Raw genomic sequence first — 72089 nt, forward strand, 5'->3', positions numbered from 1 at the left:
TATTGGTCAGGTCTGATATGGCGCTGTTATCCAGTCACAGTATAGTGGTATTGTTCAGGTCTGATATGGCGGTGTTATCCAGTCACAGTATAGTGGTATTGTTCAGGTCTGATATGGCGGTGTTATCCAGTCACAGTATAGTGGTATTGGTCAGGTCTGATATGGCGGTGTTATCCAGTCACAGTGTGGCGGTATTGGTCAGGTCTGGTGTGGCGGTGTTATCCAGTCACAGTATGGTGGTATTGGTCAGGTCTGATATGGCGGTATTATCCAGTCACAGTGTGGCGGTATTGGTCAGGTCTGGTGTGGAGGTGTTATCCAGTCACAGTATGGAGTATTGTTCAGGTCTGGTGTGGCGGTGGTAAACATGACGCATGGAGCTACCAATGTACCAATCCTGTGGTGAGAATTCAGTCAGACAATATGCAGACTGCTCTAATCATTGATTCAATGTGGAAATTTGTTAATGTTTTAAGCAGTTAAAAACCATGAAAAACGCGATTCAGACAATGTTTCTCCATGTAGAGAAATGCATGTGGCCGAAACCACTCTCCCATTTCTTCCTCAGTAGTCCTGTGCTGTTACCAGGATTATTAGCCATATGCCTATTGGATACAATGGCGGCTTATAATGTAGGCGGTTTGGGTGGCCGCCCGGGGCCGAGGCTTCGGGGGGGCCCATGCCATGCCGCCCACATTATAATGCCGCCCGGGAGGCCCCCTTCCCCTCGCCACTGCACTCTTGTGACCGCAAGCATTGTTTCGCTTGCGGTCACAAGAGTCTCCGGCTGATGCGCGGCTGCCGGGGGTGTCCCGTCCTCTCCCCGGCAGCGCGCGCATCACACAGCTCCTAGTGCCACCTGGGGCCCTGACTTCCGGTACTGGGAGCGCATGTACCGGAAGTCAGGGCCCAGGCGGCACTAGGAGCTGTGTGATGCGCGCGCTGCCGGGGAGAGGACCGGACACCCCCGGCAGCCGCGCATCAGCCGGAGACTGCAGAAGGAGAGAGGATCGACGGGGGAACGCAGGGTAGGTGAGTTGTATTTTGTTATTTTTGTGTTATTTACTGACTGGGGGGTATCTATAAAGGGGAGAAGAGGGGGACCAGCTATAAGGGGGGGAGGAGGACCAGCTATAAGGGGGGGGGGAGGGAAGAGGGGGACCATCTATAAGGGGGGAAAGAGGGGGACCAGCTATAAGGGGGGAAAGGAGGACCACTATAAGGGGGGAGAGGGAAGAGGGGGACCATCTATAAGGGGGGAAAGGAGGACCAGCTATAAGGGGGGAGAGGGAAGAGGGGGACCATCTATAAGGGGGGAAAGGAGGACCAGCTATAAGGGGGGAGAGGGAAGAGGGGGACCATCTATAAGGGGGGAAAGAGGGGGACCACCTATAAAGAGGGGGGACCATCTATAAGGGGGGAAAGGAGGACCAGCTATAAGGGGGGAGAGGGAAGAGGGGGACCATCTATAAGGGGGGAAAGAGGGGGACCATCTATAAGGGGGGAAAGGAGGACCAGCTATAAGGGAGGAGAGGGAGGAGGGGGACCATCTATAAGGGGGGAAAGGAGGACCAGCTATAAGGGGGAGAGGGAAGAGGGGGACCATCTATAAGGGGGAAAAGAGGGGGACCAGCTATAAAGAGGGAAAGAGGGGGACCAGCTATAAAGAGGGAAAGAGGGGGACCATCTATAAGGGGGAAAAGAGGGGGGACCATCTATAAGGGGGGAAAGAGGGGGACCATCTATAAAGGGGGAAAGAGGGGGACCATCTATAGAGGGGGAAAGAGGGGGACCATCTATAAGGGGGGAAAAAGGGGGACCATCTGTAAGGGGGGAAAGAGGGGGACCATCTATAAAGGGGAGAAGAGGGGGGGACCATCTATAAAGGGGGAAAGAGGGGGACCATCTATAAGGGGGGAAAGAGGGGGACCATCTATAAGGGAGGGGGAGAGGGGGGACCATCTATAAGGGGGAAAGAGGGGGGACATCTATAAGGGGGGAAGAGGGGGACCATCTATAAGGGGGGAAAGAGGGGGACCATCTATAAGGGGGGAAGAGAGTGACCATCTATAAGGGGGGAAAGAGGGGGACCATCTATAAGGGGGAAGAGAGTGACCATCTATAAGGGGGAAAGAGGGGGACCATCTATAAGGGGGGAAAGAGGGGGACCATCTATAAAGGGGGAAAGAGGGGGACCATCTATAAAGTGAGGGGGGAGAGAGGGACCATCTATAAAGGGGGAAAGAGGGGGACCATCTATAAAGGGGGAAAGGGGGACCTTCTATAAAGGGGGAAAGAGGGGGACCATCTATAAGGGGGGAAAGAGGGGAACCATCTATAAGGGGGGAAAGAGGAGGACCATCTATAGGGGGGGAAAGAGGGGGACCATCTATAAGGGGGAAAGAGGGAGACCATCTATAAGGGGGGAAGAGAGTGACCATCTATGGGGGGAAAGAGGTAGACCATCTATAAGGGGGGAAAGAGGGGGACCATCTATAAGGGGGGAAAGAGGGGGACCATCTATAAGGGGGGAAGAGAGTGACCATCTATAAGGGGGGAAAGAGGGGGACCATCTATAAAGGGGGAAAGAGGGGGACTATCTATAAAGGGAGGGGGGAGAGAGGGACCATCTATAAAGGGGGAAAGAGGGGGACCATCTATAAAGGGGGGGGAGAGAGGGACCATCTATAAAGGGGGAAAGGGGGACCATCTATAAAGGGGGAAAGAGGGGGACCATCTATAAGGGGGGAAAGAGGGGGACCATCTATAAAGGGGGACCATCTATAAAGAGGGAAAGAGGGGGACCATCTATAAGGGGGGAAATAGGGGGACCATCTATAAAGGGGGAAAGAGGGGGACAATCTATAGAGGGGAAAGAGGGAGACCATCTAAAGGGGGACTATCTCCTATAGGATTAGCACCCTCCTCTCCTGACATCCTCTCTGCTGCTGGGACCTCCCTTATAGGTCAGCACCCTCCTCTCCTGACATCCTCTGTGCTGCTGGGCGCTACGACCTCCACTATAAAACCAGCACCCTCCTCTCCTGACATCCTCTGTGCTGCTCGGACCTCTCCTATAGATCAGCACCCTCCTCTCCTGACATCCTCTGTGCTGCTGTGACCTCCCCTATAGATCAGCACCCTCCTCTCCTGACATCCTCTGTGCTGCTGTGACCTCTCCTATAAGATCAGCACCCTCCTCTCCTGACATCCTCTGTGCTGCTGTGACCTCTCCTATAAGATCAGCACCCTCCTCTCCTGACATCCTCTGTGCTGCTGTGACCTTGGGGGGGCAACATCAGGGGACCAGGTGAAGTGGCAATATGTTTATTGGGGGCAGTGGAGGTGGGGTGGGCAATGCTTACTGGGGTAGCAGCAAGGGACCAAACATTATGTTTATTGGGGCCAGCAGGGAGGGGAGGCAGGCAGTGTTTATTTGGGACAGTGGGGGGGGGGGGCGCAGTAGCAGATTATAATGTGGGCGAATTGACTGGAGGGGGGGGCCCAGGTTGGGTGGACAGCCCGGGGCCCAGGGTACATTTAATCCGCCACTGATTGGATACCGCATGAGGGTCTGGTTTCGGCTGCATGTGGTGACGTACAGTAAATGTGGGAATGCGGCCTAAGACTGATCAGATATCAATATGATGTTCGGAAACTAGAAAATCATGATACTTCAGGTTTAGTGCCTAGGGCAGCAGCAGCTATTAATACGGCCTTGGTTTTAAGGATTTTAATTCCAGTTTTGAGTTGTTTGACTTAAATGGTAGCTTTCACAAAGTACACTGGACCCGCTGGATCAGCTTTCAATCCAACCAAAGTTTGGGTATCCATGGAGACGACTACGACAGGTCGGTAATGCACATAACCCCAATTAGATTAGAATATTGGAAGCAAATGGATTGCACACCGATCGGGTCCAACGTACTTCATGATAGGTACGTCTTAAAGAGGACCTGTAGTCAACCTCAAAATGTTACTACTATTTAGTAATCTTGGGGTGCCCTAATTACAGTTTCTCAATATGCCTTTCTGTTCCCGAGATGGATTAATAGTTTGTATGACAACTTTATGGTCAACATGACCAATCAAAGTCCTATTTAATCATTCATATTAATGACTGTGACAAAGCATGCCAGGCTAGAGAGCACCGGAGCAGCTATAAGGCCGCATATGTATGTGTGTGTGTTGGGGGAGTATGTAGAGTATTTGGTTAAATTGTTATACAAATCCCTTTCTTTTTTTTCTTTTTTTTTCTTTCTCCTCTGCCTATGGGGAAAATGGGTGTGGATGGTGAAGGAGGCTTTTGGTTAATGCACTATTTTGTAAAAAAAAAAAAAAAAAATTCTAGTAGAAAAGTATTCAAATTTAGAAATACAAACTGCACAGTTTAGCCAATATTTTAACTCTCCGAGGCACATTATTAGGATGTGCTCTTAGGACCCTCCTACACGGGATGATTATCGTGCAGAAAATCATTATATTGTTCGGGTTTAAACAATAATCGTTCTGTGTAATTACAGGCAACAATAAAAAAAATCGCTCATGTGTCGTTGATTGTTGATTTAAATTTGACCCAAAAATAATTTTTAATCGTTCGCTAATCATTTGCTACAATTCAACATTCGCTCGCTCTAATTCTGCATTCGTTCACTAACCTTTCAGTGTAATTCCACTTCGTTTCTTCTTTTGCTGGGATGAGATGGAGTTAACGATCATAGTAACAATCATCATAACGATCGTAATTAATGACTATCGTTCTGTGTAGTACGGGGCACGATTTCAGGTTAACGATAAATAATCTCGTTTCCAATTGTCTATCGCTTCACTTCGCTTACTTCAGGTCAGCCCCCCATAACTTTTGTTGCTTTGAGAAACTATTATAGGGGCTTCTGCTTCTTCATTCTTGGGAGCGGTGCAGGTCCCAGTGGTTAGACCCCCCCCCCCCCCCCTCTAATCATGAAGTAATCCTTGTAATCTGCTTTTACTTCTTACAATGTCAGCATATAAAATAAATGATACTATTCCACTAAGCAAGCCCCCAGTAATCTATGGTTATGACACAGATAGAAGTCACTGCGGCCATTGAGTTCTTCATACCCCGCAGAACTGGAAACATATGTAAATACATAACATTTTTCAGGGGGAGACATAGTTGGAGAGCTTCATAGAGGGCTGTGAGTACAGGCCTGTTTTTTTCTTTGACAGAAAACAGAGACATGACATCGGGGGCAGTTGGGTTACATTTGATTTACCATCTGAGTGCAAGGATTTACATTTTTTTCTAAAGCCTCCCTATTGATAAATGACTTACTGACCTTAACTTATTAAAAGTTCCACTGTGTGTCTGTGAGTAGTTTCAGCACAATTATTTGTACTTTTCTAAAAGCAGCTATTATTGCTGAAGCTGTGTGCTTTTAAAATGGATATAAAATCCAGGATGTTAGCGTAATAAATTATTTAGACTACACGTTAATCCGTCTTTGTACACTAAAATGGCACGGCTTGGAAAAATCATCTGTGAAATACTTTATGCTAAATACATACCAAATACTACATACATACATACAGATATATAACAACACTAAAAAATGAAAAGTTCAGTGCTAATAAAACATCATTAGTGGAAATTTAGTTCCTTGTGTTGGTTTATTTTATATGTTTTATATAATTGAGTTATATACAGTAGTCTGTACAGAAAATACACTTACATCAGCCTTTGCCCCAATTTTATCTCTTTTCTGTAGGACCAAATGCATAGCAATCAAATAAAAAGGGTTAACTACATAGGACAAATACATTTTGTAAAAAATTATAAGCTGGTCCCAGAGTCTCCCACTGGTTGGAAAAAAAGCAATCAATTGTCAACTTGGCAGTAACCTTGTGGGAACCGAGACATTCAAAGACCATCAAAGGTCGAGGTCAGAAGTCTTCAGGCTTTGCATTAATCCAATTATGTTGGTCCTCACTGGTCAAAGCTTCCTATTCTTCATCCTGACACAATTAGTGGCTAAGGTGAGTGACCATTGTGGCCAGTCAGGGGCTTAACTACCACCAAAGCAGCCATAGCGGCTGCAATGGGGCCCGCTGCATCAGGGGGCCCGGTGGCCAGTTCCTGCAATACACTAGACCCCCTGATCTGTGGTAATTTGCAGCACCCGGTTGCCAACTTGGCCTTCTGGGTGCTGCAAATGTCCCTTTAACTGCAAGTACTCCTAACAAGCACTTGCAGGTAAATGCTATGCTATGATGACATTGTTGGGAGCCATTGGCTCCCTGCTCTGCCAATCACTCTTTGGGCTGCAGGCAGCACTGTGCCACTGGCCACAAGAGGCCCCTCTCACCCTCCCTCAGTGCTCCGTCAGATAAGTGACGTGGTGGGGGGAGGGCCCAATGAAAAGTTTGCTATGGGGCTCGGCCATTTTTTGTTATGCCCCTGTGGCCAGTAATTGGCTGAAGGACTGGCACTATCTGAATGTCAAAAACAGGGGATCAGTGGTACGTAAGTTCATGCTTGTTTTTAACAATTTCTCTATAACTACTGTCACGCTGAGCAGTTTCAAACATTGAAATATTTTTTTCTGGATAACCCATTTAATGGTCTGTTTTTGATAAAGAATATGCAAAGCAGCTCTTTCCAATGTCACTTTTATTTTCCCTTTAAGTCAGTGTTTGACTCCAATGTCACTTTTATTTTCCCTTTAAGTCAGTGTTTGACTCCAACAGGAACCCTTAGATTATGACCGGGGATTTCAAACATGCCAAAAGAATTTAATGTAATTTTTCTCCTTGAAGAGAGTGTCATAAAGATGTTTGGAGGCTTATAAAGAATTCTGGGGAAAGAGATATGCAAAGCAGCTGGAACTAGGAAACGTTACCTCTTATCAAGAGTCTTGAGAAAGTCTTGTGGTAGAGACGGAACGCGTGGGGTTTCCTAGACCCCGACATGGACTCCCTCCTATGGTGATATTAATCCTTTTTCTTTGGTCTATGTTTGACCTTATTTGCCTTCTATCACTTCATGTTTTGTGTCCACTGGAGTATAGGCCTAGGAACATATATGTAAAACTACTCATTTATATATACTTTTGTTGTAAATTTATTGTTTGGGCCATTAGGAGGGGGTGTTACATTGGGACCTGTCAGTATGTCCTGGCACCGTGTTTATCAGACACGGTCCTTTGCTTGTTTCTTTGTGTTTTTAAATAATTTTATTGTATATGTCCTACACTTGTAGTCTAAAGTGTATTAATAAAAACTCATTGTTACCATTTTGAGGATACAGCTTCTTACTGTGGATGTACCACCCATTCCTATATGACATGCTTTCTTTCTCTTTGCGGTATTGTATGCTTTGTTATGTCATATTGGGTTGAGCACCCTATACTATTAACTTAATTTATTGTCTCAAGTAGTGCCTTGTCTTCTCTTTGGATGATAATGATCAGGCCCCTGCACTGAGGCAGGGACCTGATCATTTGAATGAGCTGTCAGTGTATGGCTATGTTCACACAACGTCAAAAATATTAAAAAGGCGGACGATTTTTATATTTAAAATAACGTCCGTTTTTACTGAGATTTAACTGACTGCAATGCCATTGCATTGGAGTCAATGGGAAGACGGACGTCTAATGCACACAATGCATTGAAAAACGGACGTTTTTGCCACGGACGTCAAAATAATTAACATGAACATTATTTTCGGACGACTTTTGCAAACAGCGAACGTTTTTTATTTGTAGTTCGCACACAGTTTTCCTTTTGTCACCGTTCTGTCTCCGTTTTTGCTATTAAATTCAATGGACTTTTCAATTAAGCCCCATCGAACAGCCGATTAATAACTAAACTAGAATAATGTGCAAACACCCGTCAGTGCACTAAGGGGAGGTCAGGCAGCTAAATAACGTCCGTTATTTTAGATTCAAAATTACGGACGTAATTTTAAACGGAGATGAAAAACGTGTGAACATAGCCTAATACTGACAGCTCATTCACTATATAATGCATTACAGCATAGATCATGTGCTGTAATGCATTATATGGCTATGTTCACACAACGTTTATTCAACTCCATTTAATATGACGTCCGTCATTTTGAGTCTAAAATAACGGACGTTATTTAGCTGCAAAAAAAATTATGAAAAACAGCTGCTAAATTGTGTTTTTTATTCGTACCACCTCATAAACAATTAAATAAAAAATGATCAGGGTGTCACATGTCCCCCAGAATGGTACTGATAGAAACGTCAACTTGTCTTACACAAATATTTTGGCAGTGCAAAGGCCTCTGGGACATGGTATAATGGCTATAAAAACTGCAATAAAAAAGGCTCCAAAATTCCCCAGGTCTCTGTCATGTCTGCGGCCTGTGGTTGAGTCAGGTGATGCACTGCGACCACATATGGGGGATTTCTAGAACCACTGGAATAAGGGGAATAAATGCTGAGTTCCATTTCTCAGTTAGTATTTGCTGTGTTACAGGAAAAAAAAATGGATTAAAATGGAATATCTGCCCCCAAAATAAAAATGTTAAATTTCCCCTCCAACTTAGTTATATTTCTGCGAAACACCTAAAGGGTTAATAAACCTGCTACTTTGAATACTTTGAGGGGTGCAGTTTTTACAGCGGAGAGAATTATGGGAGTAACTAACATACTGGCCCCACAAATCCACTTCAGAACTGAACTGATCCCTAATAAAATCAGAATTTGAAATTTCCCCCAAAACTTGAAAAATCGCTGCAAAATTTCGAAGCCCTCTAACATCCTAAAAAGTAAAACAAGGTTCACTAAATGATGTCACCATAAAGCAGACATGTTGTAGATGTTGCAGTAATAATTAGTTTATGTGGCATAACTATTTTTCTCAGAAAAAGATATTTTGAATATAAAGAAAGGTAAATTTTTGCGCAAGTGTTGTGTTTTTTTTTTTTTTAACTATTAAGAGTATAAACCAAAGTATACCACAAACATAAAGAGGAATATGTCATGAAAAAACAATCTCAGAATAACCGCGATAATTAAAAGCATCGCAGAGTTATCACTACATAAAGAGACACAGGTCAGATTTGAAAAATAGGCCGCGAGCATTAAGGCCAAAACAGGCTGCGGAGGCAAAGGGTTAAAGGGCATTCTGCTCAGGTAAAATACTTGTTAAATCATCTTCTTCCCTCCTGGAGACTAACACTCCATACTTCCATACTTGTCATTACCTTTTCAACCTCCTTCCCCCAGTTCTGAGCCTGCTGTTTTGTGCTGAAGACACAGAGAACTGTGTAAGCTCCATCTTCCCTTCCGAGACGCCTCATGCAGAGACAGCTAGCCAGGGACACTGTTTTCGTTAGTTGTCTCGGAAAGGAGGGGGAGATGGTGAGAACATCTCACACAGTTTGCTGTGCCTTCAGCACATAGCAGCAGGCTCAGAACTGGGGAAAGGAGATTGAAAAGGTAAGGTAATGACAAGTATGGAAGGAATTATTTGTCTCCATTAAGGGGGGGGGGGGGGTTCTGAGGCCGATCATGCCACTTACCAGGTAAGTTCAAATTCTTGATCAAATTTCCCCCTGTCGACTGCCAGATTTTAAAAATGGCCGGACTTTTCCTTTAAGAATTTTCAATATGTTCTGCACCAGCTACTAGAACACATATGCACATATTGATACATTCTGTTTTATAACAGGTATACAGAAACAAAGCCCCAAGTTCTCTCTAGATAAGACAGCTAGCAACCTCTAGAATTTTTATAAATCTCTGCCTATAATATACTCGACAGTTCACACAGACATAGAAAATAGCACAATAGACGTGTGATAAACTGCAGAATTCCACGGAATAGATGAACTGTAATTAATCTAGCATAGACAAGAGCGTCCATTATCACATAACAAGTTAGGGCATATAGGCGAGCTTTATATGGGCTAAAACTGTTATGGAAGCTCAAATCCCAGTTAATCTCTTAATGTATAAACATATGGGCTGCTAGAAAGAAGAAGCATTAGGGACAGGTTGGCTTCAAAAGAAGTCATCTGACTGCTGGAAATAAGTGCTACATAAAGGTCACATATTTACATCTCCGCCTTAAACATTTCAGGCTCAAGTCTAAGCATCTAATATACAGTCTCGCTTAAAGAAAAATTCCTGGAAGCCCCCCATAGAGCGCACACTGATGCCGTGCCCATCATAATCAAATTAAAAGCATCTGGCAACAGTAAGGGGCTTATTTCACACAGTGATTATCGGGCGAATCGGCCCGATTCGGACGATTATGTGAATTAGTGACAACGATCAGACGATGATCGTTTATTTAGGTGCAAACCTAAAATCATCGGGCACCCACTGTGCATCGCCACGCGCAATAGCGGGCGACTGACGATTCCACAAACAGCATACTTTACCTAACCATCCTGCAGGACTTCTCCTGCGCTCCTTCTCCCGATCCCACGCGCAGCAGCAGCTTCGGAGCGGCCTGTCTGAGCTGACAGACCGCTCAACCAATCATTGTCCGGGACCGCCGTGGCCAGTGATTGGCTGAGCTGTCTGTCAGCTCATACAGGCCGCACCGAAGCTGCTGCTGCGCGCGGGACCGGGAGAAGGAGCGCAGGAGAAGCCCTGCAGCATGGTTAGGTAAAGTATGCTGTTTAAGTCTATGTTCACACAATGTGAGAGACCGGCCGTTCCGTGACCCCGCCTGGGTCACGGAACGGTTGGTCTCTGCACGGATCATCCCAGCCGGTACGGCAGTACCGGCCAGATGATCTTTTGGCCGCAGGGTTCTGATGCGGGCGCATTAGCGCGCGCTCGCATCAGAACCTTTTCACAGCACAAAATGAAGCAAGCGGCCGGAGCCGTTCGCTTCATTGTGTGAACTGACAGGGTTTCCAACGGCCGCAATCCATTGAATTGCAGCCGCAGAAAACTGACATATCAGTTATTTGTGGCCCCATACGGGATTCCACAGAAGATAAGGCTATGTCCACACCGCACAAAGTTTTTACGTAGTGCGAACATAGCCTAAACAAGGGCTGCAGGGACTTTGGTAACAATGTTCCTGCACCCCTCACTAAACAATTATCGGGCCGTGGAATAGGCCCAGTAAACGAGCGCCTATCTAGCAGATCGGCGCTTGTTTAAATTATTGATCGGGCCCCCATCGGCCCGTGGAATAGGACCCTAAGACTTGGCTTAGCGGACATGTTTATCCTGATGGAGAGAGAGATCTTCTGGCACAACAAACTCTTTTTATTGTTAACCCCTAGACGACCCTGGACATAGGGTTACGTCATGGAAGTCTGTCCCCAGACGACCCATGACGTAACTCTACGTCCTGGGTGTTTCTCCCGCTATGAAGTGCGCTCCGGAGCAGAGTGCGCTTCATAGGAGGTGGGGGCCGGCTGCAGCCGGGACCTCACCGGTAATGACACGCTGCAGCGATCGCGCTGCCGCGTGTCATTAACCCCTTAAACGCCGCAATCTCGGCGCGACCGCGGCGTTTAAGTGCAAGTGACAGGGGGAGTCCCCTGTCACTTACCGATCGGGACCCCCGCAGTGTGACTGTGGGGGTCCCGATCGTTGAAACGGACTGCCGGAGGTCTCTTACCTGCCTCCGTGCACAGGCAGGCTCAATGAGCAGATCGCCGATAGCACTGATCAATGCTATGCCTATGGCATAGCAATGGTCAGTGTAAAAATCAAAGTACTGTACTGTATGTAGAAGTCCCCCAAAGGGACTTCAAATGTGTAAAAAAAAAAAGTTCAAAACACTATTACACTACCCCAAAACCCCTCCCCCAATAAAAGTTGAAATCACCCCCCTTTCCCATTATATAAATAAAACATATAAAAATAAATAAATAGATAACCATATAATATACTGTAGCGTGCGTAATTGTCCGATCTATTAAAATATAACAAGGTGATCGGCGTAGACGAAAAGAGGGAAAAAAGTGTGCGGATTAACGATTTTATGTTACATTATATATTATAAAAAATCAATAAAAAGTGATCAAAACGTCCGATCTTCACAAATATGGTATTAATAAAAACTAGAGATCATGGCGGAAAAAATGACACCCCATACAGCCCCGTAGGTGAAAAAATTAAACCGTTATAAGTGTCACAATAGGCCCATTTTATTAATATTTAATTGCCAAAAAAAAGGATTTCATAAAAAAAATACATATATAACATTAGAGAATCTGTGTAAACCTGCATATGGTTGTGTTCGGGCTGACCTATAGAGTAATAGTATCATGTCGCTGTTACCATATAGTGCATTACGTAGACACAGGAACCCCCCAAACGTTACCATATTGCATTCTTTTTTACGATTTCACCTATTTATATCTTCATAAATAATATATTTGGAATTCCATCGTACATGTTATGGTAAAATGAATGATGCCATTACAAAGTACAACTATTCCTGTAACAAACAAGCACTTACATGGCCTGTAGATAGAAAACTGAGAGTGCTAGAGCTCTTAGAAGGGGGGGAGGGAAAAACGAAAACACTAAGATCAAAATTTGCGTGGTCCACTGGGTCATTTTGGGCCTGATCCTCAAAGGGTTAAAGACATAACTCATGATGTTGATGGGAATATTGTTAAATGAAACATGTATAATGTCCTCTCCTAGAATAATGTGTCTGGAAAACAAATGTTAAAATATTATCACATTGCTCCATAAGTGGGACCTTCATTACCCGACTGGAGATGTGGAAGAACAGATTTGTTGGGGTTGCTCCTTATATAACCATTCTAGGTGAATGTAGTACTAGGACTGCCATCCCCAATGTGCCAGAAGGAGGTCTATTATCTTCAACTTGGCCTATTCATCCTATAAAAAAGCTTGGGTGGGAGTGATACATATAGATTGCCCAAACCCATGGAATGGGAGAATATATAGTGGGAGTTATATAAATACCCACTGACATTAATCATTGTAGCAGCACATGGTATCATTGGCTGTCCTTCCAGATTATGGCTATTTCCTACTTTAGCAGATTAAGGGGATCTTTGCTACCAAGGTCAAGTCCCAGGGAGATCCCCTCCCCCTACTTCACTTGGCTGTTGAAGTTATATGCATTAGTACAGTTTGGTGCCGGGTGTGTGGGTTCCCCATGTGCATTTTCTTTCTTTCTTTGCTCACTATAATACTTATATAGGATACTATTTAAGACTGCTCAATTTAGTCTCTTTGGGGGAGATTTATTAAACATGGTGTAAAGTGAAACTGTCTCAGTTGCCCCCAGCAACCAATCAGATTCCACCTTTCATTTTCCAAACAGTCTGTGAGGAATGAGAGGTGGAATCTGATTGGTTGCTAGGGGCAACTGAGCCAGTTTCACTTTACAGTAAGAATACACCACTTTCTGTGGAGCATACAGCTGATAAGTACTGTAAGACTTGTGATTTATAAATAGAAATAATCTGCATAACTTTCTGGCACCAGTGGTTTTAAAAACATTTTTTTTCTCCAGAGTACCCCTTTAACCCATTTTATTCTAACTCTTTTCTCTTCTTCATCCCCAGATTCAGAAAGTTCCAGTTCTCCATCTATTCTTTCTTTCCCTCTTACGTTGTAGTTGCCTTCCCCTCCCCTCCAATTCCTATTTGTATCATCTCTCCAAACTTCTTGCTATTTTCTCCGCAAACATAAATGCCATTCCTAACTGCTAACTCCTAAGCTGTTCTAGGTAAAAGCCCCTGAAAATACAAGGGGAACTCCTTCCGTCCAAAGAAAAAAAATGGTTTTCTTTTCTGGGGGAAGAAGTCTTCTTTACCATGAGAACTGTGAATCTGTGCTCTTAGAGTGAAATAACATTAATCTGTATGCAGAAGTATAGAATTCTTGCCTAAGGTTACCTGATCCCTTTATCGACGTCTTCTTTCCTCACTTGGTTGAACCGTTTATTGACATGTGACAACTACAGGCAGATGTGTATAGAAGAACATTGGGGCTGATTTACTAACATATTCCGTCAGAAAATTGATGTTTTTTTGTTCTTTTTCCCTGTCGGTTTAGTGTTCCAACATGTTTACTAAAGGTGTGCAACACAACCTGAAAAAAAAAAAACTTACAAACCCCTAATTTTTGTCTAAAAACCTGCCAAGTAGGTGTGTCGTGGGTGTGGCCTTTAAAAACCCCCACAACAGGCAGATCATACAGGCAGTCTATGCAGCTCCTTACTTCCATTTTTAGTTGGCTGGACATCACCTATTAAATGGGGAGATGTGCAGCCAATAAACAAGGATCTTATAACCCCCTAAAGTGATGCGGTCAGCCAATAAAGAAGCTGATCACTGGGCCTATTACATAGGGTGATGTCGGTCTGTTTGGATTATAATTGACCTGTGTCTTCGGGCTCCTATTGAGAATTATATAGTGATATACTGTGTGTTCCTTCTCCACTTTCACAGCATTGCACAACTGCATAGGGAAACTGTAGCTTCTTACTACTTCTCCCAGTCGTCTGTTTCCTGTATTTGTCTATTTTTTGACTAGCAAAGGAGGTTCCTAAATATCTCAGTAAAAAAGGATCTATTGGCTGATAGAAAAATGCTTGATTTATACCCTAGGTATTTTACATAAAAAGAAAACCAGTCAGAACTACATTCATGTAAGGCTGGATTCATATCTTATGTAAAACAAAATTGTTCACCCGTGAAAAACAATTTGACCCGCAATGTATCCGAGGCTTGATATTTCTTAAGGCTGTGTTTACACAATGTACTATTTTTTAAAAGAATGGCCACTGTTTTAAATGAAAACAGCAGTTGTTCTTTTTAGCCTCTTCTTTTGAAATCAATGCAATGTCGCCCGTTCCATGCACACGCCACACCGACAATGGCCGTTGTTCGTAGCAGCTGTGCAAAGGAATGATCATGTCAATTAATGATGGCCGAACATCAGCCATTATTAATGCTACATGCACACGGATGCAGTCTGTTCATCCATGGTGTGTATGAAAATCAATGCTCCATGTAATAGTGATGAGCAGCCTTAAGTGACAGCCCCGTTACCCCTGCCAGGCAGAGCATACTGTGCCTGCTCCACGCTCCATCTTGCTTCGGGAGCTCCTGGCGCCTGGACGTCCCGCTCAGCCAATCGGTGCGCTGTGGCGGGGCAGCCACTGATTGGCTGACCAGAATGCCCAGCTGGAAAAACCCGAAGCAAGCCGGAGCGTGAAGCAGGTACAGTATGCTCCAGCCGACGGGGGGGTTACAGGGCTGTCACCTACATGCGGGATGTCAATCCTGCTGTGAGTATGTCTTCTCATAGAAACCAACAGGCAAGGGATCCGCAGCAGATTTCAATGCAAATTCGCTGCGAGAAATCCACTGTGGATCTGATACCTGTGTTTGTACTGTAAAGAGAATCTGCTTAAAAGATGCGATCAACAACACACAAATGATGTTTCGATCTTTGCCTGCATTCACACTAAATGATTCTCATTTAATTTCAAATGATCCAACGAATTTTCGCACAATGATCGTCCTGTGTGATAGGGCTCTTAGTGTCATTAAAAAAAACTTATAATGTCATAGAGACATTTAAAAGGTTTTGTTTGGTTGGGGTCTGGATGTTGAGACTGCCACTTAGGGTCCTACTCCAAGGGCCGATGGGGGCCCAATCAACGGCATAAACTAGCGCCGACCTGCTAGATCGGCGCTCGTTTATTGGGCCTATTACACGGCCCCGATGATCGTGAAACAAGGGCTGCAGGGACATCGTTACCGATGTCCTTGTAGCCCTTGTTTCATACATTACCTGTCCGGGCTGCAGGTCTTCTTCTCCCAGTCCCACGCGGCAGCATCGGCTTCGGAGAGGGGCTGTCTGAACTAACAGACCGCTTAGCCAATCACTGGCCACGGCGGTTCCGGCCAGTGATTGGCTTTGCGGTCTGTCAGTTCAGACAGCCCTGCTCCAAAGCTGATGCTGCCACGTGGGACCGGGAGAAGAAGACCTGCGGGCCGGACAGGTAATGTATGGTTCTGCTAAAATCGTCGGTCACCGCTGCGCACCGCTATTCAACTGTTGCGATGCACTGGTGGCGAACGACGATTTTAGGTCTGAACCTAAATGAACGATCAGCCGATGACACGATCATCGGCTGATCGTTCTCTCTATTCCACCGAGCGAAAATTATCGCTCCTGTGGATTAGGCCCCTTAGTTTCACAATGAGCAGGGAAAAGCACTCTGCTGAGCACTTTTCCCCCTACTACTACTGACTACTTTCCCTATCTTACTACAGGAGAACCCTGTGATTACATTGCAACCTTACATAGAGGATCCTAAGTCTACCCCTAGTATTATGACTAGGGTCCAAATCCTTCTCTTATACATCACAAGGAGAAGTACCATATAATTTATGTTGTAGGGTAAGATTGAATAAAACCGAAAACAATATGATAAAGTACAGAATCAAAGAAAATGATAATGCCTAACATTATAACCACAATCACTTCCAATTTCAAACTCCCACATCGTATGGGGCCATAGCTCATCTGGTAAGTGTAAATTGGGGTAAAGGAAAGCCTTTGTATAGGTATGGCCAGGGGCGTAGCTTAGTTTCATGGGACCCTGTAGCAAAAAACTGTACAGGGCCCTGGGAATCCTGTAGCCCCCCCCACACACACACACACACATACTCACCTAGCCAAATGCAGTCCCAGAGAGTTACTTTGTTTTCCAAGCTCACCAAGCGCCAGGGAGCCAAAAGAGCGAACATCAGGGGACTGAGCTGTGCCAGGTGAGTGTAAGTGAGTCGCTGTCTGGGGAAGATTGGAGCAATGTCAGGGTTTGGGCGATCTAGTTCCTTGGAGTCATACCACCATAGCTTGTACCATGGAGGTAGATCACGCTTCACTAGCATAGGCTCCTGGGCCCCCCTGCCGCACAGGCCACGTACCAATTGCGTGGTCTGCCTCCATGGTAGCTATGCCATTGGGTATGACACACAAGAAAACACTAGATATGCCTTCCCATAACACACACACATTGTTATAAACACTTTTATCAAGTGTTTTCTTGTATGTCACGCCTATACACCGGCAATAATACCATATGCCAAAAAAATCATGTGATTGCTTGATCCCTGGCATTTGTGTCAGTAATTAATTTTCCTAAATAAACATATTGTAGTTTTTATTGTGTTTTTTCACATAATCTATATTACATGACTCAATTATTCAAAGAAGTGTAAATTAACGCTGCATCGTCCCAATAGGACCTCTCCATTTTGTGTGACAGAGAGGCCTTGTCCAAACGGACATATCCATCTCTGTCCGGCAGCTCCATAGACTTATAATAGAGATGCCTGGACAGAGATCACAGTGAATTGGAGGAGTGAATTGAACTACTACATACTTCTCCCGACTTGTTCTTCTGACTGGTGGGGAACTCAGCCCCCAAAACTTTGGACGCCTCTGTGTAAATGTTTTTGAAGGGTTGGAGATATAGCATGTATATATTGTCTTTCTATCGTTAATCCTGCGGAAGAACATGACAGCCAACCCCTCCCTAGTCTGAAATGGCTGATAACAGGGAACAATAGCTTGCACCCAAGTAGAGAGAACATAGAAGAAAGACATTCCTCAGCTTTCCAACGTTCAAGCACAATCCAGGCCTTGGAGCAAAAACTCACGACTAGTAGATCAGAAATTTATTGAACATGAATTCTTTCTTTGTTTCTCATCCACTGAGTTGCTTTTTACTTACAAATAAAGAAAACTTTAACATCTCTAGAAGTGGAATAAATCTATTGCTTAGTAATCCGTGCAAATATAAAAGAGGGAGAAAAAAACAACTACAATCGACTACAATATCTTGTAGTAAACAATAGGTTATAACGTGCAATAGTGCAATTTCTTCTTTGTTGCTCCAACAATGCAAATCTTTGTATAAAAGTCCACAGAGTTTATATACATCCTTCCAGAAGTCTAGCTATGCATTTGTCTGGAGTTGCTGTTTTTATTGGCGTTTTGTGCGACGGGAGATTTGCTTTTTCGAGGGCGACGCAGTTTCTGATCCCAGCGCTGAAAAATAGAAAATAAAGTATAATATGAGAAGAAAAATCAGAATGATCATTATTAAATATTATTGCTGTACAAAGGTTTTGTTACTATGTGTACTGTGTCATATAACTTCTATGTAGCAATAGAGGGGGCAGTAGTCTGTCTAGATGGGCAGTATGGTGTGTGTGGTCATGTGGCACTGTGGGTACTTCTATGTTGGCAGTAATTGCTATGTAATTTGGAGGTGTGAGTATTACTCTGCTGGTGTTAGTGGATGTTTTTATATTTAGATGTTCCCAGTTAGCTGTTTTATTGACAACACTTTAGCTGAACTTGAAATAGACTCTATCCTGTTTTCACAGGTAGGGTTATAATGTTGTATATGAAATTTGTAGAAATACCAAAAGAGTTGGGGAACAATACCATAGATTGGTATGTTAAAGGGGTTTTCCAATCATGAAATCTATTTTCAAATGAATGTACTTTGTGAAATAAACGTAGTTTATATGGGCATGCTTTCCTTTTAATTTTGATGCAAACATCAATTATATTGTTATTAATGCCCTACTTCCTGTAGTAGACTTCCTGTTCCTGTTGTACACTCATACTGGGAATTCAGCAAACTCTGTCCCCCACTGTGTGCAAGGCACCGGTGGGTGGAGCTATAGTAAAGAAAGTGTAAAGGAGGGAAAAAGAGCTGGCTGAATTCCCAGTTGGAGTGTACAGCACAAACAGGAAGTCCATTACAGTATGTATAGCAGATAGGAAGTGGGGGGAAAAGACAACAGAGCAGACTGTTTGCATCAGAAGCAGAAGAAAGGCATGAAAGAACACAAAAAATTAAGAAAGTACCATTATTATTCCAATATATCTTAATTTATTTGATGGGTTTCATTGTTTAAAGAAAACCCTGTAAGACACCTACATTTTCTTCTGATGACCTGTCTAAGGATTATTATTATTATTATTATTATTATTATTATTATTATTATTAGTTGTATGGTTCTTTTCCTTTATATTACCCTTTATCTTAATCCTTACCTTAACTTTTTTGGCAAGACGATCCCTCCATTTCTCAGCCAGGGAACCTTCCACTAGAAGAAGTCTGTTTTAAAAAGATAGATATATGTATTTATTCCCTTGGAGGTAACATTTAGGAATAACAAGGTTGATATGAATGTGCACTAGATATTTCACCGCTCACTGTTCCTAATAATGATAATATCTCAGTGGTGCAGTTGTGCAGCTTCCGTAGGGCCCTATTACACGGGACGATTATCGTGCTAAAAATTGTTTATCATTCGAATTTAAACGATAATCGTTCTGTGTAAAAAGATCGAAAAAATTGTTCGTATGTCGTTGATCGTTGATTTAGATCTGAACATAAAATTATTGTTCGCTAATCATTCGCTGTAATTCCACATACGTTCGCTCAAGTTCTGCATTTTTTCACGAATCGTTCAGTGTAATTGCACATTGTCCATTGTTTTGCTGGGATCAGATGGAGGAACCAATCATAGTAACGATCGCAATAACGATTGTAGTAACAATCGTATCTAACGACCATCGCTCTGTGTAATGTGGTGAATGATTTCAGGTTAACGATAAGCAATCTAGTTTGCGATCGTTTATCGTTAGTCGCTAATCGTTAAAAATCGCTCCATGTAATAGGACTCTTAGACATATTTATCTGAGCACAAAGGAGGAAGCATGGAGAGCCCATTCAGCAAAACTCATGCAACATAATATAGTAAAAAAGTACATTTCCATATGCAGTAGCATATTTGCCATATTTTAACATATAGTCACCGTGTGCATATGTTAGACCTCCCATAGATGGGATATGTCGTTTATTGTTGGCGTTTAACTAGTGGTACAGTAGGAAACCCCCAAATAATCCCAGAGCTTAGAGTTATGTAGACTTTCCACTCCCTGCACAGGACAGAAGAGGAACAGATGCTTATGGTCAGTATTCTGTGACCTCTGGCTCTCCAGCTGTTGCTAAACTCTGACTCCTGGCATTCTGGAGGTCAGAGTTTTGCAATAGCTGTTATGCTACAGGTTGGGCAACAAACTTAGGTTAAAGGAAAAATGTTACTTAGATTTTTTTTAGACCAAATTAGAGCCGGATACTGAAACATGTTCTTTTTTTAAACCAGTTTCTTTTTTCTCATTGATTCTTTTTGCAAGTTTGGACAATATCATGGGACAGATGGACATAGACAGCAATAGACAGGAACTTCCCCAGTCACATGAATGGGATAGGTGTCTAGACATGCTCTGTGACCTTGGCAGAGGTTATTCCACAGGAGGGGGAGACTGCACTGTGAATATCAACTACTGTCTTCTCTATCTAGTGGGGTCACCTTTCTCTGTAAAGGCTGTATTACATGGGTTGAGCCACACTGTTTGAACATCATTCAGCCAGGGCTGCACAAACAATCGCTAGATTATTTTGGCAGCCCTGTTCTTTAATCAGCCAGCAATCGCACATCCCCCTATAACACGTTGAAATATGTGGCAGATTATTCTTTGACTGTTCACAATTGGGTGATCAAATAATAAGCAAATATTGGTTGTTTGTCAGCTGATCGCTGGTCCTATATCCCAAGATGATATCTGCCTGATGTGACAAATCATTTGCCCATGTAATAGGACCTTTATGCTATAGAGATCACTTTCCAGCATCACAGACAGTACAGGAAGTACCGCTTAGTTTAGGCATAGTGGTCAGAATGAAAACTACAATATTTACGGATTAATTTATAATATAATGTGAAAAAAATTCAAAAACATCACTATTAATTCTTTAAAGGCTCTTGCACATGACCAGATAACCATTTTCTACAAGCACTGGGTTATACAGAGCCATGTACAGTAAGAGCCATGCTCTTACTGTAGCTCCACAAGTCTCCTATATTCTGCCCCATAATGTATAGTACAATGCTAGAGAATGGGTTGGACAAAACTCCATTTATACATTGCAGTTTCGCCTATGCTGATCTAAGGGTGGGCTTTTCAGATTTATTTTAATAGATTCTTACAGCAGATTTTTCCTTTTACATTGAAAAGAAAGAAATCTTTGGGAAATCGACAGCAAAATAATTATGTTACATTCAGGTTTTGTTGTGAATTTTTGAGGGAAAATTTTGCAGTGGAAAAATGAATGACATACACAGATCTAAAGCAAAAAGTATAAATGGTATGACCTGGTGCGCTCCTTATCTTCATATCCCATTATGATATACTCCTCATTGACCACCAGCTGGGGGCACAGGCAGCCGGAGTTCGTGTACAGGGTGATGGTGTCTTTAGGAATGTTCACCAGGGAAGACTTCAGAATCTCCTTGACCTCTACAACTGCGGTGGCGTCGTGACATTTCACCTTCACCTCTTTCACTTTTGCTCGGATTACTGAATAAAGCAATTGATAAAAAAAAATTTTTTAGGTCTACATTCATTTTTAAAAGTATATGATTAAAGGGTTTGCACAGGATTAGGAAAATATTTCCACACCTATCTACAGTTTTTGTCTGGTTTTGCAGCTCGGTTTGAAGTGAATGGGACTGAGTTGCAATACCACACACAACCTGTGGAGAGCTTTGGCACTATTTTGCAAAAAAAAAAAAAAAAAAGAGCAGACATGTTTTCCTATCCACAGGATAGGTGATAAGTGTCAGATTGCAGGTGGTTTAACCCCTTGAACTTATGCAGTCTCCAAAATGGGGGCACAAGGGTTTGTTATGAATGGAAAGGTGAGGCACACATGCATGACACCATAATGCTCTGCAAGTTTCTACAATGCTTGGCAAGTGTCATTAAAGGAGAAGTCTGGCCGTATGAAGGATCCCACAGGCGGCAGGGGCAAGGAAGAGCATAACAAGCAGTCCTTAACTCTCCCCATGCCCACCTTGTGTTGCATGACCAGCTCTACCACCAGAAGACTTTTTCCCCTTAGTTGTGATGATGTCACGACTCGGGGGAAAATGCCTGTCCTGGCTGATGGACAGCCCCCTCAGCTAATCAGTGATTGGAGCGGCGTCCCACCTCAGTCACTGATTGGCTGAGTAGGCTGTCGATCAAACGGGTTGTGACTTTGGCTCTGGGGGACATCCCGAAGCCTGGCGGGGTCTTGGAGTGGCAGACCTGTCCTGTATTACACAGGTTACTCACTAATTTAAATGGGTAATATGTAATGCTTAAATTTCTCTCTGGTGGCACCGCAGAAAAATTGGACACTTATTGTCGGGCTTTTGCATAGATAACTGTTGATCACTGGGGTCCCACAAGGGCAGACTGTGCGATCATCTCTCTGTCAAGGGACATTTCTAACAAGTAAGGATTGCGGGTTCCAACTTTAAAGGGGTATTCCAAGAATAATTAACTTGTCGCCTATCCACTCTTCCACCTCACTCAGCTCTTTCCGGCACCTCCATAGAAATGAATAGAGCCGCAGGTCACATGCCGTACCCGCGGCTCTATTAATAACACAGAAGCCGGGGGCCAATACCGAGATCACCGGGGGGTTTAGAGGTCGGACCCTCCATCATCTCTTACTTGTCTCCTCCTGTGGATCGGGGATAAGTAAATTTTTCTTGTAATACCCCTTTAAGGGAACAACATAAATTGAAAAACCTATTTTTCAACTCACCATAGTTGTAGTTATTCTTGAGATAAGTCTTTTGTGAAGCTTTCATGGGCTTACATTTACAATGCTCTGGAAAAAAAATAAAAAATAAAGTGATATTAACACTGAAACTATAAAGCCACGCTGATAATAAGCCTGCTATGAAAATCGCATGACTAGCACAATATTTTATTGGTCCATGATAACTATTCAGAATCAGCTTTGGCACTCAATAAATTTGTTTATTAGCATTAAATGTAGAAAAAAAAACTATTTGTAAACAATTATAACTTATCTTATCAGATAGAATTGTAACAGGTAAAAGCATTCTAATCACATGTCTTGCCTTACATATGTAAGACAAAAATTTTTCCAGACAAATGTAAGATACTTTAATGATCTCTTCAAGTGTATATATCAGCATTCTCCATTTAATTTGTAAATCACTCCAAAGAACACGTCTATAGCTTACGAGTCCCGTGGTAGCATGCTTTACACCAATCCAACCTATGCTTGGCATTGAGCATAACGTTATTAAGCTTGTGTGCAGCAGCTCAACCATGGAAATGTATTTCATGAAGCCTCCTGCCACAGTTCTTATACTAATATCACTTCCAGAGGCAGTTTAGACCTCTACAGTGATACATCAGGGAATTGGTGATGTTATGCACTGTGCATTTGAGCTCTTGATGGCTCTGCTCTGAGGGTTTGCATAGTTTTTCCGCTTTGTAGCTAAACTTTTGTTAATCCTAGATGCTTCCAGGTCAAAATATCAAACTAAAAGTTGTTCTATGTGTAGTTTGGACATGACAATGTTAGTTACTGTACTACATAACGCTAGCCATAGTATTGTCATTGTGGCCGCACTGTTACTGACCTCTTGTCCCTATAGAAAGAGCAGCTCATTGAAATTCCCTCAGTGGTTACTGTGTCTATAGCCATGTATCTGCAGACATCCCGCCAGCATTGGTGCCCACTTTCAGGAGAATAAATTGTGGTGTTTTTGCCCTATCAGACATTCCAGGAGATATGTATTAATACGTATCTAAAGCTGACACAGAAAAAAAAAACTTTCACGTTATATCAGGAAATTTGGGATTCTAAACTTTATGTCGTTTCTAAATGAAAAAGTGAAAAAAACATATACTGAATAGAATTTCCTACTCCTAATATTCCTGATTTTATCATTAGAGGTGAAATGTAAGATTATATAAAGGAGATTTGAGGAAATGTCTACAGTGAGTGAATTATTATTAGGGTCAGATACCTAGCAGGTCAGGGTTCTGTCAATTAAATATGAAAATCATCCCTATGGTTTAATATTACAGAGCTATAGGCGCTATGTGCCACTCTATCATTCTTCTATGCAGCAATGTGTAAGGTTGGTAAACACCATATGACTATCCTTATGTAGAATTGTATGTATGTCACTTTAAGAAAGTTTATTGTTGTAGATATTATGATGTGTTGTGTAGTACTTTGTTTTGTTGAGCACCTATTAGCCCTTGCTTGCTTAGGGTTGGTGGGTCGCTGTGTGCTGCATCTCCACTATACACAAACACCCTGAAATGGTATTTCGTGTCTACCAGCTTGCAGGAGAGGGTGAACACCAGTGTACACTGAGAGAGTGGGTCTCATGAGACCTAGGGAAAGACCTGAACATTAGCATAACTCCCAACCATTGCAGGACAGCACACACAGTGTCCCACTATGCACCCTGCCCACTGCTGCCACAGCCGGTGGAGCTGGAACAGAGCGAGGACTGGCACAGAATGGGGGCACAGAGGGAAGGGCTGACACAGAGAGGGGGCACAGACAGAGGAGGACTGGCACAGAAAGGGGGCACAGAGGGGGGCTGCCCTATGATTGTGGGAGAAGTATTTTGACCTTTACATTGTGGGTGTAATTAAAGGTGTGTCTCATGGTGTGGTTGGGGCGTGACCGTCTTTGGGACATTGGTAAGTTGGGAGGTATGCATTAGTCCAGCAGGTTGGTGGTGATAGATGGATTATGAAAGTGCTTTGGACTCTGAGAATAATAACCTAATAAGTAAGCATAAACCTGCATGCATATATAATGTTGAGGGGTCTGCAACTTTGCCGCTTCAGGTGGTTCAGGAATGAACAAAACTCAGTGGCTTAGTGAACACCATGGCCCCTAGTAACCTAGGGCTGAACCACATGGAGGGACTTGGTGCAACCCCACATGTAAGGCCTACTGAGCAGGTGTGGTGAGTAGTAGATTTCCATGCTGAAAAACAGCTACTGAATCGCTGTCGACAAATTGGAATATTGCACAGTCCTCTGCCTCAGTCTAGGACCACCCCAACATTTTTTGTGCCTCTAACATTGTAGTTTCAAAAACAGATTGTTTATGTAGCCCTTCACTTATATCATTGTCAGACACACATCTCCTGTTTACATTAGGTGATGTGCAGCCAACAAACAATGATTTTTAGGTCTGCACAAAAGATCAGCTGACAAACGTTGAGGAAGAATCCTGAAGATCTTAAACCTATCCGTCAGCCTCATACACTATGGGGGAGATTTATCAAACTGGTGTAAAGTACAATTGTTTTAGTTGCCCCTAGCAACCAATCAGATTCCACTTTTCATTCCTCACAGACTCTTTGAAAAATGAAAGGTGGAATCTGCTTGGTTGCTAGGGGCAACTAAGACAATTCTACTTTACTCCAGTTTGATAAATCTCCCCCTATGTCTGTGCCATAAAGAAGAACACCCAATTCATCTATGTTTTTCTGTGCCTCTAGTTATACACAGAATAATGACGGTATGGAGAAGGAGCTGGAGTCTGTAATTTATATTTTTTTCTTCCAGCGACCATTGCAACATAAAGAAGACAGCAAAATTATTACTTCAGAGATTGACTATCAAGGCTTTACATACATTTTTTCTCTGAAAAAAGTGGTCACATTTCTTTATTACATTACTGCACATCCACTTTTAAATTAATCTTAATCTTTGTTGTTATCATGGCAGGTATAGGACATCAATAAGGTCTAATTTGAGAGTCCATCTATAAGGAATAGATCCCTAAGACTGACTCTTATCCAGCTCCATATGGGATTGTGTTCTGTTGGCTCTTACATGTATCAGGGCCTGGCACCACCAAAGGATCCTTTAGTGCTATAATGGACAGTGCTGCCCTAGTGGAGACAAAATATAGTATGCATATGATTTTACCCTACATAGGGGCAAAGTGCTTGTAGTGCTGGGATAGTTTACTGGAATCCAGCTGATGCATGCCGCACCGTATTGGTAGAGATAGACATGATTCACGCTACCAGACAGATTCCCCTTGGTCACAACATATCTGGGCAATGTTCACTACACTCTTGATGCCAAATAACCAAAAATGGATATAATATTTATAGTACAAATGTGTAGAAATCAATGAACAAAGACGGCATTATAAAGGCAAAAACGTTTACTGAGGATGAAAAATGTAACCGTGGTCCTCAGCCGGTCTGGATTTCCGACCACTTCCTTTCCCCATCAGGGAAATTGAAGGTTTTGGATCCAGGGAAACATCATCTGACTACTATATCAGAACACTTCTGTTTTGTCCTATGGGGATTCTACGATGTTGATTTGGTCAAGAAAGTGATGTTTAGCTGAATAGTAATAGAAGTCTACATTACAACATCTCCTATGTACTGAAGATTACTTCCTGCGTAGGACTCCAAAACATGGTACGCAACTTTTTTTTTAGTCCTGCCTAAACAGCAGATACATTTGGTAAATGGTCTGAAACCATTCACTTGTAGACTAAAATTAATCAGCCAATCAGCAACATATCAGCTATACATTCACATCCATATTGTGACAGGTTGCGGATAGAGTGATGTGAACAACGCCTTACACAATGCTTGTTACAGTTACATATGTATATTACAGAAACAAAACCAGGACGGTTTATCTACAGTAAACAAGGTTCTCATTAAATGTCTTCGGAGATATTGGACTACGGATGTTTTACAGAAAGTAGATTGGAAACATATTCATTATGCAATAAGTAACCTTAATCTAACTATCTCCCTAGAAGTCTATGGGGGAGATTTATCAAAGGGTGTAAAATTTAGACTGGTGCAAACTGCCCACAGCAACCAATCACAGCTCTTCTTTCCTTTCACCAGAGCTGAAAGCTGAGCTGTGATTGGTTGCTGTGGGCAGTTTCCACCAGTCTAAATTTTACACCCTTTGATAAATCTCCCCCCTATGTGACTATTCCGTAATTCAAGCACATGTAGGAAGCTGATTAATTGGCAGAGATTTCTGAAACATATAAACTGTAAGTGACTATACTCTTAGGCCTTGTATGCCTTTGTGGATAGTATAGGACCTACTTATGTAATTGACCCATTGATTCTGCACTAATTTGTTCCTCTAATCCACAAGAACATTTGCAATGAATGATGCTGATTTTGGTGTGGATTTCTGGCAGATGTTTTACTACAGAAAAAACTGCTAAAAAAATGTATAATATTATATGCATACATCCAATGACAAAGAAAGAGAAGACGCGGCACAGCGGCATGGCCGCTGTATCACTTCCTCCACCAACCTTTTAATATCAACTTTCTTAAAGGTACATACCCCCAATTAAAAACAAATACAGCTGATACTATGAAATACATTCACATTAGTCCTTTGGACTTTACAATTGCAGTTACTATGTATAAAGACATACTTACATTCGATTTACAAAGATGCATAAAAAATAAGAATATTCACATCATAACTAGAGATGAGCGAACCTGCCGAGGTTCGGGTTTGTATGAAACCTGAACTCTCGGCTTCTGACTGCCGCTGTCTGCCCGATCCATGGAGAGGGTGGATACAGCAGAAGGACCGCCTGGAAAACTGGGATACAGCCATAGCCATAGGCTGTATCCCAGTTTTCCAGGCGGTCCTCAGGCGGTCCTCCAGGCGGTCCTCAGGCTCAGGCGGTCCTCGGCAGGTTCGCTCATCTCTAGTTATGATGTGAATATTCTTATTTTTATGCATCTTTGTAAATCGAATGTAAGTATGTCTTTATACATAGTAACTGCAATTGTTTGTTTGTTTGCACATGTCATGACGATGTTAGACTAATAAAGCAAGAGAATGTAAGTGAGTGTTGCATCTTCTATTCCTTTTTCATTGGATGTATGGAACCTTGAGTTTCAAGCTGTAGAGTACCCCTTAGTTCACAAATCCACATGGGACACACATGGGACATATACAGCCGGGGAGTTGGAGAGAGCCGATGCTCCAGGGCTTGCATGCATGAATTATATGTATTCATCATATTTATCATTATATAAGGAGGACAAGTGGTCTGCTAGAGTCTACAGATGTGTATATATTAATTCTAGCATCGCATGTACATATCAGTGTCTCTAAAAGCAGTGCAGTACCTGCCATAGAGGTGGACAGGGGGCATAGTAAAGGTCCAAATGGCTTGCGTCCCAGCTGATCATAATGGTTTAGGCAGCTGCCCTGGGTCCAATACTCCTGGGGGCTTCAAATTGCCCACCTTATCATCTTGTTTAGCGCTCAGTGATCCCAGACAGTTGGATCCCCAGACCACTTTCTACTTTATATGCATGCAAAATTCTTCAGTGCATGCAGTGCGATACCATACTGAGCTACATGTCCCTATGTGCAGTGTCAGACTGGCCCACCAGAGGACCGGAGGATCCTCCGGTGGGCCCCCAGCCGAACCTGTGCTAATACTAACATGTCTTTTCTCATTGGTTCTTCATTGGTGAGCCTCCAGGCTAATTTCCTCTGGTGGGCCCCAGATACCCAAGTCCGACACTGTCCTATGTGAGAACCCTGTCTAGTGATGAGAAACAAGCTCTAGAATCTAGTGTCTACAATAACGCCTTACTCAGCTGACATCTAAGAAGTGCAGATAGAAAGCAACTCAAACTTTTAAAATGTTAAACTTGATTTTGTGCCCCAGAAGGAGCCAGAGGCCAATGTCTTACATCACTTATCATCAACGCAAGACTTGTGGATTTCAGGTAATAATAGACTGGGGCAGATCACAAGTAACATGAGCTCAACCACAAATCCAATTATGGTCATATAAAACAATGGGATTATGCGAGCTGGATTACACTGTGTGTATTGTATGTAATTGCCTTAGGGGTAGGAAGTATATTAAGTAGGTGACCCTGTAGATTATTATCATATTACACATTAATGTGTTTCTTCACTTATATCTGCATAATTGGGATAGTCGGCTTTTGGAGTTTACATATTATTGCGCTTCTTTTTATGGATGGAGCCTATAATAGTTGCTGTAGTTCTGAGGTAATATTTAAGTAAAAGATTAAAGGTGGGTGGGGGTGCCATTAAAGGGGTATTCCAAATTAAAATTCTTATTTCTAATCAAAAATGCTGCGTTTACACGGAACGTTTATCGTGCGCATTCACACGATAACGATAGTTTTCGAACGATAATCGTACGTGTAAACGCTGCGAACGATCATGCGACGAGCAATTAATTGTTCATTTTGATCTTTCAACAAGTTCATTCGCAAAAAATTCGCCGATTGTTCCGTGTAAACAGTCCTTCACCGATTTACCCTATGCGTGAGATAGGCTTAAGCGATTGCAAAACAAATTTTCCCTACGATATATCGTACCGTCTAAACGCTGATCGTTATGAAAAACACATTGTTACTTCGACATCGTTAATCGCACGATCGGGCGAATTATCGTTCCATGTAAACGTAGCAAAAGGCTAGGGAATAAGTGTCAGATCGGAGGAGATTGGTGGGACCCCTTGTGCTCTCGAGAATGGGGGCCTGTATCTTGCGTTAGAGAGCAGCAAGTCACATATGACCACTGCCACTTAAGCTCTATTCAACACCCCTGTAGACTTTTACATGAAGCGGCTATGAACATAGTCACCCATGGCTTCAAATAAGTGTCCTCAATACCTCTGTTCTTGCACCCCAACCGATCAGACATATCACCTGTCCTGTTGCTAGAGATCTATAGGTACATTGTACACTTTGCATTGTACAGTGTACAAATTGGGGGTGGTATCATACTAAATCATTTGTGAAAGATTGCTGTGTAAAGCTACAATCACACATTCCGTAGTTATGTCCGTAATTACGGATCTGCCAGACCAATGTAAGGTTCCATTGTTTTCAATAGGGCTAGTCACACCGTATTTTTACTGATCCACCAAATTATTGACATGCTCTAGTGCGGCCCATATTTGGATTGTCCCATAGAAGTCTATAGAACCGTCCGCAACAAGCGGATGTTACAATGTAAGGGTAAGATGACACTAAAGTGATGGCTGGTGCCCCCTCCTAGCACCAAGCAGCTGAGCCAAATGACCAACATCTACCCCCTGCAAAAAAAAAAAAAAAAAAGAACTTTCCCAAATACGCCCCTAAAATATAGTAAAAATGAAACATAAATAAATAAAAAAAAGAAGTAAAAGTTAATTTTACAGAGGTGTTGTCAAGATCTTTGTAAAATACAGTTATAGAAAATGAGAAAATGACAAGCTGTATGCGGAGGCTATGCAGAATGGAAAATTCCTTTAAAACATCTATTTTGTGATACATGTGACTTTGGGGGAGATTTATCAAACATGGTGTAAAGTGAAACTGGCTCAGTTGCCCCTAGCAACCAATCAGATTCCACTTTTCATTTTCCAATGAGTCTGTATGGAATAAAAGGTGGAGTCTGATTAGTTGCTAGGGGCAACCGGGCCAGTTTGTCCTGAATTTCAAACACTTTGGGGGAGATTTATCAAACTGGTGTAAAGTAGAATTGTCTTGCCCCTAGCAACCAATCAGATTCCACCTTTCATTTTTCAAAGAGTCTGTGAGGAATGAAAAGGTGGAATCTGATTGGTTGCTAGGGGCAACTACGACGATTCTACTTTACATCAGCTTGATAAATCTCTCCCTTTGTATCTTTGAATGGATTTTATGCTCTTGCACCTCCACCCCTTACCACATGAGGGCACTGTGATGTAGGAGATATTGCAGGGACCGTCTGCAATAGACATTTTCTATGAGAAGTATCTTTTTTCCCCCCCTGAAATGACCCCATGTCTATAGTATACACTCCGGCCGGGATCCCTAGCGGTGCCGCAAAGAACTGACATGTCAGTTTTCTGCGGCTGCTATTCATTGAAAACCTGTCAGTGCACACAATGAAGCGTGCGGCTCTGGCCATACACTCCAGTGTGAGCGGCGGTGAATTCAGCAGCAGTGGAGATGATTCGGCCGGGATGATCTTCTCTGACACCAGTCGTTCTGTGACCCGGCCAGGTCATGGAACGGCCGGTGTCTCACGCCATGTGAACATGGCCTAAAGGTGTAGTCATAACACGAGGAAACAGCACACAGAGAGGAAATTTTGGGTGTGCATCACCTTCTGACCCAAAATAAAAGTAACCGCAGCCATATACGAGGAGGCGTTTCTCCACCATGATATGTGAATTTTTGACAACTTACCACTCGCAGCTCCTCCGCAGTTTCCATTGTTTGAGTCAACTGGAAAGTCGGGCATTGATTCTAAAACAAAAAAAAACATTTGAATATATTATTAGTCAGTATTAAAGAATCTTATAATGTTCAATGTTTTTATAGTATAGAGGAGCGCTGTTTTATAAGTGATCCATTGTGTATGCTGTCTACACTGACCATACACAATAGAGGGTATACTAACTTGTGTCATCTTATCCCCTATCCACAGGGGTACCATGATGTCCTGTGAAACTCAGCTGCTGCAGAATCTCATTTCATACAAAGTAATTCATATTAACTGATATAAAGTATTATATATGATAATGTACTTTACCCTAATGTACCCTAATAGGTAGTCATATTATCTCATATTAGTTATGCATAAATTCTATTGACATTTATTGGCATGTTGGGGTTTAGAGCATCAACTTGGTGTGCTGATCAGTTGTAATAATAAATATATGGATGACGCAGAGAAGACTGAGCACCTTCTAGTGCAGGGGTAGGGAACCTTGGCACTCCAGCTGTTGCAAAACTACAACTCCCATCATGCCTGGACAGCCAAAGCTTTGGCTGACCAGGCATGATGGGAGTTGTAGTTTTGCAACATCTGGAGAGCCAAGGTTCCCTACCCCTGTCCTAGTGTATAGATACATATTTATAGCTAGAACATGTCAAGTACCATCCTCAGTGTATCTCATGTTAATAATTGGATAACACATTAGTGACACTGGGATTAGCAAGTTTTGGCTTTCATTAAATTACAGTTCAAATTTGATAAATGTCATTCCCAATAAGTTACAAAGTAGACGTTGATTTATGCCTATGTACACACTAATAATACCGTTTATCCAGCAGTTGATATAACTCATAATCAGATTGAAAATAACTAGAATTTAATTAACTGATAGAACACTACTCATTTAGGACTATATATATATATATATTATATATATATATATATATATATATATATATATATATATATATTACAGTACACTATATGGCTAGGTTCACACTACGTAAAAATGGCATTCGTCTTTCATAATAACAGCCGATCAGCTGTTCAGGAGTAAATGGAGCTTGTTTCCATCCATTGTGTAGCGGTGGCGAAGTGTACTTGCAGCTCAGTGTTCACTGTGTAGTGCGCCACCGAACAGCAGATCAGTGCGATCAGTTATTGATGGACTTTTGATGGACTATCAGTACATTTTGTAGGACTCATACAGGGAACTTGCTGGTTGCTGAGAAATTACTTATTGCCAATAACTTTATAGTTACGCTTTATGTGTGCATGGATGTGTCAAGGGAGAGCAGGCGTCAAGCATGATGGCAGAGCAGCTTCTTTTAGATGACAATTAGTCTCAATTGTAATCAGGAGAGCGGGCACAGTGCACCATACAGGGAAGTACGCAGAGGCAGCGGTGGGGACTGGAGCCGTGATGCTGGGCTCACCCTTTTACCAAAGGCCACACACATTATACAGACACAATGGACAAGTGTCTAAACTCGTAATAAATGGGCTGCAAGTCATGGTGCATTTACAATAGTAAATCTGCCCTATTGAGTTTCCCATTGTGATTTTTTATTAGGGATTTAATGTTTTTGTCTCCTCTCCTGGCTAGGTATGAGATCACCCTCCCACCAATCTGCAGGATGCTCCCTGTATATAGTGAGAACACATGGGCCGCTTTTATATGACAGTAATTGGGTTGGCATTTTATCATTTTATATCAATCTTTCTAAACCAAAACCAGGCGTTAAACCTACAAAGAGAAGGAGAATAATGGAAAGATTTGCATCTATTGCATATTTTGGTTTTGGCTTTTATATATTGAGGCTATGTTCACACAACGTCTTTTTAGGTAAAATACTGGCCCTTATTTTATAATGGCGGCCGTAAGTAATGATCATGATCATCATTAACGGCCGCCATTATCAAACAACGTATGTTTTTTCACCTAAAAAAGACATTGTGGTAAGATAGCCTGATGCATAATAGTGATGTGCAGTCTGATGTCGTTTTAGAGCATTTTGCCATTTTACTGCTCTTTGGCAGTTTTGTCAAATTTACAGAAGGTGGAACATTTGGCTTTTTCTGTTTTTCCTCTCGTAGATTTCTATATAAGAATAGAAACACTGTAAAAAAAAAAAAACATGTCATGTCTATATGCGTATTCCCATTTTTATGGGAATGCCAATAAAAATGCCAAAAAACTGGAAAAACTATGTAACTAAAGATTGCTAGATAGATAGATAGATAGATAGATAGATAGATAGATAGATAGGTAGATAGGACCAAAAGTAACCCTGAAAGAGCTGCAGATTTCCCAAGCAGAGACTGGTATACCCATCCATACTACCACAATGAGCTGTACACTTCTTAGAGCAGAGACTGGTGTACCTGCCCATACAACCACAATAAGCCGTACACTCTATAAAGCAGAGACTGGTGTACCTGCCCATACAACCACAATAAGCCGTACACTCTATAAAGCAGAGACTGGTGTACCTGTCCATACCACCACAATGAACTGTCCACTCCATAGAGCAGAGACTGGTGTACCTGTCAATATGACCACAATGAGCTGTACACTCCCTAGAGCAGAGACTGGTGTACCTGTCCATACGACCACAATGAGCTGTACACTCCCTAGAGCAGAGGCTGGTGTACCTGCCCATACCACCACAATAAGCCATACACTCCCTAGAGCAGAGGCTGGTGTACCTGCCCATACAACCACAACAAGCCGTACACTCCCTAGAGAAGAGACTCGTGTACCTGTCCATACAACCACAATAAGCCATACACTCTCTGGAGCAGAGACTGATGTACCTGTCCATACAACCACAACAAGCCGTACACTCCCTAGAGCAGAGACTGGTGTACCTGTCCATACAACTACAATGAGCCGTACGCTCCCTAGAACAGAGACTGGTGTACCTGCCCATACCACCACAATAAGCCATACACTCCATAGAGCTGGGCTTTATAGAAGAGGGACCAGAAAAAAAAGCCTTTACTTACAGCCAACAATAAGAAGGCTTGATTTGAGTTTGTCAGAAAGTATGTGGGAGACTCCCCAAATGTATGGAGAAAGGGGCTCTGGTCACATGAGACCAAAACTGAATGTCTGGCACAAAACCAATCTCATCACCCCAAGATGACCACAGCGACACATGGCGGCGGCAGTATTATGCTGTGGGGATGCTTTCTTTGCAACGCTGTGCCCCCTCCCTGCACCCTCTATGCCTATATGGCTCACAGGATTTACATTTTGATGGGGGGCCCGTATTTGCACATCATTTCCGGTTTGCACTAGGCACACATAATGATGAACATGGCCCAAAATGTTCAAAGTTGTCAGAATTTTCTTTAGCATTAGCATTTACTGAAATGCACTAACCAATGCAACTGCAACTACAATTAAATACATCTATAGAAAAGTGACCAGCTAAATAACTTTCAAACACTCAAAGAATTAAGCCCCAAAATCTTCTCATTCCAATATTTTGTCTCTTACCTAGAAGTAAATTTGTAACATTGAAAATCTTTCATTCAACGTCCCGCCAAGTAGAATGACCTCTCTCCAGTCCCTCCATTCTATTCAGAGAATCCCTTGAGCTGCACGCACAAAGGCTTTTGGCTGACACTGTGAATTAGGCTAAATTATCCATCAGAAGTAATTATGCAACAACTGTTTGCCAGACTACTGACAATGTGTAAAGAAACTTCCCATTAGACTTCAATAGAAGAGTTTCAATAATCTTTAGGATCCTTTATGTTGGCCTTTACTTAACGTCCACCCTGACTACTCCAAAATCCCTTGAAAGAAACCTGGCAGTGGTACCAGGGACACATAATCAGTGCACAAAATTGGCCAAAATGGGGAATCCTGTATAGGATGGGTTTACTCCAAGTTTGGCCGCCTCTGCCATTTAATGGCTTTTCAGAAAAATCTCCCATTCATTGTAGTATAAAATGACGGTTGTTGTAATGGAGGTAAATGGGAAAGTGGAGCACCTCTGTATAAAGAGGGAGGAAACATCTGCAAAAGCTTTAGCTTTGGCTGTCTAGGCATGATGGGAGTTGTAATTTTGCAACAGCTGGAGAGCCAAGGTTCCCTACCCCTGCACTGAAGTTTATCACAACTATTGCAGGTATGTATGTAAATGTGATGCACACATTAAGCACCTTAGTGACAAAACTGAGGTTTATCCAGGATTAGAAACACATAGCTACTTACTTGCAAAAACAGCGCCGCATCTGTCCTCAGGTTGTGTGTGGTATCACAACTCTGCTACATTCAATTCAATGGAACTGAGCTGCAGTGCCATACACACCTTGAAGACAACAGTGGCGCTGTTTCTGGAAGAAAGCAATGTATTTCTAATCCTGGATAACCGCTTTAACTCTAAAACTGAAAACTGTCCCACATGAGGGAAACTTAAAAAGGTTGGCGGAAATACATTCCATTCATATGGAGCATGTGTGATTTATTGCCCACAACGCATTACTGTGTCATGCCTGTGACTTTACTACTTGCCTGTGATATACATTGGGATATGGTTTTGCTGGTACCCTGACAAAATTCTGTGACATAACTATTGGAGTTACAGCAGTCACAGTAGTGACCAAGATCTCAAAGTCATGGGGGCTCGTGGCCCTTTGACACCATGTTTGTCAGCAGAGTCACTCTTTAGCTCTCTGGAGCAACTCTCTAGCTCCACCTGCTGCTAGACTGGGTCTTGACAGATTTATTGGCAGGTAGGTAGATGCATGGCACACACATAATTGTCAGACTAAACAACATCAGGACCAAGGAGCGTAACTAGAAAGGGCTGGGCCCCATAGCAAACTTTTGTTTGCCCCCCCCCCCCCATCCATCCCTCTGTAGGTAATTCCCCGGATTGTTAGCCATCTGCCCAGCAGATAGCATATGATAGGTATCTCCCCTAGTATTCCCCCCCCCCCAGTAGATAGTGTCCCCATGGCAGGAATTCTGCCTAGTCCCCCCTGTACATAGTGTTCCCCAAAATAGACATCTCTCCTATTATCCTACCCCCTCCCACCAGTACATAGTGTCCCCCAAAATAGACATCTCCCCTATTATCCTACCCCCCACACACACCAGTACATAGTGTCCCCCATTTCCCTTGGTAGTATGATGACAAAACAGGAGGCTCAATGTATTTTAGGCATGGGACCCCTGATGTGGTGGGCCCCATAATGGCCGCTATGACTGCTATGGTGGTAGTTATGCCTCTGTCAGGACCGAGTGTTAGGGTGGGTTCACACAATGAAATCAGCGCATATAAATTCCGGCACTAGTACCTGCTTGCGGCCGTGCACCCCTCCGCCCAAGCCATAGACACCATTCTATGCATGGGCGGATTCTGCATTCTGCCTAAAGAATTGACATGTCAATTCTTTGGGCAGATAGCGGAATCGGCCCAGCCATAGAATGGTGTCTATGGAGAGGGTGGAAAGTCGTGCGGCCGCGAGCAGGTACTAGTGCCGGAATCTGCCGGTATTTATCTGTGCGGATTCCATAGTGTGAACTCCCCCTTAAAGAGAACCCAACTTGGGAGTAAGGGGCGGTAAGTAAAGGTAGAGGTCTGAGGTCTGGGATCAGAATTATTTTAGAGGTCTGGTATGGAGTTTGAATTCAATTTAGAGGTATAGTTTGGATCCATTTTTGGTCTGGGGTCTGGAATAATTTTGAAGTCTAGTCGTGTCTGAATTTACTTTGAGGTCTGGTATGAAGTTTGGATTAATTTTTCGGTCTGGGGTCTGAATCAGTTTTTCGGTCTGGGGTCTGGATTTATTGTGGGGTCTGGAATTATTAAGTAATTTAAACTTATTTTGCGGTTGGAATACTTGTAGTCATAGCCAAATCTTTGTGTCTCTTGCCACACTGTGAAGTATTCATTATGGTGCAATGCTTGTTATCTGATAAGAAAAACATTTCATAAAATTATGTTTGTGCAATTTTTTGGCATAAATAACAATCCTGCGCTTTCAGGATTACAGCTAAGCAGCAAAAAAGCTAGCATTCTAACTCATTCCACTATTACATTACACCTAGATTTGACATTGAGATCAAGCCACATAGTCAATCACTTGGGAGCATGCCATAGGCATCACCTGTCACATTTTATTTGGGCATGTCCTCTACTTAGCTATTCCAAGGTTGTCTGCGGAGCTTCACTCTCATGCTAAAAATGAGCTTTGAATATCTATATCTTTAAATAAACATAGCCCAAAACAGAAGGCTACACTAAACTGACCTAGATAGGAGTACACTATGTATACGTTCACACGGCCCTCTCACTGAGGATATATCCATCCTACAAGTTATAAAATCACTAATAACAAACACTTGCTACCCTACAGATATCCCAGCAATTCACAGGCAACACAAACACATAGAAATAACTACATGTAGTGATCTCATCAGTTGTTTTATATAGAGAGAGACATCACTGCTATACGTTATGAATATAATTTCAGGCACTACTTCTATATCATTAGGCACTCAGTATGAATGATGCAAAGTCTGATATTTTTAGGTTTGAAACATCACATGTAACTAGTCTAACAATTATCTGCCTAGACACACATCAAAAGACAGCTTGATATACTTTACATACTTGATACACTTAAAGGGGTGGTCCATTTTAGAACACCCAACTTTTTATTGCAGTCTATTAGAGGGTTCTGAGTTAATTCAGGGGGGTCCTCTATTCCAGAACCTCTTCTCTTGGCCAGAGTGAATACTGGATTGAAGGAGCATCTCTGTCACTGAAGGACCTGTCCTGTTCTGCATTACACAGACCATTGAGATGAATGAGAACTATGTAATACTTAACTTCTCCTGAGGGGGCGCCGCAGAGAAACTGAAAACTCACTGCCATGTTTTCTTATAGTTTACAACTGATCAATTGATTGACATGGAATTTTTGGACACTGGCTAGATGCCAAAATTGTAAGGATAGTGGTAAGAATTAATTTTGAATTAGTTCTTCTAAATTATCGCTGCATCTATGACCACATTTTAGACGTTTCAATGATATGCTCTCAGAAGAAAATATCAATTTGCCATTATTGCCTTTTTATTGGCCCAATCACCCATTTTGAATTTTTCTCATTTCAAAAAGTTATCCCCTATCCACAGGATAGAAGCTAGTGGATCTGTGCATGTCCAATCCCTGTGTGTCCCGAATGAACATAGTATTCCACCAGCGCTCCATCCATTCTCTATTAGACTATGCTCATCAATGTTCAGAAGCCCCATAGAAATGAATAGATCACTGGCCGTACATGCGCTGTGCACTCTACCCATTCCAGGTCACAATTTTCCTAAATTCATGGGATTAATTGGACCCTCACCAATCTGCTAGTTATCCCCTATTTGTGAAAATACTCCTTTAAATCTCACAGTAAATAGTTAAGCGACTAGTTTGCATGTATATTGGATATAGTACTTACCAGTCCCTTGTTCCACTGTAATAATAGCCTCTGGAGAGATGCAGACTCCTCTGTCGTAGACAGGTAGTTCTTCACATGCCAGGCTCTCTGGCCAAGTATGCCGATACTTGATGAGAATGGGTTCACAGCCTGTTCTTGCCCTCTCACAGACTGATTTACATGGCTTAATAGGCTCATGCTGAAAGTCGATGGTGCATATAGGGGCATACATGGCACAAAGAAAGAACAGAAGGTCTTGACTGCATTCAGTGGCCAATAAGCCCTCAAACTGCTCAATGGCAAGTATAGCATTGGCTTGGGTGCTGTGATGCAGGTGGTTGGGCATCTTAGTCATGTTCCAAGGCATTGACTTGCACATGGGGATCCTAACAGGCTCACAGGATGCACCTTGTGCCCTGGGAAGGGTGATCAAGAGCCCCAGGAATATTACAAAAAAATAAAAATTCCCAGAAGGGGACATTTTAAGATTTATGATAAAGTCAACAAAAAAAAATGGGCACTACAAACTTTAAATAAAAAAGTAGAGTAAAAGTTTAAAAAAAAAAAAGTGAAAAAGTGAAAAAACAATAAAAGAGAGAAAAGTAATCCTTGAATGTAGATCTAAGAAGTCAATGCTTAAAAAAGGTTAAAACTCAAATAATAGATCCATTTGGCCACCGTCTGGCAGAGCTGCAGTGAAAGTGTCTCTTGTTCTCTCCTGGAGCAGAAGTCAGGAATAAATGCAAGACCAGTCGAGCCCTGGCTGCTTTTTACTCCAACAAATTTCTCAGTGTCCAGGACTCCTCCTCTCAGATGTCTCCTGCCCTCCCCTGTCTGGGCTTGGGGGGGGGGGGGGGGGGGGGGACGACTTTTACTCTACAATAGATGCTAAATTCTGCAAAACTTCTTCCCATCTCACACCAAAACTTCCCAAATCATTCTAATAAATCAAGCAGCGCTGTGTTTGAAAAAGGGATCCCACTCTCTAAACCAAATGTATGAGTTTCTGTAAACTAAAAGCCATTAGAAAATCCTTTTCTGCGGACACACAACTACCACCATTCAGACCTGCGGTTTGTAGAACAGCTCATTAGCTCATGTTCATATACATTAGGTCACTATTTCGTGCTAACACTCGCCGGCACAAGGTGAGCTGTGATTTAATGGCTCGGACTCGCTCTGCTCTCGCATTTTTCATACATTTTTTGTTCCTACATCATGTAATGATATGATCATATGGGGGATCTGAAATACATGCTCACTTTTTGTCACTGCACCACAATAAGTCCAAAGATTTATATATATATATATATATATATATATATATATATATATATATATAATTTACTAGTGACATCATAATTTTTGATCAGAGATTTATAGCAATTTTAGAAATGTTGGGTTTCGTGCCGCTTGTTTACGCTCGTCTCTCCTCAAGCGAGTGAAGTACAGATTATAGAAGGGTCTATGATTGTAAAGTGATATATCAAGTAATCTCGTATAGATCCTTTAGACATTCCTTTTCGCTTGTCAGGATCCTTGCCTTTTGTGTCTTTGGAATCCACCTCTCATCTTATATAAAAAATTTTGTCAAATATAACCATATTCTTAATTAAAGTCATGAAGGCGGTACGTTATAGATTATTAGTTATAATCTTTTTAGGGAGGGATAGAAATATTCAAAATTCTGTGGTTAAAATAGGTATTAAAACAATGGGGAAAATTTTGCAATTTTTCCTATGTCTCGCGTAAACATTTTCGAATATTGTGCAAATATTGAGAGTTTTGCAGAAAAATTGTGCCTTTTTTATGCTAGTTTGGTGAAAGCAGTAATAAATATCCCCCCCCCCCCCCCCAACATCCCCTACCCCAAAAAGGGTGCATACACCCAACACACCTGGTCCCACCTTGTCCTAAAACTTCAATGTGGATTGGATAACTTTTATGGTGCATTTACACAGAGAGATTTATCTAAAAGATCTTTGAAGCCAAAGCCAGGAACAGACAATAAACAGGGAACAGGTCATAAAGGAAAGACTGAGATTTCTCGTCTTTTCAAATCCATTCCTGGCTTTGGCTTTAAAAATCTGTCAGATAAATCTCTCTGTGTAAACGCATTATTAAGGCTCCATAGTGCTAGTTTACCTTGATTTGTGAATTGTTTTACCTCCATGGTTTTCTTGCCCTTGTGATCGGTTAGGCAAAGCAATTTTTAACGATTAACAATAGCAAATGAGAGCTACCTGAAATTGTTCGCCAAATTACACAGAATGATAGTTGTTAGTTACGATCGGTACTATGATCGTTTACTCCGTCTGATCCCAGCAAATGAATGAACGATGTGGAATTACACTGAATGATTAGTGAACGATTAGTGAATTAGTGGAATTAAAGCAAAAAAATGTGGAATTACAGACAACGATTAACAATTAATTTTAGGGTTAGCTCAAAGGATGTGATCAACGACACGCAAATGCCTGCATTTATACAAAACGATTATCGTTAAAATTCAAATAATATAATGATTTTTCGCACGATAATCGTCCCATGTATTAGGGCCATAAATCAGTTAAAAGCATTCAATTGGTTAAATACAATTCATTAGTACTATTTGCATGACTCCAGATAGCCTTTTAATGTGAAAATTTGAACCTGACTTGACCAATGTTTTTTATTTTTTGTATAGAAACACAGAAGATTGTCAGAAAAAGACCACCGGTTCATCTAGTCTGTGCTTATTATTTCCTTTTTATTTTTGGACATCTTTTATCTTTTTATCTTCTGAACAGTTCTTTAAGGGCCATATTACATGGCCCGATATTCTGGATAAGCGAGCGATCTGCTAGATATAAAAAAAATCCATTCCTGGCTTTGGCTGCGAAAATCTGTCAGATGATCTGTGTGTGTAAAAGGCCCTAAGAGTCCTATTGCACGGGCTAACCTGGTTGGCCCGATCAATAATGCAAACGAGCGCCAATCTACTAGATTACTGATTCCTGAAGAGTTGGATGCAGCCCTAGGGAGTGCAGGAAAACATGGATGCAGCCTATGGCCTATGAATGTATCCATGTTTTCCAGGCAGCCTTAGGGTACTATTACACGGAACGATAATCGGCCGAATCGATTATCGTTCCGTGTACTAAAGACACCGATCAGCCGATGATCGTTGTCATCGGCTGATCGTTGATATAAGTTCAGACCTATAATCATTGGGCGCCGACCGTGCACCGCTACGTGTAATAGTGGTGCGCGGCCGACGCTGACGATTAGCAAAGAAGAATACATACCTAATCCATGGTCCAGGCTTCCTCTTCCTCAGAGCTTCTTACCGGGTCCTGTGCGCTCCGGCTTCTCAGCGGCCTGTGTCAGCTGACAGGCCCTTCGGCCAATCACAGGCCGGAACCACCGCAGCCAGTGATTGGCCGAGCGTCCTGTCAGCAGAGACAAGCCGCTGTGAAGCTGAAGTGCGCGGACCCGGGGAGAAGTTAAGAAGAGGAACCCTGGACCATGAATTAGGTATGTATACAGTTTAAACAAAGGCTGCAAGGACATCGGTAACGATGTCCCTGCAGCCCTTGTTTAACGATTATTGGGCCGTGTAATAGGCCAAGTAAACGAGCAACGATCTAGCAGATCGCTGCTCGTTTACAGGTATTATCGGGCCCCCATCCGCCCGTGTAATACCACCCTTAGGGTCCTATTACACAGGCTTAAGGGGGCCCGATCATAACAATAAAAGAGCGCCAATCTGCTAGATCGGCGCTCGTTTACTGGGCCTATTCCACGGCCCGATAATCGTTTAGCGAGGGCTGCAGGGACATTGTTACCGATGTCCTTGCAGCCCTTGCTTAAACTGAATTACTGAACTACACTACCTATCCACGCTCCAGGGCTCCTCCTGCGCTCTGCTTCTCACTGGGTCCCACGCAATCCAGCTTCAGAGCGGCCTATCTCAGCTGACAGGCCACTCAGCCAATCACTGGCCGCGGTGGTCCCGGTCAGTGATTGGCTGAGCAGCCTGTCAGCTGAGACAGGCCGCTCTCAAGCTGGAGCTCGCGGGACCTGGGGAGAAGCAGAGCGCAGGAGGAGCCCTGGAGCGTGGATAAGTAATGTATTCAATTTGAAAATCGTTTGCCGCCGGCCACTCACCACTATTACACGTAGCGGCTGATTAACCGATTCGGCCGATTATCGCTCTGTGGAATAAGCCCCTAAGTCTTTCCTGCCTGACACCCTCCACCATTTTTGTAGCCCGTCTTTGGACCGGATCTATTTTATCAATATCCTTTTGTAGGTGAGGTCTCCAGAACTAGACACAGTATTCCAGATGTGATGTCTAGAGCTCTATACAGGGGGATCACAATCTCCCTACTGGTTACATCTCTAGCTATACAGCCCAAAATATCATTATCTTTCCCTACTGCTTGGCTGCACTGGTGAATTATTTTGACGTTCTCAGAAATCACTATCCCTAAATCCTTCTATACTGAAGTCTGCACTAACACAAAACTACCAATATGACACTCAGATAGAGGATTCCTTCTCCCCAAGTACATTATTTTACATGAAGATGCATTTTTTTAGCAGTTCCAGTTGCTATTTACACACCTTTTCATTATGGTGAAAATTGAATCAAGGGCTCAGTTAAGTTTCTATAGAGAAATGCAGGTAAAATTGTGAAATATTACAATAGGTTACTGCACCCCAATAATCCTTTTAATGACAAACATGGAAAAATGCCATCCAGGCAATGCTAGTACAGCTGAGCTCCCTGACTGGACTTATAAAAATTCCTCATAGTAAAGCTTAGCCAGAGGCCCAGCCATAATACACTTGATCTTAGCCAAGGGGCCCGGAAGTGATGCACTTAAAATATTGCTATGGTAATGAGATTGCAACATACAAACGGAATACTTTTATTAACTCTTCAATGACTGGTAAAATATTGAGATATTATACAGGTTTGATGGACTAAAATATTAGTTCCTATCCCAAAACGTTACAATCATTGCATATTTTTATTTGATTTTCAAAGACCTGAAATATGATAAATTCTATTGTGTCTATAGATTTCATTGGTGCTTTTGCTATGTCATGCTATAGCATTACAACCTATAGGGTTACTGTGAATAATTTTGCCACTGGCTCTTGTCTATTATGTGAATAGCACATTTTCTATTAATCCAAAATTTCTTAACACTTCTAAGGAATGGAGAAGACTAAGGTTTACCCCTCCCCCGATTTTTCACACGGCTGCAGAGAAGTCACCTCCGCCTGACTAATGTAATCTTATAAGTGTTCCCTGGTGTAATGTGAGTCATCAGGATAGGGCGGAGGATACCTGCTTATAGCTTCTCACCTTCTTGTGCCACACATTAAATGCAAAGTGATACTAATGGATCTTCTGTTTACCTTCATAAGTGATTGGATCAGCATTTGGGGTCATACTAGGGGTAGGTAGGATCTAGCACCTCCTACAGGTAATGATGATATTAACACTATGACCCAAAAATATAACTAACACAACTAAAATATAAAACAATGCAAAGCCTAAAATATCATTATGTGTATGTTACTAAAACCATCTACCGTGTCTCCCCGAAAATAAGACAGTACCTTATTTTTTTTTCCCCTCAAAAACACGCACCATGTCTTATTTTTGGGGGATGTCTTATTTCCAGCCAGGGGGAGAGAAATATGCTGGGACCAAGAGCGCATCAGCATCATGTCAGATGCATGTGGGGAACATTGGGACCATGGACCAGGCTGCCTTTGGCGCCGGCTTTGGAGGTCCAAGAGGGGATTAGATGAGTCCTAGGTGGCGGTAGGTGGCAATGGGTGGCCTTTAGAGATGAGCGAACCGGGTTCGGGTTCAAGTCGATCCGAACCCGAATGATCGGCATTTGATTAGCAGGGGCTGCTGAATTTGGATAAAGCTCTAAGGTTGTCTGGAAAACGTGGATGCAGCCAATGACTATATCCATGTTTTCCACATAGCCTTAGGGCTTTATCCAACTTCAGCAGCCACCGCTAATCATATACCGAAAGTTTGGGTTTGGATCGACTCGAGCATGCTCCAGGTACGCTCATCTCTAGTGGCCTTACATTCGGGGGGGGGGGGGGGCGCCTTACTTTGTTTATTTTGGGGGGATTTCCGTACTTTAGGCTAGAGGGTAGAGTAGTTGGGGTGTTTTATTTCAGGAGGGTATTTTATTTTCGGGGGAAACACGGTATTGCAATGGAGCCAACATCTAATAACACGTAGCCGAAGGAAGGGGGGCAGATTCCCTTCTACCACATACAAAGACCCAGATCTAGAATGTAGAATTTATCCATCCACCCTCTTCCCTTCCTCCATCCCCTCTTGGTTGAACCTGATGGACGTGTCTTTTTTTTCAACCATACTATGTAACTATATAACCCCAGTTACAGTATGTGGCATACAGTACAACATTTTTGGGCTTTGAGTTACAACTTCTGGCCATAGCTAAGGTATCAAACAAGCCTATGGCTGTGACACACAAGCCTATGGAAACTGAATCCCATTGGTAAAGGAAGTGATCCTGATAACCAGAATGTATGAGAGAATTGCTGGATATGCATTGCCTTCTATACATGGACTGTTCACCTTATGTTCACCTTTGCCGAACATTGTAATAATTTCCTTTTATGTCAAATAAGCAGGTGTCAGGTTCCCATGTGCTGTGAATAGAGCACCTGAGTCCCTACAGGCTATTAGGAGGACCCTGTATACATAGAACAATTGCGCTGTAGACAAAAACCGTCCTACATCTCAGACAATGTTCGGGTATTTCAGAAGATTTCAAAAGAGAAATACAATGATATATCATACAGAACGATTATATGTTGTGACAATGAGAATAGCCTGGAAATTGTCTGCTATAAATCAGTATAAAGTCATTTATCCAGAAGCTAAATGTTCCACCAAATGGCATCCATTACTGTTGAGCCCGCACTAAAGTGCTCGACCCGAGTAATGAACCCTATTAAAATCAATGGGAGACTCGAGTATTTAACCAGGTGCCCCCTAATCTGCAGAGCGGAGGGTGCCTGGTTCCCCTTCAAGGGATGTGTAAAGGAAATGTACACAAATTAGAACGTAAAAGATTACTGCAATATATATTAGAACTCTTGTGCTATGCTGTCAATTGATGGCATATTGCCTGAGTTCTAATTTGTTTTGCAGTAACGTTTTGCATTTTTTTTGGTTCTAATTTTTGGACATTTCCTTAACACATCCCTTCAAGAGACAAAATATACAAAGATCAGAAGGGAAAAATGCAATACGTTACTATAAGACACATTAGGACTATGGTGGTATGCTGTCAATTGGAGTCATAAGTCTCTTGCAGTAACCGGAGTACCCCAAGGCTCGATTGAGCACATTTAATAGAGCATACCGGCTTAACACTAGTGTCCATTAAAATCTCCTCACAGAGGACCCTTTTGTTCTGAGAATCACCATTATGATCCACTTTTGTCATCCTTCAGAGATTTTTGTTGGAGGAGAACATCAGATATGCAAATGTGAACAAGCCCTTATTTTTTGGGATACTCTGGGGCACAAGTTAAAGAGGTATTCCCTTCTGGGACATGTACAGCATATTCCCAGGATATATCATATTTTCTGATAAATGTACATACTACCGCTGGGACCTACACATATCAAGACTGAGGGCTGCCCCCGACTCCACTTGGCTACCTGCAGTGACCAGAGGTGGTGAGGAAGCTGTAACGGCAGAGATAGCTGCTTTGTGCAGTTGAAATAACTCATATAAAGATTAGTGAGAGTTATAGACAGAACGGCACTGACAGCCATGATGTCTCTATAATGCATAGCCCTATTACATGGCCCTTTTTTTGAGCCAAAGCCAGGAATGAACTATGAACAGAGAACAGTTCATAAAGGAAAGACTGAGATTTCTCCCCTTTTCAAATCTATTCCTGCCTTTGGCTCAAAAAATCTGTCAGATTATCTGTTGGCCCTTATACTCTTTATGCATCTCCCATTAAACTCAATAAGAATTAGGAAATTTTTGTAAATAGAGCCCATCTTCTGTTTTCTGCTTTCCATCCACTGGGGGCGCCATCATTCTTGTGATAAGGCAAATATCAGAGGATATACCATATGTGTCCAGGATGGGAGTGCTCCTTTATTTGACAGCAAAGTCCATCTGTGCTTTTACAATGTAGCAAAATGTCAAGGGGAAAGTTTTGACCTTGTAACCACCTCAGGCCTCATTCACACGTTCCGCGAAGTTGTCCGTGACCCCGGATCTGTGATCACGGACAATATTATAGCCCACTGCTTTTTATAGGACTATTCACATGTTCTGTTTTTTTCTCAAGGATCCGCAATCCGTTCCGTGAAAAAAATAGAGCATGTCATAACTCGGACAAGATCATAGATTCCATAGAAGTCTATGAGATCTGTGTTTTTTCACGGATCATGGAGGTAGATTGCGGACATCATCCAAGGACCCTGAAAATTACAGAACATGTGAATAAGGCCTTATTTTGGTGGCTAATGTTTAGTTTAAGGGTTTTTTTTCTTTGGAGAGAGAAGGTTCAAAAACAGCTAAAAGATGGAATTTACGACACAAAAACACTCAGTTTATCTATTTATCCATACTGTTTGTATTTCTAAACAGCGTGACGCTAGGTCCAATTACTTTAGCTTTTTTTCCTTTTATTAAGATTTGCTAAAATTACAAAAACAACTGAAATAATTGTAATTTTTTTTATTTTTTAGTTTTATTTTGTCATTTTACAAAGTGATAGAAAATCTTATTGGCTGTATGATGGACTGTTATTTCCCCTTTGTACAACCCTGTAAGTGCATTGCATTATATACTGTAAGTGATTTTATCATTGAATTGTTTGTTTAATTTTCTGACAAACTGATCTTTAATAATGTTATTATCACCCCAGTTAGCAATGGTTGTGAGAAGAAACCCAAAGAGATAAGATTACACAAATCCCATAGTGACATGTGTATTGTAGACCTGACGGCCGCACCCACATCCTCCTGTAAGATCAATCACCTAATATGTCCTAAGCGCTCCATTACATACAGTGCAGATTACATTAGCCATTGTTCCTCTACAGTGTAATGGTGTTTGTGTTACACATCATGTGCCTGAAATAAAACAAAGCCTGAAAAGTCTCAATAAAAATTTAAATAAATTGTATAAATCAAGGCCACAATGTATATTCATTAGGGTTAATTATTGGTAAGCATTAAAGATGAGTGACCCTCAATTGTGCTGCATTGATTACCAGTGGCTGAAGAAGTTGGATGCAGCCCTAAGGGTCCTATTACACGGAACGATAATGGTGCGAATTGGCCCTATCCGGCCGATTATCGCTCCGTGTAATGAACACAACAATCCGCCAATGACAGTGATCCTCGGCTGATCGTTGATTTAGGTTTGGACCTATAATCGTCGGGCGCTGACCGCACATTGCTGCGTGCAATAGCTATGCCCGGCCGGCGGCTGAAGATTTTCAAACTGTATACATTACCTATTCATGCTGCAGGGCTCCTCTTGCGGTCTTCTTCTCCCCGGGTCCTGCCTGCTGCAGCTTCAGAGTGGCCTGTCTGAGCTGACAGGCCGCTCAGCCAATCACTGTCCAGGACCGTCGCGGGCAGTGATTGGCTGAGCGGCCTGTCAGCTGAGACAAGCTGCTCTGAAGATGGAGCGCCTGGGACCCGGGGAGAAGAAGACCGCAAGAGGAGCCCTGCAGCATGGATAGGTAATATATACAGTTTAAGCAAGGGCTGCAAGGACATCAGTAACAATGTCCATGCAGCCCTTGTTAAACGATTATCAGACCGTGTAAAAGGCCCAGTAAACGAGCGCCGATCTTGCAGATTGGCGCTCGTTTATAGTTATGATCGGGCCCCCTTCAGTCTGTGTAATAGGACCCTAAGGCTGCCTGGAAAACATGGATACATTCATAGGCCATAGGCTGCATCCATGTTTTCCTGGACTCCCTAGGGCTGCATCCAACTTCTCCAGGAATCAGTAATGAAATGCCACACTTTTAGATCCGGACACAGTGTGCTCCATTTCCCCCCTTCTTGTGATCTGTGAGAGTGCTGGAAGTCAAACCTCTGCTGGTTAGCTTGTTATCCCCTATCCTGATGACTTTGTAAGTTGGCCCCCTCTAGTCTTCATTCCAACTACACTAACAGCTCAGTGTTAGGGCCCTATTGCCCTGTTTTGATGACACAAATCATCAGCTGATCCTGTCTTTTAGTCCTGCCCAAAAATCATCATGCGCTTACTGCACATCGCTGTGTGTAGTAGTGATGCGTGGCTGACAGCTGATGAATGTATAAAGAAAATAGTAAAATATATGCATAACTATCAGCACTCTCCCCGATGTGTCTTCCCACTCCCGGTGTTCTTCTTGCTTATGCCCTCTGTCCGCGGCCACCGGTGGAACTTCAGAGCCGAGATGGAACCACCACGGACAGTGATTGCCTGAACGGCTGTGACTGTTGAGACGAGTCCATCTGTGAAGTGGAGGCTGGGACCAGAGACCTGTAGGAGAACACTGGGGGAGCGTAGAGAGGTAAGTATACCTCTATACCTCTCTGTTTCCACGCTTACTGCCAGTGCTATAACACAAGCCGCACAGTGAGTGGGTAAGTGCAGGAAGTGGGGGGCTCCCTGGACGATCTTTAGATCATCCGGGGAGCCCATAGGAGATAGCGGTTGAACATGTTGAAAGTAAATAAAAGACAACGATCAGCCGATATTTTTCATGTCGCTAATCGTTGCCTTTTATTACACAAAGCGATTATCGCCCGTAATGATCAATAATTGGACAAATGCGGCCGATGATCGCTTTGTGTAATAGGGGCAGGCCTTAAGTCTTTTGCATCTGTTACTTAGGGTCCTATTCCACGGGTCGACCAGGGCCCGATCAATAATGTAAACAAGTGTCGATCTGCTAGATCAGAGCTCATTTACTGGGCCCATTCCACGGCCGATAATCATTTAGCGAGGGCTGCAGGGACATTGTTACCGAAGTCCTTGCAGCCCTTGTTAAACATCATACATTATCTAGCATGTTGCAGGTATTCTCCTGCGCTCCTCTTTCTCCCGGTCCCCCGTGGCGGTCCTGGACAGTAATTGGCTGAGCAGTCTGTCAGCCAACAGGCCGCACCGAAGCTGCTGCTGCGCGTGGGACCGCAAGAGAAGCCCTGCAACATGCTAGGTAATGTATATTGCTGCTAAAATCGTCGGTCGCCCGCCGCCCGCAGTGGGTGCCCGATGATTTTAGGTTTGACCCTAAATAACCGATCAGCCTATGACACGATTATCGGCTGATCGTTGACTCTATTCCACGGATCGATAATCGGCCCGATTCGGCCGATTATCGCTCAGTGGAATAGGCCCCTTACAGTATATCATCCTATGATCTGTTCTTCTTAGCTCCTTCTTTCAGTCTAGCACCCATCTGCATAATTTCCCTCAAAGTTAAGGTTCCAGTTAGTGCTACTTTTCTTGGGAAAAAAGATGCCCCCCAATTGGGGATTTGTGGTTCATTTGGGAATCTGTAGAATTATTCCTCTGCTTACTGATAGAGAAAAGTTTCAGTAAAGTCTGCAGAGGCTTCCTTCATATCTCTTCCATCATAATTTGGCAACACTGCCCTCTAGAGGCTAGATGTCATATCATTTCTGTGTTTTCACTATAATACTAGGCAAGAGCATTATGAGTGATTTCCTGAGATAATATTATAGCGCTGTAGGTGTTTTGTAGGATTTTGTTTTGATGAGTGACGGTCTGTAAGAATAGCATCCACTTTCAGGGGGAAGGTTTTGATCTGTTATATCATTTTTTTATCATTGTATATTTATCTGCAGTTATAGATTTTTTTTTCATAAATCAGTTTATTCACAGCAAAGTCTGCAGCACCCAAGCAATCACCCAATAGGGAAAATCCATCATGAATACAATAATTGACATGTATTTCATTTCTGGATGCTCAGACTCCCATCATTAGATGAACTGGGAGAAGTGCACAGCTGAGCACTTCTCTCCCTGGCTAATCTCCCTGTCTTGCTGCAGGAAACAGATTCTATGATAAGTCTCAGGAGAGCAGTGACCCAGGAAAAGAAGCATCCGATCAAGCACTTCTTCCAGCTTGTTTTAACCATTGGTGAGGGTGTGAACACCCAGGCCCCAGTTATGATATCTCTCTATGACATGTCAAAAGATTTTTTTTTTTAATGGCTTATCAACTTGGTTGCTGCTGCACTTGTGCCAAGTGTGATGCTACCATAACCTTCTTCCCTCTGCCATAGACTTTAATCTATTAAATGGAATATATTACAGGAGTAGTCTACAAAAAAAACAACAACATTCTTTTAAATCAGCTGGTACCAGAAAGTGCCAGAGATTTTTAATTCACTCCTATTAAAAAAAATCTCCAGTCTTCCAGTACTTATCAGCTGCTATATGCCCTACAGAAAGTGGTATTTTTTCTAGTTTGACACAGTGCTCTGTCCTCTGTCCATGTCAGCAGTAGCAAATTCCCATAGAAAACATCTGCTGCTCTTCAGACTGGAGAGAATACACCACTACCTGCATGGCATACAGCAGCTGATAAGTACTGGAAAACCGGAGATTTTTAATAGAAGTAAGCTACCTTACTGGTACCAGTTGATTTGATTTTTTTGAAGTCAATAACCTGTCACCTCTAAGTCAACTATTGTTTTGTTCCCCATTTGAGAAGCATTGACCTGAATAGTGAACGTGCTGCTGGAATGTGACAGCCGACTGACTCATATCTGTCTGGTCGCTGATTTACCAATTTACTATATAACTAAAGACCTCGGCCAGGACGGCTAAATTCTGCTTTAGTGTTAAACCACATTTTCAGTCAGAAGGACAAAAAAAAAAAGAAAACTATTAGTGTATAATAAAGTCTACGACTCAAATGTTTTGTTTTTTTTTAGTTCTAAGCTGCAAACCTCATCTGTAAATGAGGAGTCTGGATACACATAGCTATTCTGCAATTCACAGGGGACATTAGGATCATATATTATTTGATGGTCTGGGCATGCTGGAAGTTGTAGTTTTATGATAGCTGGAAAGTCACAGGTGATAGATTTATTTTATCTATATATATATTATTTTTTTTTTTCATTTTTTTTTTTTTTTTTACTTTTTATGGTTTCCAATGTGTGACTATTCTGTGGTTGTGAAACTAATAATCCCAGCAAGCTTTTATGATGTAGCCTTTAGTTAAAGGGGTTTTCCAGGCACACTGTGTGCCACCCGCCACCCCTGTTTACCAGCTCTTTGCCAGAGCTGTGGTGTCACCATACACACTGAAACTGAGCAGGAAGCAGACAGTTCAGTACATTGTATATTGATGAAGCAGGATTACTGCTGCTCTGCTCCAACAGAAGTGAATGAGAGCTGAGCTGCAGTAACTCAGAGCTGCCACTATACAATGTACGGCGCCACCTTCTTTCTGCTTTATTTTACTGTGAATGGTGATTCTGTGACTCTGGCAAAAAGAGTCTCATTACTTATTCTGAGCATGGGTCATCAATATCTTTTCCTAGAAAACCCCTTTAACAGACTGGTGGTGTACATATATCATAAATATAACGCTCTCTTTGGTTGTTGAAAGACGCAAATATTGTTCATGCTTAATATTTGCGACTATAATTTGCCGTTAAAGGGTACCTGTCAGCCGGGAGACCACCCACCCTACCCTGGGATACAGCCCCAGATACTTACCCTCCCCCAGGATACAACACCAGCTACTCACCCTCTCCTCCCGTGAGGCTCCGGTTTCTGGTCCTGGCGTCATGAAATCGCTACCACTCGTCTTTGCAGTCATTATGCTAAGGAGATGAGTCCGTTGTACAGCAATTTCTCAGCGGCGGGACCAGCATCTGGAGCGTCACTGAGAAGACAGGGTAAGTATCTGGCGCTGTATCCTGGGGTAGGGTGAGTTTCTCTCGGCTGACAGGTTCCCTAGTGTACAGCGACCTTAGTGTTGGTTGACCCTCTCATTATGGACCGTAGAAAACCTTGGGTAAAACCTTCAAGACTTGGCACAGTTCTGTGATCGCCAGATTCTTGACCGAGATCTGTCTTAAGGTCCTTTTACACGGGACAATATCATTCGAATATAAACCAAGTTCGTTTTGTGTAAATGCAGATAACATACAAACGACCAATGAGAAATCATTCATTGTTCGTTTGGTGCTGACATCAAAATCCTCGTCAATCGTTCGCCAATCATTAGCTGTAATTCCACATTTGTGCGCTAAAATTCCACATTCGATCACTAATCGTTCAGTGTAATTCCCCATCGTTCCTTCATTGGCTGGGATGAGATGGAGTAAACGATCGTAGTAACAATCGGAACTAATGGTACGTTTACACAGGCAGATTTATCTGACAGATTTTTTTAAGCCAAAGCCATGAACAGACCATTAACATGGAACGGGTCATAAAGAAAAGACTGAGATTCCTGTCTTTGGCTTCCAAAATCTGTCAGATAAATCTGCCTGTGTAAACGCACCATAACGCCTATTGTTCTGTGCAATATGGTGAACAATTCAAGTTAACGATCTTGCTTGCATTGTCTATCGTTAATCATTAGAAATAGCTTTTTCTAATAGGTGAAGGTGAAGAGAGCAACTGAAACAGGATGTTGCTTTTATCATACATGTCTTTGGTTTATTGCTTTCTCTATGTGTTAACTGTAAACTGAAATTAACTAGGGCTAAGGATTTTCACAGGGCCTAGTAGACAGGAGTACAGTAAAACACTTCCTACCCATTCCCTGGTCTACCAGAATGATCAAACCAAGGGGTGGAATGAGAAGTTCCTGGCTTTGCCACCTTCCAGTTGGAATTAAAAAATTAATTTAGTATCATATGAAAGCTTGATATGTTGTTATCTTGAGGCACAAGCAAGGGTCATGCCTGTGGAGTCACGGGTTGCCATGAAGTTTTTCTTTCTCCAGGAAACGTCTGCATAGGAGATGTCACAAACAGTAGGGGATGAGTGTTCTTCCTACAGCGACGGCAAAAAATTGAAACTTGTTTCAAGACTTCACCATTGAAAATGAACCCCACAGTGGCCGCCCCACAATCTTAACAGACCTGGCAACAGGTGATGCTGTCCATAAGTTGATTCGTAAGGACTGGCAAATGTCCTCCAAAAAGATCGCCCAAATACTAAACATTTACCTGAAGCACGTTGTTTTCATTATTACCAATATTCTAGACGTGCGCGAGCTTTTTGTAAACTGGGTGCCGCCGAAATGTTTGAGCAGTGAGCTATGCAACTTCATACTCCTCCAAAGCTGTGGCTGCTAAAATGGGACCTTGGGTTTCCATCTGGTCCCCCCATTCTCCTGATCTGGCCCCTTCTGACTACTATCTATTACCTACATTGAAGAAAAACCAAAAGGGTCATTTTCACAACATTGTGACGAAGTCATACATGCTGCTGAGAGCTGAATTGACTACCTAGCACATGATTTCTTTTTGAATGGACTAGAAAGGCTGCAATGATGATGTCACAAGTGCGTCAGTATGATGGGGGAATATGTTGAATAAATATGTATGTCATGAATGTGCCTGTGCCGAACTCTGTGCGCCCCTTGGCTCGTGCTGCGCGCCTGAGATGGCGCTGATATTCATTGTTTTTGTATGTTTGTGCAGTGTCCTGAACCCTGTCTGAACACTGCTCTATTTCCTTCTGTGTTTCTTCAGCCACACCCGCTTTGCCTGAGATACTCCTGGCCACTCCGGAGTTAACTCTGATGCTGGTTAGCTAGTCTGATTGACTGTTCTCCCTGCCAGTCAGGTTGCTCTTGCCCCAGGTGTTCTGAGGAGATTAGGGGTCTGGTCCAATCAGCTTCTGCACTGGACCTCTGGTCTCCTATATAGTGTCTGCCAGCCTGCCTCTCACTGCCGGATATTGAGCTTGTCTCAGCCTGCTTCTGCCTCTGTTTAGCTCTGTGTTTATTCTGTCCACTTTGCCTTGTATTCTGACTATCCCTGCTTGCTGCCTGCCCCTGACCATATTGCCTGTTTATTGACCTTGCTTTTTGGATTGTGTTTTTGTACTGCGCTGCCCGATTGTTGTGACCCGGACTGTCGACCATTCTTTATTGTGTTTTGTCTGTCTGTCTTGTCTTTGTGTCCCACCTAGCCAGTGTAGGGACCGCCGCCCAGTTGCTCGCCGCCATCTTAGAGCGGATTGTGGCAAGTAGGTAGAGGACAGTGGGCGGGGCTGAGCTTAGGGCTCACTGTCTGTCTTGTATTGTCCTGCTATCCGGTTCCTAACAATGTACTTCCAAAACAAGAACTTCTTAGCCTCCCTCACGACTATCTGGGGGAAGAGGTTTAGAATAGTAGCTGAGATTTAGGTACTGCTGTGTGGTAGAGCAATTTAGTGGCAACATGTCACTTCTCTACCATATCAGTACTATGGGATGCGCTCCTTTTGTGTCTCATCACATGTTTCGTACCTCAGTCTAGCATAGTATTGCAGCTTTCATTATTAATGGTAGATTGGAGGAAAGAAAACATTGAGTCCATGGGTGTCCAGTCCTTTTATGAGGCATGTACCCATTCCAGCGCTACATTTGAACTTACGGAATGCAGGGTGATTAATATCAGCTCTTTGATGCCGCGCACATTATTTGCCCGGGGGTAATTGAAGTGGCAGAGAAGCTGATTGTTTGTTTATCAGTACTAATTAACCCTCTATGTTTAGGCTCTCCATCATTGTTTCACGGATAGTTATTTTTTTCATAATCGCTTTGTCAAATGTCTTTCTCTCATTATATAGCCAGGGATAGTACTATCCGACATATTCGTTTTATTATAGCAGCATATACTATACACATACACGCCTATCACCCAGAAGAATAAAACTGTACCAGTGAAGTGATCAAGTTAGCAGCAAACATGGATCTGAGCAACTTTTACAAATTGTTATTTATAGGTGATTGTAGAGCTTGAGGTCTTTTTGGATGTTCCTGGGAAGCAGAAGTTCGTACCTACCAAAAGTAGTGGTAGGAAGGATAACTGGTAAATTGGTGACTTATGGACATTCAAGGATTAAGAATAGCAAACATTATGACTGATTATGATAGAAAGTTGTCAGCACACACATGGACTCAGTCGCCCATGCTGTTTGTTCCAAGCATCTACTACTCTTTCAGTAAAGTAATATTTTCTCCCGTTGCTTCTGATCTTTCCCCCTACTAACCTCTCACTGTGACCCCATGCTCTTAAGTTCATTTTTTTCTAACAACACTTCCCTCCAGAACCTTATTTAGTCCTTTAACATACTTAAAGGTTTCAATCATGCCCCCCCCCCCCTTCCCTTCTTTCCTCCAGATTATACAGATGCAAATCCTTTTTCCTGATATGTTTTATGCCTCACACCCCCCACAATTCCTGTAACCCGTCTTTGGACCTGTTCTATTTAATCAATATCCTTTTGTAGGTGAGGTCTCCAGAACTGGACACAGTATTCCAGATGTGATGTCACTAGAGCTCTATACAGCGGGATCACAATCTCCTTCTTCCTACTGGTTATACCTCTAGCTATACAGCGCGGCATACAATTTGCTTTCCCTGCGTGGTTGCACTGGTGACTCATTTTAAGGCTGTCAGAAACCACTACCCCTAAATCCTTCTCTTCTGAAGTCTTTGCCAACAAAGAACTGCTGATATGATACTTGGATAGAGGATTCCTCCTCCCCAAGTGCATTATTTTACATTTGAAAACATTGAACCATACATTCCTTTCCATTAACAGCATATCCATTGCATATATATTGCCAATGGACCCATTGTATGAAGAAATAATTTCCGTCTGAACACCCACCTGGGCCCATAGGAGTTCTAGTTTGGTGTGGGAGATGTATTAAGAGACCCCAATACTGTGAACAATAGTAAGAAACTGAACACTGTAGAAGCCATAGGTTGTCTCAAGTAAGATCTGGCCTCTGGGTCTCATGTGAACGGAGTTGGTCATGGTCAGATTCCTCTGCTTTTTGCAGTATTTAATAAAGCAAAAATATGTAAGATAAATATAAATTGTCATAACATGACATAACAGGGATTATGGGGCTTGTAAGTCCTGCCAAGAGCATATTAGCTTGACATGGTTAGATGCACCTGCTCAGCAGCAAAGCGCCTGTGGTTATTGTTTTCAGATGTTGGCAACTCAACACGTACAGTATGACTACATCAGAGCTTAGAAAATTATTGCAATTTATGTATGCGGTTTATACCATTTCATAACATATGGCGTTATATGAATGCCCTGGGACCCTGTGAACCTCCACCTTTGCTTGACATTGGTTATATAATCAGTAAATATTAAATTTTACACATATTCTTATTACCTTTTGCTCTTTTTTAACCAAGATTAACTCAGTTTTATTATTTAGAATAAAAGAAATCTCTGCTTCATGTGGTGTTGTGGCTGGCTCTAGGCACTAGAGGTATGTACACCAGGTGGTTACACCCGGTGTCCTCAATATACATGGCATCCATGATGTCACCACAGGTCCTTTACCAAATTCAAAATGGAAGTACTTTATAAAATGACAAGTAAGCACAGTGCTGCCTGATCATTTTTCATAAAATGATACAGGTACATGGTAAATATGGCATTATCTATTCTGTACTATGAATACTACGCTAGTGCTGCCCTAGTTATAGTGGAATGGGGGGGCCCAAGCTTGGTGAACAGCGCACTGATTGGCTGACTGCCGGGAGATGCTAGGAGGCTCCGAAGCAACATATTCCATATGTAACCCATGGACCTTCACACTACATGGATCCGCAGCGTAAAAATCCACTGTGGATCCAGTATGTGTGAAGACACCCCTAAATGGGTATTCCACTCCAATATAACTTTTCATATGTTGCCGCTCAAGGTGAGACTATAACAATTCATTCCATACTTGTTATTATCTATTCTATCGCCTTCCCTGAAACAGCTTCAACACCCCGAAACAGCTGTCTGTGGATTGATACCTGGCCTTGGGTTTTCCCTTGTCATTAAAATGACTTATAGGGCCACTTAATATGGTGGTTTTGGTGCTTTGCCTAGAGGAGCCACCCCTTGGCTGGGTCCATCCCAGAGGAATATCTGGCCTGTGTTTCGAGACTCTTAAATAAGGCTTTTTTTTTTTGCATTTTCATGTTTCCCATGGAGCAATGCACCTAGGATTTCACTGCATCAAGCACTTTAACTAGCAGCCGGCAGTGTTATCTTTGGCTGGTTTCCCTGAGATCAGTGATCTGTTTCTCTTATGGCTCTACTAGTCATTGCTCCCACCTAGCCAGAATCCTGCTTCACACTGATGAGGGGCAACACACAGAAACAGCTGTCTGTGGATGGATACTAAGCCTTGGTTTTTTCCTTGTCATTACATGGACTTATAGGGCCACTTAATATGGTGGTTTTGGTGGTTTCCTTACAGGAGCCACCCCTAGGCTGGGCCCTTCCCGGAGGGATATCTGGCTAGTCCTGCATTTTGAGACATTTAAATGAGGCCCGACAGGCATTTTTTTAAATTTTGTTTTTGCATATACATGTTCCCCAGGGAGCAATGCACCTAGGATTTGACTGTATTGAGTGCTTTAACCAGCAGCCTACAATGTTATCTTTGGCTGGTCTCCCTGAGATCAGTGATCTGTTTCTCTTATGTCTTTCCCATAGGGCAGGGTAGGCAACTGCTCGTACTCAGTACCTGCCTCACATACCCCTGTCAGCGTGGCTATGAGAAGGAGTCTCAGTGACAGACCCCGTCCCCCGGCCGAACACTCACACACTGCAGCCTCTCCCTGAAAAGTTTGCTGCCCGGCCCCGAAATAAAGGCAGTCTACACCCTGTGGTGGAAACTGGATGTGGAAATAGTTGTTATATTGTAGAATATCTGTACACACAGCATACAACTGCTGTCCAATATAGAGATATACATTGCAATACCCTACTTACAGCCTATAGTAGAGCTGGGCGATATGGCCAAAAAATAAAATCTCGATTTTTAAAAAATTTTGGACGATTCTCGATTTAAATCTCTATTTTTTTTTCCTTTTTGCTAAATAAACAGAATAGTTTTGTCCTTGCAGCATCAGATACTATTTTAATGACATTTGAGACAACTGTATTGCTTCTCACTGTAACAGTGCTCCCCTGTAGTAGACAAGCCCCCTGTGTGCCATTCTGGGCCCCCATATAGTATAGGAGATCTTCTTTGTGTGTTTAGTAGTGGAGGTATAGTGGATAAGGGGTGTAGTAGTAGTAGTACAGGTACAGATGAGGGCTGTAGTAGTACAGGTAAAGATGAGGGGTGTAGTAGTAGTACAGGTAAAGATGAGGGGTGTAGTAGTAGTACAGGTATAGATGAGGGGTGTAGTAGTAGTACAGGTATAGATGAGGGGTGTAGTAGTAGTACAGGTATAGATGAGGGGTGTAGTAGTAGTACAGGTATAGATGAGGGGTGTAGTAGTAGTACAGGTATAGATGACGGGTGTAGTAGTAGTACAGGTATAGATGAGGGGTGTAGTAGTAGTACAGGTATAGATGAGGGGTGTAGTAGTAGTACAGGTATAGATGAGGGGTGTGGTAGTACAGGTATAGATGAGGGGTGTGGTAGTACAGGTACAGATGAGGGCTGTAGTAGTACAGGTATAGATGGGCAGCTAGGGGGGGATGGAGGGCGACTGGGGGTGACAAAGGGCGACTGGGGGTGACGGAGGGCGACTGGGGGTGACGGAGGGCGACTGAAGGAGGAGTGGGGTTGATGGAGGGCGACTGGGGGTGACTGAAGGAGGAGTGGGGGTGATGGAGGGCGACTGGGGGTGACTGAAGGAGGAGTGGGGGTGATGGAGGGCGACTGAAGGAGGAGTGGGGGTGATGGAGGGCGACTGAAGGAGGAGTGGGGGTGATGGAGGGCGACTGAAGGAGGAGTGGGGGTGATGGAGGGCGACTGAAGGATGAGTGGGGGTGATGGAGGGCGACTGGGGGTGACTGAAGGGGGACTGGGGGTGATGGAGGGGGACTGGGGGTGACTGAAGGGGGACTGGGGGTGATGGAGGGCGACTGGGGGTGATGGAGGGGGACTGGGGGTGATGGAGGGCGACTGGGGGTGATGGAGGGCGACTGGGGGTGATGGAGGGGGACTGGGGGTGATGGAGGGCGACTGGGGGTGATGGAGGGGGACTGGGGGTGATGGAGGGGGACTGGGGGTGATGGAGGGGGACTGGGGGTGATGGAGGGCGACTGGGGGTGATGGAGGGGGACTGGGGGTGATGGAGGGGGACTGGGGGTGATGGAGGGCGACTGGGGGTGATGGAGGGCGACTGGGGGTGATGGAGGGGGACTGGGGGTGATGGAGGGGGACTGGGGGTGATGGAGGGGGACTGGGGGTGACTGAAGGGGGACTGGGGGTGATGGAGGGCGACTGGGGGAGATGGAGGGGGGCTGGGGAAGCTGGGAATGATTGGGAAAGGAGTACACATAGCCCTCCTCCCCTCACCCCGGCCACACATGCAGGTCCCGGTCTCTGCAGGAGGCTGCAGGGACTGTAGTGGTGATAGCGTCGCTGCCATTACTGGAGCTGTACAGCGGGATCAGGGGTGAAGATCCTGCTGTACAGCTCCAGTAATGGCAGCGACGCTATCACCACTACAGTCCCTGCAGCCTCCTGCAGAGACCGGGACCCGCATGTGTGGCCGGTAGGGGAACAGAACGCTATGTGTACAGCTGGGGAAGGTCGGTCGCTGCTCTGGGGGACTGCCGACCGACCTGCACCTCGCCGCACTTCCCGCCCGCCCGGCACCTCCACGCAGCGCCGCCCCCTCACTTCCCGCCGGCCGTAACCTGCACCTCATGCCCGGCCGGCACCTCCACGCAGTGCTGCCCGCCCTCCATCTCCCGCCCGGCACCTGCACCTCCCGTCCGCCCGCCCGACTGACTCTCCGCGCTTCTCTGCCCTTCTCTGCCCGCAATGATTTTTTGTGAAAATCGAATTTACGATTTTCACAAAAAATCAAATCGATTCTAACCTTCTGGGCGAATTAATCGAATTAATTCGATTAATCGCCCAGACCTAGCCTATAGTGATATACACTGCATTGTAATACAACACATACAGCCTATAGGTCCAGTTGCTGATGAACTCACTGTTATTATCCCTCCCAGCATTACAAAGTTGCAGATAGGGACTTGTTTACATCAGCCATCTACGAAGGGAGGGGGAAAAGGGGGAGATGGAGAGAAAAGCTCACATACAGTTTTTTGTGTCTTTAGCAGAAAGCAGCAGCTTAGAACCAGGTGAAGAAGATTGAATAGACAAGTAAGGAATGAATTGTTAATCTCACCTTGGGCAGCAACATATGAAAACTTATGTTTGAGTGGAATACCCCTTTAAACTTAGTTTTACAACCTCTGACCTTCTTTAATTCTAAGTAAATAGAACCATCTGATCTTTATGTATCAGAGATTTACTGCTTTATTAAAGTCTGACCCCACAGCCTCCCGATAAATTCCATGGTGAATCATATGTCATGTACACGAAACTATGGAAAACAGCTGTTCAAAGCACAGGATGTAAAGGCTTACATTTATATACAAGTTTGTTGGGGTTTTCTTATATGTCCAAAAAAATCTGAAATATTTTAATGAGAATCACAAACAGAGCAATGATCTGGAGGAGGAGAGGGGAAAGGTTTAATGAAGGCATTAATTTTACGATTATAGAAAACGGATGGCCAAATTCCAGCTTCCCACCGAGTGATAACTCATATAATTGCATATGTTTGGACAAATCGGGAGATATTTAAGGTTCAATGAACGTTCTGGAGGAGAACATTGTTTTTTCCCCGCTATTGCTACTATAGCGACTGGTGAATTTCAGTTGTCGATGACTTAAGGCCTCCTTCACCTTTTCATTTTTTGTGGTGTTATATATATATATTTTTTTTAAGCCTCAAGGAACTGCAGCATTACATTTTGTGCTTCATAGGATAGGTCAAGTTAAATATTTTTGCAAATACATTATTTGAGCAAATTTACCTCCTTTTGATATGCTGCTCTTCCCCTCCCATTGTTGACAGCTTGTTGGGTAGCTTATCGACCACCACTCAGCTCTAAAAGCATTGGTCGGACTGTTTATTCACAGCTATAGGCTGGGTTCACATTACGTATATTTCAGTCAGTATTGTGGTCCTCATATTGCAACCAAAACCAGGAGTGGATTAAAAACACAGAAAGGCTCTGTTCACACAATGTTGAAATTGAGTGGATGGCCGCCATATAACAGTAAATAACGGCCATTATTTCAATATAACAGCCGTTGTTTTAAAATAACAGCAAATATTTGCCATTAAATGGCGGCCATCCACTCAATTACACCATTGTGTGAACAGATCCTTTCTGTGTTTTCAATCCACTCCTGGTTTTGGTTGCAATATGAGGACCACAATACTGACTGAAATATACGTAGTGTGAACACAGCCATAGTGTAGATGTATAGAAATATAAGTAAATATTTATACTATAGTTTTAGATACAACAGCCAGACCACTGCTTTAAGAGCAGAGTGGTAGATGGTAACCTAGACCATGAGCTGTCAATGGGAGGAACTATTTAATAAGTTTAACTATATTGGTTGAGATAGGAATACCCATTTAACCCCTTCACGTCCACAATACGTTTATATATGTTCCTGCTGCCGATGCCCCATGCAGTAGGAGCGTATATAAACGTTCCTGACCTCACGGGCTTTATATGTGAGCGGTCCTGCACACATCAGTGTGTCCGGAGCCAGAGATAATGACAGTCAGCTGCGATCCCGCAGCTGCCTGTCATTAACCCCTTAAACGCTGTGATCTATAGCAATCGCAGCATTTAAGGAAGTCCATGACAGGTTAAGCACCTGTCACTGAGTGATCGGGACCCCCGCATGCTGCTCTGCTACATCACTGACCAACTCAGCTCTGCTATGTCATGCGGGTATGAGCTATGCCACATCACTGTGTTATGCTGGTATCGGCTCTGCCACATTACTGACCGACTCAGCTGTGCTGTGTCATGCGGGTATCGGCTCTGTCACATCATTGACCAACCCAGCTCTGCTGTGTCATGCTGTATCGGCTCTGCCACATCCCTGACCGACCCAGCTCTGCTGTGTCATGTGGGTATGGGCTCTGCCACATCACTGACCGACTCAGCTCTGCTGTGTCATGCGACTATGGGCTCTTCTACATGACTTACTGACTCAGCTCTGCTGTGTCATGCGACTCTGGGCTCTGCTACATGACTGACTGACTCAGCTCTGCTGTGTCATGCGGTTTTATCACTTGTACTACATCACTGATAGGCCTCTGTTACTTCACTGGTTCACAGGCTTATAATGGTAAAGATCATTGCTCGGTTACCATGACAATCTTAGTCATGTAAGTGACACAAAATCGTTAAGGACCTTCCATCTTCTACATCTTCTATTGGCCAATAGTGGGCATGTGACTGTGTGGATGTTGTAAGGCATTGACTTGGCATGAACATCGTTAGCGATTAGAGATGAGCGAACCGGGTTTGGGTTCGAGTCCATCCGAACCCGAACGATCGCCATTTGATTAGCGGTGGCTGCTGAAGTTGGATTAAGGCCTAAGGCTATGTGGAAAACATGGATATAGTCATTGGCTGTATCCATGTTTTCCAGAAAACCTTAGAGCTTTATCAAAGTTCAGCAGCCCCCGCTAATCAAATGCCGATCGTTCGGGTTCGGATGGACTTGAACCTGAACCCGGTTTGCTCATCTCTATTAGCGATCTTACCTAAACAGTAAATACTTCACCTGTCTACATTTCTGGTCTTTTCCTGTGCTCTGTATGTGTCCCAGCACTATGCGCTGTAGCTTCAGAGCGGCCTGTCAGCCATAGGGTGCGGTACCAGGATGCATACAGAGAACAGGAGAAGACCGGGAACATGGACAGGTGAAGTATTTACTGTTTGGGCAATCGTCAGCTACGATTTGCCATTACACGTAGCGATGCACAGTTAGCAGCCAATGATTTTAGATTTGGGCCTAAAGAACGATCAGCCAATCATTACATCGGCTGATCATTATCTCTATTACACGGAACGATAATCGTCCGAATCCGGTTGATTCGCCCAATTATCGCTTTGTGTAACTTTTTTGGCTGCCGGTAATCAAATGCTGTATGCTTGGGTTCGTACTAACCTAAGCGTTCTCCAGGTCTGCTCATCTCTAGAGTTGATCGAACCACGGGAAATCCTAGGTTTGATCGAACTCGAACATTCCTAAACCTTCCGCATTTGATTGCTGATGCCTTCCCGGTCCCTGGGGAAGGAGGAGACTGCCAGGGTACCGCCTGGAATTCCGGGATTCAACCTAGGTAATAGGCTAGGTAATAGGCTGAATCCCGGAATTCTAGGCAGTACCCGGGCTGTCTCCTCCTTCCCCACGGACCGGGAAGGCATCAGCAATTAAATTTAGTTTATGGACTTGACTAGGACACTGTCTTTTTCTGAACTTTGTGCATCTTAAAGGGGTTGTGGGTTAAGCAGTAGATCGCTCATGCCTTCTGCTCCCTCGTTCTTCCAAGATGGGAGGAGGCGGTGTATTTATCGATTATCAGTGACTTTGTGCAGCCATTGGACCACATGTGATGATCAGGATATACACACAATCCCATCTTGCAAGGTATACTTCAGAAATGTGGAAAGACAGAAAGCTAGCATGGAGAGCAGAGGACCCGGGCCATCTTTTGCTTCCCACACAACCCCTTTTACCAGCAATTTGCAGCGGTGAGAGAGAACCAGGAGGAGAGATTTTGTATCTGATTTGAGTTTTGGATTAATAAAAGGCACATAGCCATCCCCACTATTGAAATAAGCTGTTGGGCTTTACATAGATGCTTGTTACATACTTGGATAGCAACTCAGCCATATCATATATTGAAATAGTATCTCTTCTTTGCCAATAGGCTTTGACGCTGCTGTAAAACATGGCAGAGAAGCTTCCATTTCAGAATTTCTCAGGTTTATCGCCAATGAGAAAGATATTGTTTTGCATTCAGGAAGATAAATTTCTTCTCCAAATCTTCACACAGGAATTTGATATCATTTTTCTCTACCTTTCATCTAGAACTTGTAAAAGTTTATGGTGTTCAAAGCCAGCTGACCAGGGGTGAGGGACTTGCATCAGAATTGGTTGTTGCTGCGGAGAGTTATGTGTGATGGAATTTGTGTATGTTTTGCCCAGAATATAACTAGCCAAAGGATTTAAAAACATATAGACACGGTATTATATACATATGTATAATCTTCTAGAGTATTATAGGCACCAAGAAGCTCTATGGATATATGAAAGCACAAAGCTGCACCTACTCAAGTTACTTTGGGTAACAGAGATGTAAATGAGATATATAAAGATTACTCGAGTTGAGCATTTTTTGATGCTCGGGTACTCGATTCAGTAACGAACCCCATTAAAGTCAATGGGAATAGGAATTGTTATTTCAGGGGCCTCCTATTTAGGGAGGGTGTCTGGTGCAACTGAAAACCTCAGAAAATGGTGGAAACACTGAAATGGAACTGGTACAGTAGGCACAGCATGCATGGATGCATTAAAGACTCCCAGCTCCACTTTAATAGACTGACAATATTGTTCACCCTCCCCAGGAAAAGATCCAATTTAAAATAAAAATAAAAAAAGTTGTGACACACTCTTTCCTGGATATTTACTTGTATAGAAACCAAAAAGGAAAGAAAAAAAAAATCTTCCAACACCCTTTAAAAGCGGGCCTCTCTCTCACCGTAGTTCCCGACATCTCTGCCAAACATGAAGGATAGACTCGTAGACTCATCAAGCCAATGCAGGGTAGTAATCTCTCCCCTCTGAGCTGTAACCCCACATATGATTGATGTAGTAGGCTCGTGGCCTGTCGATCATGCCCAGAAAGGTGGGATTACTGCTAGGGAGTGATTACAGCCTGGGAGATGTGACTAGTTGAGAAAGAGAGCCCACCCACATGACTAGTTAGCATTGATTTGCATACATTGCAGGGAGGAACAAAACTAAATTTTCAGGGAGACGAAGACAGGGACAAACAAGCAGTTTGAATGGTAGAAAACGCTGCAGCTCGCTTCATAACATAATTATTTTAAAGGAGAAGTCCGGCAAAATTTTTTATTAAAGTATTGTATTGCCCCCCAAAAGTTATACAAATCCCCAATATACACTTATTACTGGAAATGCTTATAAAGTGCTTTCTTTTCCCTGCGATTAGTACTGCATCAAGGCTTCACTTCTTGGATAAAATGGTGATGTCACGACCCGACTGCCAGAGCTGTGCGGGCTGTGGCTGCTGGAGAGGATGATGGCAGGGGGACACTGAGGGACACAGGGCACTGGAGGGACACTGAGCATCCCCCCTGCCATCATCCTCTTCAGCAGCCACAGCCCGAACAGTGCTGGGAGTCGGGTCGTGACATCACCATTTTATGCAGGAAGTGAAGCCTTGATGCAGTAGTAAGTACAGGGAAAAAAGCACTTTATAAGCATTTCCTGTAATAAGTGTATATTGGGGATTTGTATAACTTTTGGTGGGCAATTCAGTACTTTGATAAAAATTTTCGCTGGACTTCTCCTTTAACTTAAAACCCTAAATCCTTATGATTAGTTCCCTTTAAAAGGATTGTTGGGTGTTTTTGGAAGCTAATTGCCTACTGAACTAGCCAGTCTAAATCCTACACTTGCCTTGTCCCTGCTTCAGCAGCTCTCCCTGTCAGCTAAGACACCGCTAACGAGTGGAGCATTTGGAAACCTGGGTCTCTATAGACCAAGGTTACCTGATGCAGCAGGCCAATCACTGCTATGACAGCAGCCAAAATAGCTGCTGAGTAGCAGGATTTCCCAGACCCTTACCCACGTTTATTGACTGATTAAGGGCCAGTTCACATGAAGCAAAACTGGCGAAATTCTGCCAGCCTCCGTGTCGTACTGGCCGTCTATGGGAGGCTCAGGCGCCTCTCCGCTCGGAAAAATTGATATGTCCATTTTTCCGCGCGGAGAGAGGAGGCGCGGGAGCCTCCCATAGATGGCCAGTATGACACGGAGGCTGTCAGGATTCTGACAGCTTTGCTCCGTGTGAACTGGCCCTAAAGCCGGCACACATGCAGGGAGGAGACTGTAAATGTTATCACCATGCAGTATTCGATCTGATACTTTCAAGTACTGCGATACTGAAATACTACACGCAAACTGAAGAAAGGTTTGATGCTGCTTTTGGAAGAAAGCAGCTATGTTTTTATGTAATCCTGGATAACCCTTTTAACTAAGAAGAGCAAAATGCTGAAACTAATACAGAGGACCAGTGGCATCTTCCAAAAATGACAGCCCCCATGTGGAACAGTGATTATACAATTAGCTTTTTTTTTTTTTTGGTCTTTTGTTCACATGATATCAGTGCTGTTAGTTTCAGTGGCCAGTATGATAATGAGGGCCCAGGCCGTGAACTAGGCGGTTTCTTACTGGGTCTTAACAATTGTCACAGTGGAGAAATTGGAGTATGATACATTGAGTGTGTGGACAGGTGTTTTCTTTTATACAGGTAACAAGTTCAAAGAGATGCATTTATTACAGGTAATGAGAGGAGAGTAGGAGTTTCTTAGACCGGCAGTGTATCAAATACTTATTTTCCCCACTGTACATACCAGTTAATATGCATTTATTTTTTTGACTATGTATAATTTTAATACCTACTTATTCTTTATATACTCTAGCTCTTGTTTGTCACCTCTGCCTGACCACAAGTTCTCATATAGCTTCCTATTAGAGTAGGTGTCAGATAGTTATACCTCTTATCTCAAGGGAAGGCTTAGTACTCTTCAAACATCAATAAACATTCGATAAAAGGGTTTAATTTATGAACATTATAAACATTTCCTAGTATTTGATCTCAGAAGGAGGACAGCACCAAAATCCATGTCTTCTTGCTATTCTCTACTGGAGAGCCTTACATTAACCTCTTTATTGCCCTAGACCACCAGGGATTTTAACACTGGCTCTTTCCCTGACTTTTAGAGATAAGCGAATTTACAGTAATAACGAAGCTAAGAGTTTCATTGTCTTTGCAATCTGGGGAGGAGTTAAAAGGCAGCATGCTGATGAGCGGATTTCAGAGATAACAAAGCGCTTTGATTCGTTATTACTGTAAATTCGCTCATCTTTATTGACTTTAACCCTTATACTATTCTAGAGCATAAAGGATACGGACATACAGTACCTTACTGTCATAGACTACCAAGCAAACGTGATTGCATTCATTGCTCCAGACCACCAGGGATGCTGACAATAACCTTCATTTTGCAACACCTGGATTCTGTGTAGCTTTGTATATCAGGCTGCATTAAAATACTGTATGTTAATATTTGCTCTAAATTGCAGGTCTTTCAGAGAAGTTGGTGGGAGGTAGGGGGGCACAAGCTACATGCACCAGGGTCTTTACTATATACTGGGTTTCTATATATAATGTATATAATACAGCACACAAAACGTAAGATAGAGAAAAGCTGTAACAGTAGTAACCAATACCACATGCACCTGGAGTCCGGGAAGTAAAATAAAGGCATAAATTACTGATGAAATCCCCCATGACCACTTTGTGTGGTTCTACTTTCCTCGGAGTCCCTTCCTTTAAAGCCAACTCTGTACTGTTCCAATCTTCTTTTTAATCAGCTGGCAAATGTTTGGTCTTGCACTGAACCGGAGCCATAGTTTGATGTATTAGACAAAGGGCAATATCAAAGCAATTTGTAACCCTGTATTACTTCCATCTCACCCCACAGAGATTTTTTTTTCTCCCTCATTCTTGAACACAAGAAGCCATTATAATGGATGAGCACAGAGCTGCTTTTCTTTCATCATAAAAAACCCTGTTAAGTGTTTACATAAAATTCACGGAGGAGCGCAGTATAATGTCCAGACTGGGAACTGTCCAGAGGCAGAGTTTTAATGGTTGCGATCAAAGAATAATCCATCTAGTCAGCTTTCAGATTAAATGAACCAACCACACCAGTCTGCTTTGTTAAAAGAAAGCGGAGTCCTGAAAGCGGCAAAAAGAAAAGCGGCAAGCACAAAAAGGCTAATTTCTAATTCGTTTAGATAACTTTACTACTGTCTGTCGCAACTGATAATGTTGCTTTAAGTATAGAAAAAAAAAATTCAAGTTGTCAAGCTTACACCTGTCAGTCCAGAAAAGACTCCAGCTAGTTATTCCTAGACTAGAGTTTTCACCTTCAGACGAGTTTATTTTACCATGTATAGACTGTATGTAAATCCAGCAACAGAATAAAAAAATTGCCTATTTCAACCTAAGTTTATTACTATTTGTAGGGATAAGCGAGTTTACAGTAGGACCAAAGTGAAGCACTTTGTCAGGCCGCCGGCTTTGAAGTCTGTGACATTCGGTGCTGCTCCTAAAAGCTGGATCCAGTCCTGGAAAACTTCTCCACGTTTCCCAGGACTGGATCCAGCTTTTCCCAGAACTGGGGAGGAGCGGCATGTAACGGAGCAGACTTTAAAGCCAGCGGCCTGACAAGCAGGCAGGCTAGGCTCGAAACGCGTAGGCTGTCTTTTTAATGAATTTCGGAAATAAAATTTGACTGATTTTATGGGAGCTGAAGGAATCCAGTCTTTTCTTCTTTGACAAGCAGACAGCTGATCCTGGCAAAGTGCTTCACTTTGGTCCTACTGTAAATTTACTCATCCCTAATAATTTGTTTCCAAAATGTTTTATTTTTTTCTAACCTTGTAGTAATTATTCTTGCCACTAAGCCTCACAATAGAATGACCCATCCTGTTCCAGAGATCATGTCAGGCAGGATTACAATGAAAGCTAACACCTCATTTAGAAGCAGATTCCAGATTGAAGTTAGGGTCCTATTCCACAGGCTGAGCAGGGCCCGATCAACGATGTAACAATGTTTACTGGGCCTATTCCACAGCCCCGATGATCGTTTAGCGAGGGCTGCAGGGATATAGTTACCGATGTCCTTGCAGCCCTTGTTTCATACATTACCTGTCCGGGCTGCAGGTCTTCTCCTTCTCTCCCAATCCTGCGCCGCAGCAGCTTTGGAGCGGGGCTGTTTGAACTGACAGACCGCTCAGCCAATCACTGGCCGCAGCGGTGATTGGCCGCAGCCAGTGATTGGCTGAGCGGTCTGTCAGTTCAGAGAGCCCCGCTCAGAGGCTGCTGCGGTGCGGGACCGGGAGAGAAGGCGAAGACCTGCAGCCCGGACAGGTAATGTATGATGTTTGAAATCGTCGGTCGCTGCCGCGCACCACTATTCCACCGTAGTGATGCGCTGGTAGCGAATGATGATTTTAGGTTTGAACCTAAATGAACGATCAGCCGATGACACGTTCTCTCTATTCCACGGAGCGATAATCGTCCGAATAGGCCCCTTATTCATCTTCAGACTACAATTTCCTATGTCCAGGTTGGTGCTATAAAGTAAGTTTTTCAAAGTCTACAATGAACTTAGGGAGGGGGGTGGGAAGACAGAATTTTTTTTTATCTCATAAGATACATTACAAAAGTTCTTACATGATGAAACTGTAATGACAATTTAAAGTGAATCTGTAGCTCCCCCAAAGCACAGGTACTATTCGGGTAGCTGACATTAAGTCCTTTCCATTGTGGGGTTCAAATTGGTCCAGGAGAAATCCCACCCCGGGGGCATTGCTGAGGACAAGGAGCTTGGAAAAGACCCATTGCAGGCCCTGTAACGGGAAAGGATTTATTGTTAGCTAACCAATGGTACCTGTAGTTTTGGGGGGAGGGTTGTGAGTAGGTACATATTCGCTTTAAATCGATTGTTCAATATAAAAGACTCTTTTGCATAAAAAGTATTAGCTTAAAATTTATATTGAAGCCCTAAATTCCTTTCCCTAATAAGATCTGAACTATTTTATGAACTGTATAAAAGCAATTATTGTTAATTAGATTCTGTAGGAATCCATACAATATTGACAGATTATGTAGGTGAGCCAAGTCAGGAGAAAATTGGGGCTGTATGCCAAAAAATGCAATACATGGGTATGAAGCCAAAACTGAAAGGAGGAAAGGAAAAGCAGCAATACTTTAGGGACCCCTTTGTCTTTGTTTAGAATACAATACATACATATTTTCAAAAGTCTTGATGGAATGGTCTAGATGCCAATAAGAACCCAGACATACTCGAACAACCCCACAAAAGGCTCATATTGGACTCTTTGGCCTATTAACAAGAGTAATAATTTATAATGAACCTGTCATCACTTTAATGGCCCCTAAACCATGAGTCGTCTAAGCTTTTCCCTGTGGCTTCTCCCTGTCGCACCAATCTTTAAAGGGGTTATCCAGCATTAGAAAAACATGGCCACTTTCTTTCACAGACAGCGCCACTAGTGTCTCCAGTTTAGGTGGGGTTTTGCAACTTCGCTCCATTGGCGTGACTGGAGCTTAACCCCTTAAGGACCGGGCCTAAAATGGCCTTAAGGACCGGAGCAAATTTTATGAATATGACCTGTGTCACTTTATTCATTAATAACTTCGGGATGCTTTTACCTATCCGGCTGATTCTGAGATTGTTTTCTCGTGACATATTGTACTTCACATTTCTTGTAAATTGGAGTCGATACTTATAACAAATCTTTATGAAAAAAAACAAAATAATGTGAAAAATTGTAAAAAAATGCATTTTTCCAACTTTAAACCTTTTCTGCTTATACAGAAAATGGTTATGCCACATAAATTATATATTAAATAGCATTAGCAACATGTCTACTTTATGTTGGCGGCATTTATTAAACTATATTTCATTGTTTTTAGACAATAGTAAGCGTAAAACATTAGCAGCAAATTTCCAAATTTTCAGTAAAATTTCAAAATCAGATATTTTTAGGGACCTGTTCAGGTTTAAAGTGTATTTGAGGGGCCTGTATGTTAGAAAGCCCCACAAAGCACCCCATTTCAGAAACTGCACCCCCCAAACTCTGCAAAAGCACATCCAGAAAGTTTTTTAACCCTTTAGGGGAGTCACAGAAATAAAAGCTAAGTGTGTAAGAAATTTGAAAATTTTAATTTTCTGTGCAGAGATTTTATTGTAATCCAATATTTTTCATAATTATAAACCTATTACCAGAGAAATGCACCCCAATATTTATTGCCCCGTTTCTGCAGTTTATAGAAATACCCCATATGTGACCCTATTGCGCTATTTGACGCAACCACAAGCCTCAGATATAAGGGAGCGCCTAGTGCATTTCAATGGCTCCGTTATATTTGGTCATTTCTGACTGTACCACTTCAGGTTGGCAGAGGCTCTGGGGTGCCAAAACCTAAAA

The 72089-nt window shown here is 42.9% G+C and overlaps 1 protein-coding gene across 1 annotated transcript; it reads right to left on the reverse strand.

Annotated features, from left to right (window-relative positions):
• Positions 1-17647: 17647 nt before the first annotated feature.
• Positions 17648-39370, reverse strand: FRZB (frizzled related protein). Its single transcript, XM_069985190.1, has 6 exons — positions 38646-39370; positions 31142-31201; positions 22666-22731; positions 21224-21428; positions 19056-19119; positions 17648-18035 (listed from the first exon to the last, which is right to left on the reverse strand). Exons 1-6 carry the CDS (start codon positions 39103-39105, stop codon positions 17940-17942), a joined length of 951 nt encoding a protein of 316 aa, XP_069841291.1. The 5' UTR covers positions 39106-39370; the 3' UTR covers positions 17648-17939.
• Positions 39371-72089: the final 32719 nt, after the last annotated feature.

This window comes from Dendropsophus ebraccatus, chromosome 9 (genome assembly GCF_027789765.1).
Source record: "Dendropsophus ebraccatus isolate aDenEbr1 chromosome 9, aDenEbr1.pat, whole genome shotgun sequence".
Classification (NCBI taxonomy): Eukaryota; Metazoa; Chordata; class Amphibia; order Anura; family Hylidae; genus Dendropsophus; species Dendropsophus ebraccatus.

Coding starts and splice junctions, on each gene's coding strand:
- FRZB (XM_069985190.1), bottom strand. CDS start 39,105: ATGTCCCCTTCTGGGAATTTTTATTTTTTTGTAATATTCCTGGGGCTC. Junction 22,732..31,141: donor CTGCGGAGGAGCTGCGAGTG/GTAAGTTGTCAA, acceptor TTTTTTTTCCAG/AGCATTGTAAATGTAAGCCC. Junction 19,120..21,223: donor GAAGATAAGGAGCGCACCAG/GTCATACCATTT, acceptor TTTTTAAAACAG/ACTTCTTCTAGTGGAAGGTT.